This window comes from Cavia porcellus, unplaced genomic scaffold (assembly GCF_034190915.1).
Source record: "Cavia porcellus strain 051 isolate PalLab524CR breed Dunkin Hartley unplaced genomic scaffold, mCavPor4.1 scaffold_2, whole genome shotgun sequence".
NCBI lineage: Eukaryota > Metazoa > Chordata > Mammalia > Rodentia > Caviidae > Cavia > Cavia porcellus.
Genome location: NW_026947485.1, coordinates 17,082,797 through 17,154,885, shown reverse-complemented (window position 1 = coordinate 17,154,885; position 72,089 = coordinate 17,082,797). Strand labels below are relative to the sequence as shown.

Genomic DNA, 72,089 nt, shown 5'->3' with positions numbered 1-72,089 from the left:
TGGACTAAAATTCTGAAACTCAGAACAAAACTCAACCCTTCCTTCTTTTAAATTGTGTACATGTTTGATTTCAGCAAGGAAATCCTGACTAATACAGCCATTTTCCCATTAAATTTTGATAGAGAAAATATTATTGGCCTAAAATGTACTATTTATGCTAACATATAATAGGTTTATTTTTTTGTTATGATAAACTAAAAGAAATATTTGAGTGTTTGTCTCTGATTTATAATTTATTTGGTTGTCATGATACATCTCTGTAAACTTTAGAAACTGAAAAAGATTTCAAAGGTAGTTGTCAATCCTGTTTCCTTGGTACTTTTACCTAGAGTACCAGAGTGCAAGAGCTCAGTAAATACCTACTAATTGATCAATAAACAATGTTTCACTTGTTGAAGAAAGAGAAAAACAACATCGGCCTATGTGAGCTTGGCAATCATGGATACCTCCTTCGCTATCAATGTCATTACATCATATCAATTTCCCTCCCATCAGATATTTTCCTGTTAGTTTGGCAAACTATTTAGAAAAACGATACACTAAGCACTCCTGAAGATAATGATCTAAAAGTCATCATAGATAATATCTGGGTGTAAACTTGCATTTTTGTTTAATGAGTTTTCTCTGCTTTCTTCTAGGTTGTCACAGTGTAGTTAGTACAAACTTGCCTTGGCGATGGTAAATATCATTCCACCCAGTGTATTAAGATCAGCCTTGTTCCCACAAAAGAGGCCAGAAATCAGAACTGCTTTACAGCACTCCTACATACACCTGAGTCATTCTTCTCTTATACTGGATCTGACACATTCTCATTTGAATTAAACACATAAATTAAGATTTCTCGGTAGATCTAACATTTTCTTCAGCCAAACAGTGGATTTGTTCTCACAGCTTTCTTATGGATTTCTTCCTTTTTTGTAGTTACTAGTAGAAAGGTGATGAAATTTGACCATCAAGTTCCTCTGCAGCACAGACTTTGTCTCAAAAAATTAAATCGGATGAGGCATTCTGTCCTTGAATGCTGATTGGTAAGTAAAAGTAACAAAAAAATTTCCCATATTTGGACTGGTTAGTAATTACTCCATTCCATCTATTGTTTTTCTAAAAGGGAAAATTTTTACAGTTAGCTGAGTCTACAAAGTATGGCAAGTCAGAGTAGATGTTTTCGTGAGTTCATTCAATTCATCACAGCATGGGATGGCATTCACTCAGCTGAACCCAAAGCCAGCTGGAATACCCAAGCTGAGTTTTACCAAGTCCTGGGTGGTATGATAAATAGAAATAGCCTGAGCGTTAAGAAAGAAAAGTCTGTGTCTAATAATTGTCGATAAATGAGTTATTAGATGATATAATTTCAAATCCTATTGGGCACTGCAATAACACATGAAAATCTAATAAAAAGTAGACAAGTATTTTAACTAGTGCAGTGGTGCAACCCAATGATAACTTTAGTAATTTTAGATTAGGGCCAGTATTATCAAATCATTTTCCCTGGGCATAATGTGAGATGACTTTTTAAGAATACAGCAAAAAAAGAATCTGTCTGCCCAGTCAATGGAATTGTTAGCAGGAAGTGATGATAGACATTTGGCATAGCTTGCATTAAAAATATCTCCCAAAAGGATCATATGTTCAGATTTAGAACATTTAGAAGGTGATTAGATCATGGGAACACTAATCTCATCAATGGGTTAATCCATTAGTGAGTCCACAGTTTACTGTGCTGTTAGAACATGGGGGTGGCCTGAGGACACAGTCACGGGAGACGTAATTTGGAAGGGTATACTCCCGTCCTGAGATTCTTTCCTCCATCTTGAGCATTTTCATTTCTCTCTACTTCCTGGCTGCACGAGTTGAACAGTATTCTGCCATGTCCTTTTGCCATGATGTTTATGCCTTGGAGAAAAATAAACCTCTTTTTCTTAGAGTTATAGTTGACAGGCACTTTCTTCCAGCAGTGGAAAATTAATACACCACCAAAATTGTCAAAGCACTACTTAAGCTATTGTGATTCTTTGTGGTATTTATATGACCATTCAAATGAAAGTTACTAAGAGCATGGAAATTATTCTGCAATAATTATCTTTAATAATGTAATATTTATAAAGTCAAATCTCTTACATAGCATATTAAAATCGATTTATTAGCACTTCTAAACTACATCTAGATCTTTATCTATAGCTACCTCTAGAGATTAACTCTCAGTTCTAGAATTTATTCTTCCTCATACTAATGATCATTACTGTAAAATATTGGAACAGTTATCAGGACAGGCTACTGAATCAGAATGTTCAAGTAGTGTTAGCTCATTGTGTGAGCCCAGACTTTCTAGCACCTGCTGGAAGTATTTCCAAAGTATTGATTCCCCTGCACCCTAAGACAAGATGGTCCTCTTCATTGAGACTTGTATCCTAGCTACCCCAGCTAAAACCATCAAAGTTCACTTTTACATGTGTGGCATTGGACCTTGTCACCACATATTAAATGAGTAATGCAAGTCTTTTTCAGAGTAATCTATATATTATTGGCAAAGCTGCTTTTTATATATCCCTGTTCAGATTGTTTTAAAATTTGATTTTTATTGTAGGTCTAGAAGCAATGAATGATGGTTTTGATGGGTCTTGTAAATAGGAAATCATGTGAAGTATCTCTTTCAGAAAAGTACTATTGTGGAAAGCATCTGTTTCAGAAGGAATTGCAGAATCTACCTGCTGCTGTGGGGAAAGGATTTCTTTTGCGCACAACCTGGAAGGTTCTAAAAGAATGGTGAAGAATCTGAGATTTTCAAGCAAAATATCACTATCCATGACTCAGAATTTCCAGCCCTTCTCCATTAGGATTTTGTCTTTGACAGAATATATTTGAGAATGAGAATTTTATCTCCCTTAAGGATATATCTAAACTTTAAGCCTCATGCTCAGCAAGTCTGCTGTGTGGCCATATGAAATAAAAATTTCTTTTATAATGGCCATCTAGGGCCCTGGCCTCAGGACATAATTTGAAATTTGCACTTACCTGCTCCAAACATACTGCCTTCCTTTCAATAATGCCATTTTTAATGCCATTAAAAGCAATCAATCTACTTTATTCTTAAAATTGCCACTATCCTAGTTACTTTATTCCTACATGTTTTTTCCCTGGACTTTCATATCTTCCCAAATAACCATAGTAAAATTTTGAGGAAATTATGTCATTGTATGTCAGAAATCAAAATTGTACCACTATCACCAGGCTCCTTTTTTCTTTTAGATGAATAAGCAATCTATCTACAGATTTCTTACTAAGGACATACATTCCAGAATCATTCTATTTTTCTAAAATAGAATGCTTGAGGCAAGGTTCGAGAGCCAGTAACTTATGTGGAGGTGAAAGCCCATGAAAATAAAAAATAGGGACATGGGAAATCAAACAACGGGACATGTGTATGCCCCGGTTCCTGTTTTATGACACCTTGTCAGAGTCACCTGCTGAGTGACATGAACAATCTGTAGAAAGGAAGAGCAGTGGAATTATGCCATGGAAAGTTCCATCCATTGGAGAATGTGAAGGATACTTTATCTGCCAGTTTCCTCTCATCTCCTGTCTTTCACTAGTGAGCATTTTCCCAGCTGAATATTGCTCCATCACATATTTGAGTATCATTTGGCTTTTTTGGACCATCACCTAGAAGATAAATTCATGTCTGTCGCTGGGTGTATTACCCATGTCCAGAAGTGATGAGAACTACCACATACTCAACATTCCATTGGTCTCAGATGGCGACCTTTAGCCAGTAAGAAATTGGTGACCTCTAGTATGGTAACTGCAAAAGGGAAGACAGTATGTCACCGGAGGCTCCCAGAGACAGTTGAGCCAAGAAAAATTTAAAAGTAGATCATATGCACATATGCTTTTGAAATTTATAAGAGCAATGAGTTCAATACCAGAAAACTATAGCTCTGAGAGAAAGCTATGCTTGCTCCATATATGAGACCATTAATAAACCGAAGGTGAACCACGATTGATGACAATAATCAAATGCTCCATGAACCACCTGGAAAAGCTAAGCAGCAAAGGTCACGTTGTTTTACTTCCTGACCACTTTCATGGATTGTTGGAAAAGAGATATTTGCCCATCACTTGATGATAAAGACTGTATCATAAAGCAGTGAAGAAAGCACCGCATCAGGAAATACAGATAAAACCTCTTGGTTGGAATGAAGTTATTCAACATTTCTCCGTTTACCTCCAGATACCTTCCATATTTCAATCACTAAAGGGTAGATAGGAGAAAAAAGGTCTTCCTCAGGGACCACAAGAGTAGAAAACAGAGCTCAAAAATAATAAAAGCTGCTGGAAAATTTATGTTCAAAGATCATAGTAGTGTTTCTTACTGTTTATAAGTGTACAGAAAATCTAAAAATCTTAACAAAATATGGACTCTGGATTTGTGGTTGATGGTGTCTCATTGTAACAAGCCCTTGGGTGTTGTCAATAGAGCTGGTCTGCAGTTCATATGTTGTGATGTTACAAAATATCACATAGTGCTAATTACTAACAATGGTATCCTAAATTACAGGGGAAACCTGAAAGAGCTTTCATTACTTCCAGAACACAGAAGTGCTAATCGGTGGTGAGATAGCATCGCAAAATCTGATACTAGGATATGAATGAAGGTCAGAGGCAAATAGATTGTCAGAAGATGGAAAAACTGTCAGTGTTATTAAAAATAAAGTGAAAAAAGAATCAAGGTGAGGTTAAAAAAATAGTAAAAGCACTTGAGAAACAAGCCAAATCTTGGCACCAACATAATAAGCTTACCCCATAATAGGCCAACAAGTTCATAAAAAGTGCTCAGTATCATTAAATATCAGAAAAGTTCAGATAAAAGCCTCAGTGAGACACCATCTCATTAGGATATTAAGATGGCTATTGTTTTTAAAAGATAAGTGCTGTTGATGCTATGGAAGAATCAGCACCCTTGTACATTGTCGGGAGAAGTTAAAATTGTTTAGTCATTATGGAAAACTGTGTAATGGGTTCTCAAAATGTAAAAGCAGAAATACCGTAAGACTCTCCAGTGCTTTCTGTGTACATTTGTGTCTATTTCCAAAAGAATTCAGTCTCTCAAAGGGGCAGCTGCACACTCATGTTTATTGCATTAATTACAATAGCCAAACTAAATGTCAAATAATGCATGAATAGATTTCTTAATGTGGTAAATACATCCCTTGAGACATTACTTGGCCTTTAACAAGAGGGATCTGACAACACAGATTATCCTGAAGGACACCAGTCAGGCAAAGTATGCATGATTCCATTTATAGGAGACATTTAAAATAGTCACAGTCACAGAAATAGGGAGTAAAACAGTAGTTTTCAGGAACTAGAAGAGAGAAATACAGACTGGACTTTGACTTTTCAGCAGTGTTAGAGCCATTAAAACTTTGATAATTCTGACAGATAGACTAAGTACATTTTGTATGAGATAGACATGAGTTTTTGGGGGTTGAGGAATTGAAAGCTATTGTTTAGATGTAAAATACCCCTCAAACGTCTCACACATTTTGGGGTGCTACACACATCAGTGGATTTGCCCAGTCATCGAACGTGCTGTTTGGAAGGAGGGCCCTGGTTGGATGGGGTCACTGAGGGACTGACTTGTCCCTCCCCTCTCATTTTGTTTCCTGGATGCCAACAGATGAACACATCTTTCCCTGCCATGCCCCAAATGCCAACCTGTTTCTACCTTGGAGCCTGATGGCTCTGTAATGAACCTATGAGCCAAATTAAACCTTCTTTTGTTTAAGTTTTGAGCATCAGTGACAGAAAAGAGCCTAAGACAGCCACAAAATGCTATAACTTTCTCTAGTATCATTTTGTAGTCTCAGTTTATTACCATCTCTCTTACACGCGCGTGCACACACACACACACACACCAAGGTTTCTCTAGAAATGGGTTAATCTGCGTGACTTGTGATCTTCAGAGGACTCTCCGCAAAGAACATTCTCAGTGTGATCTATGGATGCATTGGAAATGTGGATTCTTGGAACACTAAACACAGTTGAACTAATGGGGTAAATGGGAGGTTTCTACTTACCATTCTCAAAATCCACCGTGTGTGCCCTTGTTAACTAAAGGCAACACAGTTCTTAAAATCAACTTAGAGATTTTTAAAAAACGAGCAATTTTGAGTCCTAACTATGGTTGCTTGTAGTATTTATATGGCAGAAGAGAGAAGAAGTGAAGATTAATAGTATAAAGGGGATGCAGTAGAGATGGAGTCATTCATTCCTTTGAAGTATGGACATGATTATACCTTTCTTTTTCAGAATTAAGAAACAGCTTGGTTTTAAGAAAGATTTCATTTCAGTCTCTTTTCTTCCAATCATTCTGAAAATAAAAATGAAAGAAGTATAGGCAATGTGCCCACAGAATTCCACACCTGTCACTCAGTCTCTAAAGAATGACAACATTTTTGCCAAATCAGTCTTCTTGATTTATAAAAGCAAGAAATCTAGTTCATATGAGCTTGTGCTTAAATTACCTTAGAATATTCAAGTTTTTACAGTTAAACATAAACTTTGATAGCAACACCCTCCCTCAGAGTAAAACTAATAGTTTCTGGTTTTGCTCAAATTACAAACAGTAAAACCCATCACATAGCAAAGAAATGAAAGAAGGGAGAATTAAAAACAAGAAAGTGTTGTTTAAATAAAGAGAACTAGCACTACTGTTGGCCCAGTAGTTAAAATCTGAGCCTAGTGGGTGGCATGACTTGGTCCATAGAATTGTAGCTCTCAGAATTTACTAGATTACACAGGTTTCAACAAGTACATTAGAGATTTGCAATATGGTGAGACACTTTTTGCTCACCATTTTCTAGAGTAAAATAGTGTAAGTGAGTGAACTACAGACCGAAATGAGGGATTTCCAAGTTTAATTCCACAACTTCCACAAGGTTGTTTTGTGATCTCAGCACACCTAACAAACACCTATAAAACTTCCTGGTTTCTGCCTCTTCACAGATGCAAGCACTGAGCTCACAAGCAAGGGGCATGCTAGTGGGCATTTCATAAACACTTGTCCAGATGACAATGGCTGTTATGAAAGACAGCTCATGGTTAAAAGGAAGGCAACTTATGAAGTGACTTGTAAGTTTTCAACACTATAGGAGGGTTACTTAGGAAAAGGAAGTAAATACCGCACTTTATAATAGGTCTTCAAGTATTCCATCATACTATATAGAATCACGTTATCTAGTATGTTACCAACCAAAAAAATGAACAAATTTTTCTGAATATCAGTTATATGACCTCCATTTATCCAGACCTTAACTTTTTAATTCACGTGATAATCAAGCAGATTTTATATTTAGAATGTTTTATAAATGTAATTACATTTTACATATCATCATAAATAATAGTAGTGGAAACAGTAATTACTGTTATGTATTGAATAAGCAGGGTACAGTTAAATGCAACTAAAGTTGGTCAGAAGACATCTTTACTTGAGTCTTTATATAATGAGCTGCAACCTAATTTTAATTGAAATTAACTGAAACCTGGCCTAGGAATTTGCTCTTTTAACAAACAGCAGAGTCTCAGTCCATTCCAACAGCTGAGTATCAGCCAGGTGCTAGTGGTCAACTGCTTCAAATCAGTCAAAAAAGTTATAAGCAATTATTTTGTCTCTGTCATTTACTTTCAGCTTCTGATCAAATGCCGCTTCACTATGATAAGAGCCAGAGCTCTAAGCATGCTCTCTGCCAAATTGAAGAATTGTTCCTGGCTCCATTAAACTGTGTTAGATTTAACTTGTCAGAGATTAGGCCTTTTAAGAGAAAAAAAAAAAAAAAAAAAAGACAAATGAACCAAACTAAGAAAATGGGAAAATAAAGTAAATTTTAAACAGATCTACACCATTGCCTTCATGAACCACTTTTTCTTTAAACAGCTTTATTAGGAAATGACTAATATACCATAGAATTTAATTTTTTTGGTTTTTTGTTGTCTGTTTGTTGGTACCAGGAATTGAACTCAGGACCTTGCACTTTCCACACAGGTACTCTGCCACTGAGCTATATCCCAGCCCAATTTACCCATTTAGAGTAGAGAAAAACAATACAGGCTCTGCAGAAAAGACATATAAGTAGTCCATGGCTCTCTAAGAGAGACACTTGATCTGCTACTAGTCTCCTTTCTCAGAACAAATTAAGTGCTCTACTAAGGGTAAGAATTAACTAGTGCTTATCTATTAGTATCTGTTCCTTTTCAGGAATTCTATTTCAAGGAAATAAATATGAAGTTTATTTTCACTCTCAATAGTAATGTTACCCAAATCGTTTTAACTTTTTGCTTTTAGAGGTTTTCATTTAGCCCCGTAATTAACAGCTGGAAGGCTGAGCATGTTTTAAGCCTTTAAGCAGTCGGGACATTAGAGAATCTCATGCGGAACTTTGGGGAAAGTAAAAATTCTGTTTCTGCTCCATTCTTTGTCTGGAAGAACAGTCAATACTAATGAAATTATTCTTTAGATTAACTTGATCACAGAAAGAGTTAAAAAGATTATCTTTTTTGTTGTTTTGATCAGAAACAGGTTAAATATCACTTGGTTTCTCTTATATGAGAAATGTAAAGTATAAATAATTTAAAGGGCAAATTAAAAGGTAATATGAAATGGCTTTGAGGAGATAGGAAGGGAATTTTGGGAGAAAGGGCAGACAAGAAGGGAAGAACAAAGGGGAAAGAGAAGCAAAAAAGATCAAGAGTATATAAATATGCATAAAACTCAGTCCCCCATTGTGAATGTATTCACTACATATCACAAACACATGCTAATAAAATTTTTGAAAAATATACCTCTTCTCTGGTGGAAACTCTTCCTGGAACTAGCATTACCTTTTTTTCCATAAGCAAAGACCAAACTAAAAAACAAAACGAATGGCCAGTGTCTAGAATGAACATAGATACAAAAGTCCTGAACAAATAGAATGCAACAAATCACTAAAAATATCATACACTCTTTTGCTGAAAAGCAGGTTTAGTGTTATTATTTGTTTCCTTTTTGATCTTATTAGTTTATGTTTTCTACTCTGAATAACTACTTTCAAGATAATGGTGCATAGTGTATTTACTATTTTCTATTCTCATTATTTTGATATGAGATCTTATTTTCTTTTATATTTTGAAGAGAATAAAACCAAAGGAAAGTAAATAAAATGAGGTCAGTCAAAACAAAAGGATGGACATAGTACATGACTTTAAATCAAAATACAAGGTGCTCAACAATAGTTACCATAATGTCTCTTGTTATCTTCAATAGAATTGCCCATATCATCAGGCATGATGAAACTAACATAAAAGTACAGAACAAAAGCCATGAAAATAAAACACTGGAGACATTATAGGCCTTAAAAGAAGATAAAAGTCAAACCACACTGTGTATCATAGTGAATTTATTGTCTTCAAAGTAGTTGCCTATGCCCTCAGACTTAATACTACCAAATAAAACAGATTCAGATAAAATCAGCCAAAACAAGACAGTGATCAAACAAAACAGATTAAAGTATAATCAGTTGAAATAAGACAGTGAAAGCAATAGAGGGCTTCAAATTAAGTTAATAGGAAATAAAAAATGGTTATAGTAGTATATCCTGCTATCTTTGGAATAGCTGTCCATGCCATCCAATCTAGTACAAATAGACAAACTGGAACAGAATATAACCAAACTAAACAGAACAATGAAAACCATGTGAGTTTCAAATCATGATACAAGATTAACAATGTTCACTGCCTTCCCTTTTTAGACAATTCTTCCCCTTTCACTTTCCCAGGGTGCATTGTATATTTTGTATCCCACTAAATCCTTTAGTTTTTAGATTAGGAAGGCAATCTGATATTTACCTAAGTGATTCTGAACCTTTTTACCCCTGAGAATGATCTCAAGTTGTATTCATTTACCTACAAAAGCCTCAAGATTTTCCTTCCTTATAGCTGAGTAGTCCTCCATTGCATAAAAATGTTATATCTTTCCAACCAATCTGCAGCTGAGGGGTGAGCTACCCCCACTTATTTCTGGTTTCCTGTCTCATAGAACATTATTTTCTCATCTTTGACTTTCAGTCTACAAATCCTTTTTCAGGTTAATAATATTTCTTATATAGAGCATCTTGATGGACTCTATCTCCTGATCCACTTTGGCTCTGTTTCTTTTAATTAGTGTATTGATACCATATATGTCATGGCCAATCTCTGTCTCATCTCTGTAATGCTATTTTTCTGCCATTGGTTGCCTACTTGCCCTTCATTCTACCATCTGCCCTATTCAATAAGCCCCCTCTGCCACTGTTCCTGAAACCATGATCTTTTTTCTCTGTGTCTCCAGAATGTCCTTCAATATTTTTTGTAGGGTTGGATTGGTGGTCATGAACTCCGCCTGTTCCTTTTTGTCACGGAAGCATCTTGTTTCTCCATTAATTTTGAGAGATAGTTTTATAGGGTACATCAATCTGGGTTGGAGGTTATTTTCTTTCAGGACTTGGAATACTTCACTCCAAGCTCTTCTTGATTTGTTGATTTGTGTCGAGAAGTCTGCCATGATTCTGATGGGTTTTCCTTTATAGGTGATCTGTTTCTTTTCTCTAATAGCTTTTAATATTCTGTTCTTGTGTTGAATTTCTGAGATATTGATTATTATATGTCTGAGTGTAGATCTGTTTGGTTTGTAGCTGGCTGGAGTTCTGTATGCCTTATCTATCTAAATATCATCTTCTTTTACTATGCTTGGGAAGTTTTCTTTAATTTTTTCTGTAAATAGCCTTTGTATTTCATTTGTGTTTACTCCTGCTTCTTCACTCACATTTTTATTCTAAGTTATTGATCCTCTTGTCATCTTCTAGCTTTTGTATTGTTACTTCCTCGTTCCTTGTTATTTTTTAAGAGATTTTTCTTTTCATGATCGCAAGTTGCAAACCCGCCGTCAAGGTTTGATAGTCTTATCTTTAGTTTCTTTCAAGCAGTTTTGCCAGCTTTCAATGGAGTTTTTAATTTCCTGATAATCTCTTTGAATCTGTTTCAGGTATTCTAAACTTTTTTATATTCTTTATCAAAGGTTTCCCTCCTTTTTCTATGCTCTTCTATTTTTCCATCTGTGTCTTCTTGAAAGGTGCTTAGCATTTCTTTTATTATTTTTCTTATATCTTCCTTTACTTGTATTAATATTTGTTTTAAGTCCTTTTATAGTTTCACGAAGTTGTTTCTTTATGTCAGCTCCTGTTGCTTCAAAAACTGCAGGTGTGCAACTCTCAATCTCTTTTGTGTTTACCTCTTCTGGGCAGTACTGCTTGGGTTGGAGGCCAGAAACTGCCTTTTGTTTCTTCCTCTTGTCCTGTTCCTGGTTTCTTCCAGACAAGTGGGTAGTGGGTTCCCAGCACTTCCTGTATTGGTTATAATTACTCTGAAGCATGCTGGCTAGGGCTTGCTGCCCTCCCCAGTCTGCTGGTAACTACTGGAGTACATGCAAGGGTGGGGCAGGTTGGCCCTCCCTGCTGAGCTGGTTAACCACTGGGAGTCTTCATCACATTAATGTGTGCCATGCAGGTGGGATTGGTTAGGGATAGCTTTAGGGAAACCTTGGCCTTGGTTATTGGATTGCGCGTGGGGGTGGGACTCAGTCCAAGCAATTTTCACCAATCTTCTCTGGTTTAGGAGTTGCTGAATGAAGCTGGCTGCAGTCCTTGTTCTGGGCTTATCCTGCCCAACTGCAAAATGGTGCCTGGCCAATGCCCACTCCCACAGGAGGATTGAGTCCCCCATACTCACCATGAGTCAATGCAGCTCTCCAGTCTGCTGCTTCCCTCTGCCATCACATCTTCCTGCTGAAGCCTGTGGGCTTCCCGACCCCCAGCTTCACTATGACACTGCATCTCCAATTCCAGTGGTGCCTCTCGCGTAGTGGGACCCACTCTGGTGAAAGTGCCTCTGGCTACCGCCTTCTGTTTTTTCCTTTTCTCTTTTCTTTTCTTTCTTTTTTTTTTCACTTTAGTTTCTTCCTGGGTTGAGGGGGTCTATTTCTTTCCTTCTGTTCTTCTATATTCCAGCATCTGGGCTATTTCTCTCAAAGAGGTTTTTTACTTTGTTGCTTACTGTTCTGCCATCTTCCCAGAATCAAGATTTTATTTTCTTTTTTCATAAAATAAAATATACATCAATATACATAATGACTGATTAATCATCATCCTAAGAATACAAGGATGGTTCACCATATGCAAATAAATAAATGCAATACATCACATAAACAAAAACTACAATCTCATAATCGTCTCAATAGGTACAGACAAATCCAACCCTATTTATGATATTTTAAAAAATCTTGAAGAGAATGGATATAATAGAAGGTCTTAACCTCACTTTCATAAAAAGCCATTTATTTACAAACCTACTGGTAACATCATATTATATGGAGAAAAGCCAAAAGCTTCCCCTATAGAATCAGGAATAAAACAAGGATTTCCATTATCAGTACTTCTGTTCATTGACATTAGCCAGAGCAGTCAGACAAGAGAAAGAAATAAAATAGAGGTATAAGATGTCATACTATCCTTATTCACAGATGACAAGATTCTTTACACAGAAGACACAAACATTCCACCAAATACTCTTAGAACTAATAATCAAATTCAAAATTGAAGAAGCATATAAATTCAACACAAAAAAATCAATAGCATTCCTGTACCCAATAATAAATGCACCAAGAAAGAAATTAAGAAAACAATACATTAACCTCAGGAAAATTAAATTCTTAGGAATTACCTAACAAAGGAAGCAAGAGATGTTCATAATGAAAAATACAGTACTCTTAAGAAGAGGTCAAAGAGACATTAGTAAATAAAAAGGTGTCTCCTGTTAAACAGAATAAATACTGTCCAAATGGTCATCCTATGAAAAATAATATATAAATTTAATGTAATTCCAATCATAATACCAACACCATTCTTCACAGAACTTTAAAAATCCTAAAGCTTATATGGAACCAGAAGAGACTTGAAACAGTCAAAGTAATCATGGGCAACAAGAGTAAAGCAGGAGACCCCACAATCCTAAGTTTCAAACACCATGGTTCTGGCACAATAAAAGATGCAGGAACAACCTAGGCAACCTTAGCCTTCTGATCTTTGAAAATGGCCCAAAATCATACACTGGAGGATACTCTTTAACAAATGGTGCTGAGAAAAGTGATTACACAGGTACAGAAGATTGACTCTAGACCCATACCTATCCCCACATGTACTAACACAAAATCACACCAAATCAAAGATGTAATTATTAAAACAGAATCATTTAACTTACCAAAAAGTAAAGTAAATAAAACTCTTGAAGTCATAAGCATAAGTAAAGACATTCTAAACAGAACCTAAATTGAACAAGAAATAACATCAAGGATCACCAACCAGATTATATAAAAATAAAAGGTTTTGCATAACAAAGGAAACAATCACAAGACAATTTATAGGATGGGAAATAATTTTTGTCAAGGATTGTTTCAAAAAAAGACTAATATCTAGAATACACATAAAGAGCTCAAAAATCATACTTTCAAAAATAAAAGAATCAATAAATGGACAACCAAAATGAACAGATACTTTTCTGAAGAAGTACAATAAGTACATGGAGCAAAATATTCTATAACTCTATCCTTTAGAGAAATACAAATTAAAACAACATTGAAATTCCATCTTACTCCAGCAAAAAATAGGTATCATCAAGAAATTAAATAATAACGAATGTTAGGGAATTTGGTGGGGAGAAGGATGACTTGCTGCAGTTTTGAGAAAGTAACCCTTATGGAAATCGGCAGGGAGATATCTCAAGACTAAAATTATAAATTTAATTCAACCCACTACTCCCCTTTTAGGTGTCTTCCTGAAAGCATTAAAAACATCATATTAGAGTGTTACATGCATGAGCATGTTTTAGCAGCACAGTTCATAATAACTAAATCTTGGAAGTGACCTGTATATCCATTAACAGATGAATGGACAAAGAAAATCTGATGTTTCCACATCAGAACCACTCTGCCACAATATGAAAGACGTTGAGTCATTTGGAAAAAAAAATGAGGATGTACCTTGAAACCCTAAATGCTAAATTAAATGCATAATATACTCAAGCTTAAACATTACATGGCTTTTCTTATATGAGAAACCCAAAGCACAAATAATTTAAAAGCAAAATAAGGATAACAACTAGGAAGAAGATCTAGAGCTACAGTAGGGGGGAAGAAATGGGCAGAAAAAAGCAAATGAAAAGAATTAAGATGCATTATATATAGCTGCCAACCCTCACAATGAATGTGATTATTATATTAAAGAAAAATATTAAAATAAACTATCATAATTAAAGATACATATGTAGGAAGTAGTTTTAGCAAGTTTTGAAGATTAGAGGTAAGGATTGAGAGAAAGGCTGTATTTTAGAATGACTCACTCAACTGACTGTTTTTATCTTCCACAACTGAGTGGCTGTACACATGCAAAAGATTTCATCTAGATCCACATTTATCATGTACCAAAATAAAATCACAATTAATTTCTTAGGAATTCACCTAGCCAAGAAAACAAAAGGTATCTTTAATGAAAAATACAAGGTCCTCAAGAACAAAGTTAAAGAGGACATCAGAAAATACAAATCCAGTGATACATAAATACGGGGTGTAGAGGAGAGTTGTAGAAGGAAATGAAAGACCAGCTAGCTGCAAACCTGAATTTGAATTGTTTATGGAACATTTAGGCAGAGACACATGGAACGGGTTGGCTGATCTCTCTCAGGAGAGATCTTGATGACAGCTGTAAGTTTGCAATCAAAGGCTGAGCTGCAGTAATGGAAACTATGGGTATGAATGACAGCACCCAGAGACAAAATAAGCACAAGGTTTTGTAGGAGCAAGTACAACATCACAAGACTGTGATAACATAGAAGATGAAATGTTTTACTACTGTGAACAGGTAACTATGGTTGAAATTGGAAGCTTTGGAACCTGAGCTTTAGGCTCCATAGCTAACTTCCACTTTGTGCACTTGAGCCAAAAAATTAATCATATTTTCTTTCAGTTTTTGTTCAGGTTTACTTACTCATTATTCCATGAATAAATAGAAGACGATAAAAATCAAAGTTAACATTAGAAGAAACAGCACTAAACAAGTAGAGAAGTAAAATTTCCATGATAGTTCTAGAAGAAGATGGTAAATGTACAGATAAATTTATCTGGAAGTTTCTACCTTCTCTGTGAAATAAGCACTAAAGTAAATTAAAATAAAGAACAGGCCCAAAGAATATTGAGCAAACAAATCCACTTTGGCTTCCTAAGTGGCCTAAACATGGGGGGATTTGCAAAGATAAGTGGAGTTTAACTGGAGCTTTTCTCCTAAATGCCCATATTATTTAAAAAAAAAAAAGACTATAAGCTCTACCAATCAAAAGCAGCCAAAACACTTATAATTATGTAACTAGACATCCCCCAGAACATACGAGGGAGAGGAACTGTGTGACTGTAATGAAGCAAGCATTCTTTGCGCTTTACTGGTGTGTTCCTTACATAATGCCTTTCTTTGCATTCCCACTTCTGGTTTGGGACTGCCCAGTGAATGAATCACTGTTTGCTCAAACAAACTCTTTAAAAATGTATTGTGCCTCCAATTTACCTTTTTAATAAAAGCATAATTGTGCGATTTGACAATAAAGGAAACAGGGGATAGAGTTTGAAGAAAGTAGAGTTTGATTAAGTTGCTTCAAACAACTGCAGAGCCAATCAACCAGGAAACACTGGACGTAATTTGAGAGCCCAGTTGAATTTGGAGAACACACCTTATCATTCATCTTCTCTGAAGAATAAGTGCTCACTCCACTTTGAAACAGGCAGTCAGTGTTAACTTGCAAGAGCGGTTGCAGGACAGTGTGGGGACTGGCAACTATGGTAGAAAGTGCGAGCTTCAGAACCTGAGCTTTGGGCTCCACAGCTAACTTTCAGTTGTGTGACATTCAGCATAAAATGTAACCATATTTTCTTTTGGTTTGTGTTCATGTGTATAATGGAGGCAACACAAAACCCACCTTACAGAGTTGTGAGGAATAAACTGAACACAACATGCAGAGTGACTTAGAACAGTATAGACACGTGTCAAGTGCTCTAACCTGTTAACTCTATTAGATAGAGCATTAGGCTTCATATTATTTTTAGTATGAAGTTATTAACACTATTTAGAAAGAAACAGCAAAAGAAAAAGGAGAGAGGGAGGGAGAGAGGGAGAGAGATTAAATTAAATGCAAATAATGCCTGAATCGCTAAGTTTGACAGAAAGATTGGAACTTATGGTCAGAACCTCAGATGATGAGATCGATTTTACCAAAAGTAAAGGCTTTCCAGATGTTGGTGAACTCCAAGGTGTGGCCATGGGAGAAGGTTGCTGAAAAGACAAATGGAAAGATCTATTGAAAACACAGTAATAAGTATTGTAATAAGTATTGGGTGACACACCTACCCAAGATTCTGCAGTGATTGAAGGAAGTATTTGCAGCTGTGCACACTTAGCTAAAGAGAACCACAAACATGCTGTTTAGAAAAAGGCAAATTGGGTGTTTTATTTAATACTTACAATATCAATGCTAAAATTTATTGTGATTTTAATAATTCATACAACCATACACTCGGGATAATGTGTTTTACCACAGAAGTACTTCATGTATATTGTAAACATTCTAAATTTTTAATTAATCTATTCTTCTATTTGGCCAATTAAGAATGCTTTTAAATCCTTGAGAGCTGCATCTCCAGTTTTGCCTAATAATTTATTTCCATGCTTTGCTTTTATGGTCAGGAATTTCTTCTGTATACTTTATTAGTCACACCAGTTTCCTGACTGTTCATTACAGGCCAGCATTATTCCACATGCCAGATACACAGTACAGAGCAGAACAAATCAGAGTGTTGTTCTTTAGAATTTGGGTTCTAGTAGGAGAAACAGACATAATCATGGTCACAAAAATGTATAGAACAGTTTAGAAGGTAATAAATGCTAGAAAAAAGGGAGTACGGAGTGGAGGAAGAACACAGGCAAAGGGGGGTAGATAAATATAGTTTTGTTTGGTTTTTTTATGTATTGAGGATCGAACTCACGATCTCGTGTTTGCCAGGTAGACACAGATGCCACTGAGCTAAATCCCCAGCCTGATAAATAGAGTTTTAAAGTGGCATGGTATTTAAGAAGGTGCCGTTTCACAGCTTGAGTCTTGTAATATTCTGATAAAGACTCTAATTTGATGTTCTTGCACGTCACTGGTAAAATTTTATTAGCATATCACATTATCAATTTCTGCTTGGGGAATGATATCTGCATTTATAAAAATCCTCATTTTTATTTTTGGCATATTTATTATTTCTTACATTCATTATTTTACTTTGGGTAGTCTTGTTATAGCAAGTACATGGAAATAAAGAATGCTGATTCAATTACCTTGATCAGCTAGGAGTACCTTATACACACCCCTTTATATGTGGGATAACTCAAACTTCGTTTTTTTTCATTTGCTAATTTATTGAAATCCCTTAAAAAATGATCCTTAAATTTTCAAGATAAATAGTATCCTGAATCACTTGACGTAAACTTCAACTAAAACCGCATTATTTAAAAGATACAGACTCTCAACTTTGCTGATGGTAGAACTGATAATTTTATGCAATTTCCAGTAACTGTCGACATATATATGAAATATTCAGTACAAATCAAACATCATCTTGCTTAATTTTGCTTGTTTTTCTGCTTTCATTTTGTTTTCTCAATCACAAGTTAACCAGACTTTTTTAGAAATTGAAAGTTATTATGTTGTACAGTAAAAAAAGTTATAGAATTTTTAACCAAAAGAAAATAATGTGGTTTTAACAATTCAAATGTTGACACAAAACATATGTATATGTTTATTAGTTTAAATAATTGTCATAAAATGTTAACTGCATACTTCCCAGATATAAATCTAATTTTTAGCTAATTTAGAAAATCATCAGAAATAAATAGTCTTCCTAATATCATTATTTTATTCTGCTTTTCTTTTTAATCATAGTTCTTTTGTTTTGGTCCCTGTGAGTTCAAATATGCAAGAATTCTTTTTTCTTTAAAAAAAGAAAAGACCACGGCACCCACAATGCTCTGCTGCATGTTCTCTTCACTTCCATTTCAAACATCCTACGTTTACTTGTGTAATAAATACCTTAACACAGAATATGTATACTGTAAAAAATCACACTGGGCAATTTAATGCACAATAAACTGGTAACTGTTCCACTTCACAAACCCAAATTCTATCCAAAGCAAAAGCACACTTAAAAATTTCATTAACATATCAAGTTGAAATTGAATACTTCAGAAGATAGACGTGACTTTTATTTTCTAAAGTTGAAAGTGCATCATACTCTTTTGCATTTTAGCTTCCTACATACATCCCTTACTCAGTTGTAAAAAGAAATGCATTTTAACATCCCTTGAAATATAGAAATAACAATGATTACCCACAAAATGCTATTTAAATTGTGATACAGCTATAAATGAAAAAAATACAGTTTTTGAAGTAGAGAAGATATTTTTGTGCATTTTAAAGTTTTCTGTGACATAATCAAAATCTCTTCAGCAACATTTGATGTCACTTATTTTTACTATGGTTTTGTTTTTGAATTCAAAAACTTAGAAAGAATACGACCTTTATTCTCCCAAAAAACTAGGATTTGTCCCTGTAGGTGTTACCCTGAATATTTGAAGTCAAGTTTAATTTAAGATGAAATTGGATCTCTTGTCTACTATTATACTTTGTTCCACTTTTCTGACTGTTCCTGAAAAACATGGATAATTATATTGAGCACTTAAACTTTTCCAAATGCACTTGTAAATAATTAAGCAAATTCCTATTAAAATGCTAGCTTTTTTAATTTAGTTTTTAATTTAATTTTTTAATTTAATTTATGAATTAATTTGGAGGGATTTGACATGCACTATTTCAGTGAATGTACAATATCCTTCCTAAAATGTGCCTGTCAATATTGTGTATCAGGTCTTACAATATCCTTCCTAAAATGTGCTAGTATATGATATTAGGTAAGACAAATTCAAATTTTCATGAGCATATTATTATTAAACAAGAACTAATATTTAACATGCTTATTTTAGAACACAAATGAACAGAGAGGCTCAAAATAAATAAATAGCAAAAGCAGATATTTTTTATTAACGATGATTAGCACATTTAAATTTTTTATTAGATTTTTTTCTTCTACATCTTTGGATCATGACAAGCTTACAGGTGATTAAAAATTTGAGGATATTTTTGCATATGAACTTTTACCAGCTTGGATTTCCCTTTCTTGACATGTATGATTGACTTTGACTGTTGAAATACAGGCTTCTATAATTACTCATGCTAAGTTACACATTATTGTGTGTATAAGGTTTTCTTTCTTGCCAAGATATAGTCAATCATCCAACAATTATGTTGTCAGTCGGAATCCTACCTTTGTCCTTTTTGAAATTATGTGCTGGATGTTAAGAATATACACATCTGGAAATATTTGGAACCCACATCTCAGCAGAGATGAGAACAGCGCATGAAATGTATGGCCTTTTCTTTTGATTATTATAGTACATGGCTCATTTGCATTTTATGAAATAGCTACCTAGTTAAGAAGGACAAACAAATGAATTGCCAGACAATTATTTAAGAAAAACACAGGAAAGAACAATGGAGTTAACCATGATTCTGAAATGACAGACTTTATAACAGTCTTCAGGATCTAAGAGCCATAACTTCTAAGAATAAAAGGGATCAAGATGTAATAGGTATGTCCAATTCCCTGGGATAAATATATTCATTGTGTATTACAAACCTATACTAATGTACTTTGAGAGAGAGAGAGAGAGACAGACAGACAGACAGACAGACAGTTGCAATTTAAATGCCCACTTTGTGGGGGCAAAGACAGCACTGTTCTCCACCAGCCACTGTGACATGTTACAAACTGACACTTAGTAAGGCTGAGCTGCAGTTGTGGTCTCCCAGGTAAACAGCAGAACCTTAGGGAGGTCAGAGGCGATCAGTTGTTTCAATCCAAGCCTGACTGTGACCACAAATTGCTCTTCTTGAAGCAAGCACTTTGCTCTTGGCCATCACACGATGGAAATTAGATAATTAAAGATGCAGGTTGCTCAAATAATAAAAATAGCATTCTAAATCAGATTTATATTCAGCTCAATTAAATAAAAAGCAGGCATTTATGTCACCCAAAGCTTCGTCCTAGAAATACTGCTGCAATTTTCCATGTTGCAGGTCTAACACGAGCATTCCAACATCTTAATAAACTTATAACTAGACACTCTCATGGTCTCTCCTATAAATGTGATTTAAAATGTTTATAAAAGAATTTTAAAGAAGACTCATACTGGCTATTGCTGCTTAGCATAAGCACTAATGAACAACAATGGCAATTCAAGCCAAAAGATCAAAAACTAATTGCATGGCACTGTCATGCTGCAGGAAGATGCTAAAGATGCTACAAAATATGACTATCGAAGCCAGCAGCAATTGTTTGGGTGGATTTTAAGCTAATAAGCCAAACCATTACTCAGCTTCATTAATTCCAGTCATTAATTTAAATTTGCTATTCTTTTGTGTCTTGCTTAGATTTTTTACAGAACTTCTCTTTGAAAATAGATTAGACCCAGCCTAATAAATTGTGAAAGAGAAAAGAATCCATAACCCACAGCATAAGCACTATCTATAAAATTAACTCAGTTTTTAGGAATGAGATAAATATCAAGAGATTAATCAGCTTAAAGTTAATATAAAACTAATTAAAAAGAAGTTTCATAAAACTTACTTTGATTGACAGAAACCAAAATATATATCATTCTTTATAAGTTTTCACTAAGGAATGCTTCACAAGATAAAAATGTAGTAAATTTTCATTAATTCTTCTTAAATAGCACTTCCTAAAATAGTACCTAGGAAAGTTTTCAAAATATTCTATGAATATTTTATCACTTTTATGGTACCATTTTCCAATGTCAAATGTGAATTTCAGAAATAATGATTATTAAATTTGATTTTTATATACAATACAAAACTAGCAAACAAAAAATGCCTCAATTTGATTTTATCATGCAGCAATTAAACACAATGATTCAGAGTTCATACTTCTAAACTGTACATCTTTTTTATCATTTTCAAAAGAATTGCACATGTATTTAATTTTTTTTTAAATGCCCAATGCACATTAAGCCACTTGGGGTTATAATTTCCAAAATTTTGACTCTCAAGCATGTTCAACCAATGACCTGCAGCCCTACATAGCCAGCAATATGGCTCCACAAGATGGTAAATTTTTGACATTTTTTTGTGATTTGTAGCCATATTTACACAACTTCACTGCACAGTGCTCCAACCTGGACTGCTTGGCGACAATGGACTGCAGTATGGGGAGGTTGTGATGCAGTACTAAGTCCAACTCCTATGCCTGCCACACACAAGGTAGCCAAGTAGAACCCTCCCTCCTCCATGTATTACACTTTACATGTGCATTAGTCAGCTTTCCTGTGGCTGAGGCACACTACATGACACTCACAGCTTAAAGAAGAAGAGGCTTAATTTGGCTCACAGTTTTAGGAGAGTCAGTCCAATGTTGGCTGATTGGCTCCTATAGAAGAAGTATCATGGTGGAAGGGCATGGCGAAGCAAAGATGTACAGTTCATGATGGCCAAGAAGCAGAGCAGGGGAGCAGTGTAAGACAAGAAACGACCAAGGACCATACATAGTATACAACATTACACCTTCTACTACCCGGACACCCTCAGGAGTGCCCTTCACGAATCCCTACGTGGCTTACAAACCAGCTAAACTGGCAATTAATCTTAGTTGTCACGTGCTTTGTGCTACTTGGCAAGTAACATGAAGCAATTATGGAAATAGTATCTCAAACTAAGCACACATGAGTAGGTATATTTTCAAATCAATTTCCAGTTGACATAAATATATTCCCTAAAATTTTTCAAATAAAATATATACAGTTGCAATCAGACATTCATACTTAAAGAAAATGTGGATCATGTCTCTCTGCTACACTTTTGTAAGACCTATTGCCCCCCAAAATTTTAAGAAAACAGATGCATCTTGAGGCCATAATATTAAATGAAATAAATCAGGTACACACCTTAAATACCACATGGTTTCTCTTATATGGTAAGCCCAAATTATAAATAAGTTATAGAGCAAAATAAAAGATAGATAACAGGAAATATAGAGATAGATCTTTTGCAAAAGGAAAGAAGAACAAGGGATGAAAGGAGGTAGGGAGAGGGGAGGGGATGAAAAAATAATCCAAACTCCCCGGCAATAGAGGTAATCATTACATAGTGAAAACGTATAGTAATAAAAAAATTTAAATGAAAAAATTCCTAACTTCACAATCATGCATTATTCATGGCATCACATTTCAGGAGTGTATGCATTTGTGACAACTATTTTCAAGGATAAAGCGCATGAAGAGTAAAACTCAATGAAAAATTCTTGATAAACACCACAAGAACTAAGAATGGCAACTACTTCTCTGAAACCAGACATTGATGCATAGTTTTACAAAAACAAAGTCAATATCTAGTATTTATGTTCCCTCTTTTTCAAATGTTACAATGAGATTATTAAAAACAAAGGAAGCTTTGTTATTTTCATATATTAACTATTGTATTTGCTACTTTTCTCTCATTGCTGGAACAAAATACCCAATCCCCCAAATTAAGGAAGGAAAGATTTATTTAGCTCACAGTTTGTGGAGGTTTCAGTCCATAATCAACTGAATCCAAGGCAGGGTGGCATGACAAAAAGACCACAGCTCATGGCAGCAGAATACAGCAAAAACAACAAGAGCAAAAAAGGAGGAGCTGTAGAGAAGACTTTTTTTTTAATCAATAAGCAATTTTTAATTGAAAGCCTGTAAGAATTAAACAAAAGGCATGATAGTAAAATTTTTCAGAGCACAGTAAGCTTTGTAAATGTATAGAACCCAGACTTCGTTTTTGTTGTGAAACATGTCTGCCAAACAAATAGAAAATCTTTACTTTTCATCTTCTGTTTGATCTTTCTGTATACCATCTCCCAAAACTGGCCAGAATCTTGTTCTCTATCCTTTGTCTCTCTTCTTGGTTAAAGAATGCAATCACCCTCTTCCCACCTGCACTACAGATCTGGTTCTCTTTTCTCAGCAGCACAGCCTGCTACCACTCATTATGTGACCGAAATACTCAAATGCTGAAATTTCTTCTTTAAAATCCTAACTTGTCAGCCAAGTTCCACCTCTTTGTGGGATACATTTTCCAGCTTTTAGTTATTCAGCTCTAGCTGTACCTTCACCAGGTCTTGTGTATGGCTATAGTTTAAAGGTTTATCATCTTGAGAGGCAAGTGTTTCTGGAGCCTCTGGGCCAATGAATTCTGAGGGTTCTTCAGGCTTTTATGAATCCTTCCTGAGAGCCTCCACAAATTCTTGGGAATCTTTAGAACTTGAGTCACCGGACTCTTTTCTGCTCTTCTTAGATTTCTTTTTCTTACATTTCTTCAATCTGTGATTCTTTTCCTTTTTTTAGCTTTCTTTGCTCTCCTTTTTTATCTTCATCACTGGAATCTGTTTCAGAATCAGAGTCACTGTCACTATCTTCATTATATTTCTTGGTCTTTTCTTTTAGATGATTTCTTCTTTCTCCTTTTCTTGAACCTTTCTTTTGAATGAGAAGACCTTTTCATTTTTTTCATTTGCTGAGGTAGTGCTTTTCTTTGGCTCTTCATCCTCTTCTGCTGTATGCTCCTCAGTCTGGTTCAGGATTCTTTGCGGAAAGTCCCCATACTTCAGGAGCACCCAATTCACCAATCCTTCTCTCTCACTTAATCTCTTCTGCCTCAGGCTCTCCTTCCTTTCCTTGTCCAGGAGGTTAGGGCCAAGTAGGTGCCATAATAGGTGGAGAAAGAGGCTGAAGCAAAGAGGGAGCAGAGGGTCACTCTTGATAGTGTGACTTAAACAACTGGTTCCAAAGCTTTGGCTAAGGCCACCCAGCTAATGGCTGAGGCTATTACAGTCACCAGAATGAGAACAGGAACAAGGATTTTCTAGGCTTGAGACTCTTGGACAAATTGCTAAGGTTTTCCCCTTCAGCTGGAGACCTCATCCTCAGAGCTGCGAGACCACCTGAACCATCACTACAGCAGAGGTCTCTAACCACCCTAGGAAAAAAAGACTTTTTCTGTTCAATATGTTGTAGATAGGCCACACCTACTTGAATGTAGCCCTCACACCCATAATCCCAGCATTGGACCATGGATCAATCACAAATTCTAGAAGCCTGCTCCCAGGATTACATGAGGCTTTGAGGGGACATCTTAAACACAAACCATAACAACTATAGTACATAGTTTTTGTGTGTGTCCTGAAACAGTTCCTCGTTACTCAGTCTGACCTAGTTACTCAAGACAGTAAGAGATGACAAAATGTAATAAACCTAATTTCCTTAGCAATAACAATTGAAATTGCAAAGGAGAATGAGAACCAGACAGACAGACAGAAGTTTCCACTGGGGGGGGGGGGGGAAACCTGTATCTTCAGTTTGCTTTTGCTATAGGAAAAAGTGTGACAAGATTTGCCAAGAAAGGTACCCAATTACTGAAGGCTCAACAATTAGAAACCATGAAATGACAGAGAGATCTTAGGAGATGCTAATAGGAGGTATAATAAGGCAAGGAGGTATAATAAGAGGTATAATAAGACAATCAATAGTGGAAGTTGTTTTGATTGATGGACTCTGTATACAAAGGTTGTCTGACAGTCGAGTCGATGAAATTTACTTTTACATTGATGTAAACATAAAACTACAATTACAGCAATGAAAATTTCTGTCTATGTATGAAATGTTTTCTGAATTATTATATAATTTCATCAACCAAACCTGCAAAGTTTCTAAAAGTTTGAATAGTTAACCTTTAACTCTAAAGATTCTGCTTTAATGGTCTGGTTTAAGGTCCATCGATTTATATTTATAGGTTGCTTAGATACTATGAATGTCTAATTATACTTTAGAATTGACAACTTGCTCAGCAAAACACTTATCAACTAGAAGTTAGTCACAGAAAGCTTCAGACTATATGTTTGTAATCTGCATGTTTCATCCTGATAACACAACTCATTAGATTATAAACACCAGTAGATCAGGGGTGATATCCAATCTGACTCATTGACTTTCCTTGAAGACCTAGCATTAGTACATCCTAGGTAACAAGTATTTGATGAATAAATGAATTATTGAATTAGGAAAAAATAATTCTAAATAGCCTTACTATGCTGCAAAAAGCTAAGTCAAAAAAATGCTTTTTTAAAAATTCATTCTTCCATCAGTCTCTCCCAAAATTAATATGAATTGACAGCTGATCAGATGGTAGACATGTGCTTCAATAACAATACATTGTATACCCTACTGTTTAACCTAAACAGGGCTTATATCTAATAAAAACAGAAAGCCTTTAAATTTTCAAATGAGAGGCATTCTTCTAGCACCTGAAGGCCTCTGACTTCTGCAAAAGTGATTGTTAGGCAGATGTGAGTCACAACAATAAATCCCAAACAATATTTCATGTTCTCTTTGACTGTTATAGCTGAGGTTTGGAGTCTGGTTCATTTTCTCAATGATCTATGCGAGGTTAAACGCCCATTTTCTTAGAAAAGTAAAAACATTTCAGTGAAACTTCCCTGAAATCAAATTTTTCACAATCATGACCTCTCTACCAAAAAACAACTCTATTAGCTTTTTGATTTGTTTAACAAAGGATTTTTAAAAGCACCACACAACACAGTATACTCACGCACAAATATTTTCCTGAACCTTCGTGTGGAATCTATCACATCAAGACTCAAAAAGATACCCAGAGACAGCTGACAGGTAAACAGAGTAACTATGGAATTATAAATGACAGAAGTAGTCAGGTCAGATCAGAAAAAAAAGCTTCAGTCTAGTTCCTGTCTCTGCAATATTATCATGGAGAGTGTCAGAAATAGACCCGGTATCTTATTCCTTAGGAGGAAGATGAACCATTTCTCTCACTGTTCTCATAGAAAATCCCATTTAAAACAGCTGCATAAAATTTCAGCGTTTTCTCCACAACTCTAAGCCATTTTTATACCAAGCCATGTTCTTCAAGACTGTTCCATTTAGCATTGTGGGAAAGTGAATTGTATGCTCTTGCTCAGAGAAGCGAGATCTTAAATGTATCTGAATTTTTAAATATTCAAAGGATAAGCATAGGAAACAATGGTGATGGCCATAGGGAATAATGATGTGGAAAAGCAAAACCAAGCTATTTGCTTTTGATATTAATATTCTTATAAATATAAAAAGAATTTTTTATATTAAGCTGAACATTTTCACTTTCCTTTAATTATAGCAAAAGCAGAAAATATATTGCACTTATTTCACAGCCTATGGAATCATAGTCTGTTTTAGTTTATTGAGGAGGTGGATCCCTGTTGGGGTCTGTTCCGAAATCCTCCAACTCCCAAACGGGTGCACAGTGAAGGCTCAAAGGAATGAGACACACAGCCTGGTTTTAGGGCTGCAGGAGAATAAGATCCTTGGCAGAGCTTGTAACTCTGCTAGCCGGCCAGCCCACTGACACTAGGCAGCCCGTACTTACTCAGAACAAGCAAGGAGTTGAGTGGACAATGCAGGAAACCTGAACAGGATCCTGGGAGGGGTTCAAGGACCCCTCAGAGCAACAAACGATGCTAATTAAGGAAAGCTATCCAGAAAGTCTCCAGGTGGCCTCACATGTGATTTATCTTGCCCCGTAAGGTGTCTTTTCCTTCTCAGTTCAATCATGCCCGAGCCACACCACAGCCCTGCAATGTATTCAGCTTCAGAGCTCTCCAACAGAACCCAGAAAAGTGCATGATAATAAAATTTCTTTTGACTATTTTTTAGAAAAAAAGGAATTTTTGCACCAAATCAAATCCCTAATAAGTCATTAAAATAGGAAACATAGGAGACATTAAAATAGGAAATTATTCCTGAATTTATCCCTGAATTACTTAAATTAAATCTTTAATTTTCTTTAGGGTTTTCAGAACTCAGTTAACAAACATTTCCCATAATTTAAAAAAAATATACTGAGTGGATACCAATTTAATTTGATTGATTATCTTAAGCAATTGTGCATTATGTGATAATTTGATGTAATTTGACCCAAGGAACTGACAAAACAAATCACAATTCCTCCCTCTGTCTCTGATTTTACTTACTTAACTTTTGTATTAAAGTATTAGAATTAAATTTTTTTTTAAATTTCAAAATTCTTAAACAAAAATTTCTGGAAGATCAAAGGAAATTGTGACTCATTACCAGGTGTGCTGGACTCATTGTTTTATGAGTGGAGTATTGTGCAAGTTTTTAACAAAGATATGAGAACAGTGAACCAGTATGCAGCCTCTCCTGAATGGCATAACAACATACTCTGAAAACTACTAACCTTATTAAAAAGTGATGAACAGATGCACCATTTTATAAATGTCATACTCATTTTAATTCCCCATGCCCAGAATATTTTAAGCAGGGAAACCCACAATCTGGATTCTAAAGTAATGATCACTTCATAAATTACTTGCAAAATCTGAGCTAAATTTAGACAGACTTCTAAACAATTTATGAGAGTAACATAAAAGGAAGGATGTCTCATAATTTTTGAAACCACCAGGATAAAATAAAGCCCTGCCTTAGATTTTCTAGAATGTATTATTTTAATGCACAGTAGTAAAATATGATTTGGACTAATATATGGCATGTATTTTTTTATACAATGAGTGTTAGATCTAAAACAATCTTTAAGTCTATGAGTGGATCCAAAGAAAAATAAGAAATCTATGAAAGAGTTCTCTTCTTCTATATTCTACCTTCACCTTATTAGGAAAAACAAATAGAGTCAGAATCCAATTAAACAGGGCCTGCATTTGGGAGCACAGCATCCATGACAGAGATGACTCCTTGGCTGCTTCACTGCACTCTAATCCAGGAAGCTCCCCCAAAGTAAAGCTCTCTCCCAGGGCACAATGAGAAGAAAGAATCTCAGAGACCTTCGCAGATATCCTTGAGTGGAAATAAGCATTATTCCATTGAAATCTGAAAAGCCTCTTTTGGAGAATTCAAAGAGAATGTTTAAAAAGCTATTTTGTCTAACTAAAAATGTTTTTAATGAAAGGCAATAAGCCCATCCCTACTCCAGATGACTTGAGGCTCTGCAGTCAGCAGAGAAATGACAAGGGTCCACTTAACATCTAAGTCATGTCATACAACCTCTCTGCTCCAAATTATCCACCAGCTTCTCTTCTTACTCAGTAGTCACAAGATTTTCCTGAAGGTCCACTCGTGCTACCAGACCTTCCGCTCATCCCAGCATCACTGAGCTCACTGCCTCCTCTGCTCCAACTTCCTGCCTCCTCCCAGGCCAGCCTGCTGGCTCATTCTTGACAATGGGGAGCAAGATCAAGACCTTTGGTTTCCCACCACCTCTGCTCTGCCTCCAGATTTCAGCGTGGCTCGCATCCATCCTTCTCAAGCTCTCTGCACCTACTCCACTGGAAAAGGCAACCCCCACGGGCCTCTGCACTTCGAATTCATACTTTCTTGTCTGCCTGTACTTTCTCTCCAGCTTTTCTCTTCCTTCAACATGATTTGGCATTTATTTTACTTTCATCAGCTAGAATGTCAAGGGTTTATTCTGATGGGTCAGTGCCAAATCTTCAGTACATAGAATTCCTGGCATACTATAAATGCTTCACTTATGTTGGGGGTCAATACATTAACAGGAGCCACAAATCCCAAATATTCTGAGAATATTAGCACATCAACTATGTTTTGGCAGTTCCCAAATATCTACTTTTTTATAAGCATTTGCACTTACCACTGTATCCTAACACCACATAACAGGAAATCTGGTGTGTATCTCTACATTTTATCTTAATTCAGGTTAGTGCCTTCTCCTCCAACTCCATTTATCTAAATCCTTACTTTCTTCTCTGCTAAAGATACACCTCCTCTTGGAAATACAACATCCATATTAAAAACATATATCAACTATATACATACATATATATTAGATGTTCTTCCAGGTAAAACACTGGATGCAGATATTTAAGAGACCATATTTTTTAGGGGGGCAATTTAAAAACTATAAATATCAAGCATAGGTGCACACCCAAGCACTTCTAATGAACTTATGTAGTGATTATTACCCATATTAACAATTTACCTCTTGTGTACATATAAATATATATAAATAATTCTTTTTATTCATTTCCTATATATTTATAGAGTCCCTGCTATATGCCTGGCTCTGTTTTGTCTGCTGAGGAGATAGCCAGGAACAAAATAGTCAAGGTTCTTTCCTCAAAAAACAGAGGGTGAGGCATAGATAAATACATCACATGTGTACAATGTATAAGTTGGAGTTAAGTGCTCTGGGTAAAATAAAGTGAAAGCAGCAAGGTGTTCAGGGATATTTTCTAGTAGGGAGTTAAAATTGCCCCTGGTACTTTTCTAACACTTGGTCAAATCTCTGAGAGAAGGGAGGGATGAGCAATGGTGAGGAATTTAGAGACGTGACGTTGGCAATAAAAACACAAATGCCACATGGAGATAAACAAATAAATGGCCCAAGGTACATGTGCTTGCTAACTGCAAGGTACTAGTGTTGGGGAGGATGAAGGAGATGAAGAGGGCATTGAATAGTGGGAGGCACATTTGTGAAAGGTCTTAAGAATGTTACCAAGGCTTTCCTCCTGCCTTCCCTACATGCAAATAAAGCTCTTTGAGTAGAGAGGTGACTTACACATATTTTAAGTCTTGTATGGATTGTGCTAGGAGCCCTGCAGAGTTCACCTGCAATGACATTCTAGCTGTAACTAGAAACTGCCATTCTATGTGGCTAAATTAGCTGAACTACCTTGATATTCCTCAGATGAGCACAATTTATCCATAGAAACATGAAATTTCAAACTTACTGTATTACTGTGTTGCAAATTAATAACTTCATGTGAAAATAAAGACTATACTAAAATTTATGGACTTTTTCTCTTCTTCTGTTACATTTCCCAAGAAATACTTGTGTTGTAGTCAGGAGTTACAAGGTGAACAATTACATACAGGACACGAATTTATAATATTATTTTATGATGGTCACTCAGAGTTGAATACAAGAAAGTGCAAGAAATCTATCCACGACACTAAAGACCTAAAAATCCAGCCAAGGGCCTCTATCCCACAGCAATTTCCTTTATGAGCCCAGCTGAAAAGCTAGAGCCCATGACAATGACTCATGCAAGTCTGTTTTACAGGTCTGCCCTGGGAAGGCCCACAGGTGGAAGCTAGAAACTCTGTATCAGCAGCGTGAAGGGTCTGTGCTGGAAAAGCCTAGTGCCTTAGGTTGAGGATTCTACCCTAGAGCAAGAAGTCACACCCAAAATAAGGACTCCTGAGCTACCCTGAAAAGTACAACCATCCTCAGCAACAATGAAGTCCCAAGCTCCTCCAATGATGAGAACAGTCAAGTATATGCCAGAAATCCAGCATGACAAGCTTTTCCTAGAGATTAAACAGCACACATCTTCCCCTCTGGAGTCAGGAAGCAATACACAATGTAAAGACCAGAGCTCCCCCAAAGTGAACCACATACCAATACCAACCTCACCCACGAGGTCCCGAGCTCCTCTGATGATAATGGCTAAATTCATATGAGGGAAGCCAGCATGACAAGCTCCTCCAGGAGAACCAATGGCTCCAAACAACACTTAGGAGAACCCACAATGCCCCACTCTTCCTCCACGTCTCCTTTTATGCTGGCAACTTTTCTAGGTGGGCCATCTATACTCAACACCATGCTGATTTAATTTAGCTAGTGTTAAATTGACTACCAGTTTTTAATCCATAATAGCCTGTTTCATTTTAAATTGTTTCTCTTTTATAATTAAACCTATATTTCTAAAATTTCTCACATCATCCTTACGATTTCAGGAATTTTTATCAATAAAAATATTATACCTGGTGGCTTCCAACATTTTTCCTTTCTCAGCCACAGGATTTGTATCCTGTTGTAAAAATATGAATGCACAGTCATCAACTAAAAGACCTGGATGTTGATGCAAAGACAAGATTGTAGCAATCAAGATTCAAAGAAATGAATATCAGAGATCCAGCCTGATCTGGGGTCCCTTTACTAGCTGGGAGGCCACATTTATAAAAGAATGATGAGAATAATAATAAACTCATAGAACATTTGCAAAGATTGAGAGAATTCCTGTAAAATGCTTATCAGAGGCTTGTCAGTAGCAAAAGCTCAGTAAATGTTAAACATATATTATGTAATATATATTAAATATTATTCATATAAGTATAAATATGACATGCAACTGAACACATTTTACCTTCTTTCTATTCCTACTCGCTGTTGAGTTTTGCTTCCATAAAATCAGTAACTCCAGAACAGGGTGCCACTGTGATACTGTGTCTGTCTGATATCCCCCATTATTTCTACCATTATCCTAGTATCTGTAAATCCCCACATGGCTCAGAACTAGCTTTCTAAATGAGGTATTTGCCTCAAACTTTCTCCCTTGCATTATGTACACTATATCACTTACCATTAACATTAGTAGCTGTTATTATTATCTGCTGCGTGAATGAATTAATGAATAAAGGAAACAAGGCAATGTGATATACTGGAAATTCAGTCTGGCATGTGAGTTGAGTTCTTGATTATTAAACAGTGTGCTTTTCTTAACCTGGTTTATCTGAGAGGAAATTATTGGAACAAACTGCTCTTAGACCCACCCACCACCAGCTGACCTGGAGCAAAAGGGATTAGCTGTCTCAGGCAGATCATACAACCAAAGCTATCCCTGAGGTCAATCTGAACCTATCTTTCCTTGGATTATTATGGGAAGGTTTTCTCTATTCTCTCCTGTAAGCACTTTTGCTATCCTTTATTGCTTGTATCTGAAACCAGCACTGAACATTTATTTAGGAATTTTATAAACATTAGACTTTATCAGACTATGATTTGTAAAGCTAAAATGTCCTTGTTTCTTATTTAGACAGTTCTTTTAGAATTCTCAAATAACAAGTATAATGCTATAGGATTTTAAAATTTTTGAAGTCACAACTTCCTGAAGTACTGATATATAACTCTCAAATTTAAACACTGTCCTTATTAGGTCAAATATTCTGGTCTTTCTTACCTATTAGTGAATGAAAATAAAACCTCCGGGACCTATGACATCTCTGCATTACAATAATACAAATTAATTTATTTAAAATCTTTATTTGTTTTTGTTTTCAGTTTACTTACAATAGCAGCTAATATGAAAACAACTGAAAAGACTTTTGAAAACTACACAGTCTCAAAATAATTTTTTAGCCATTTAAACAATTGACATCAATTTAATAAAGTTGCTAAGTCAACGGATTGTCCAGTTGTGCTTCTGTGGGTTTGAAAATCGTGAACAATGTGGATATGGCCTTATCGCCATAGTTTCTTCACAAGCATATATGTGATGAAATCTAGTTTTCCTTTTAGGAATGAATGACTAAAACTGCCTACTTCCACAAACCTTTATTTTAGCTGGTAAATGACAGGATACCATGTGTCAAAGCTGTATTAATAGGCTCCTGATGCTTACTCCAAGAACTGCTCCTCCTCTACTGTCCCTTAGCCATGACTCTTTGTATGATTTCTCCTTACAGTGTCTGTCTGATTCTCTGTTACACTTCAGGGAGTATGAAACTTGAAATCCGGCAGCTTTTTTTTTTATTAGGAAACAATTATCTTCTATAAGTAGCTTAAAAGGAAGATGTTGGTCCTAAGGAAATTCTCTAGAATGAGAGATAATAATCATTTTCCAATCTTTCTTATAATTCAAAATATTTCTTGCCAATTCTATGAGTACTAAAAATTTCTTCTCTTGGAAAAGCACTTGATTTTCACCATTAGCAAAGCAGCAAAGATTTTTGAGATTAAATATTTCTTCACAGATTTTTTTTCTATTAAATATGTTCTTAGGTTTTAATTTGATGCTATTCTCAAAACATAAGGCGGGATCCCCTCTTGGTGCCTTTCGCCCCCCGTAATTTCCTCCCTTCTCCAGCCACAGGAAATGTCCAGAAATGCAGAACAAATGTTACAAGCAGAGGTACGATTTTCTCTAAGCTCACAGAAACAAGAAATGGGCTACATCAATTCTTTTCCAAATGTTCTGCCACAGCAGAGAGTTTTAAAGTTATGTGAAGATTAAATGCATCAGAGGGCATTCACCTGTGCATCTGGAAGTAAACTGAAATAGAACATAATTTTTTTTTATTTTGTGGATTTCAAGTATATGTGGATTTTACATTCTACATTCTGCACCAAAGTTTGTATAAATGTAGGCATATGACCTGGCTCACATAACTGTTTGGTTTTCAACTTTTCTTTACAATGGCCTTTGGAAAGCTATACTATGTTTCATATGATGATTTGACTTCTTTTTCCCTTATATATTGACTTTTCACTAAAACCCAGTAAACACACAGTAAAAGTGCTACATTTACAACCTTGCTTCGGGCATGCATACTCAGTTTACTTGTCACTATAGATTCTAGCCAGAGGCTATCATAAGAAAGAAATATGAAATATTCTTCATTTTTGAGCGATCCAAAATTACTTATCTATGAGCAAATACACACAAACAAAACTTCAGAATTTGAGCTTATGTCCACAGGTTTTGTTTGTTTGGGGATAGTCATCATTTTAGCCTTTGTTTTGGTCAACAGGTTTTTTTTTTTTTCTGTTAAGTTGCTATAGGGGAATGAAACTCCCAACCTACTATGTCCACAAGTTGGTGTTCTCTAAAACTAAAGAATGAATTTTAGGAACAGTAGAGGGGAAGAGTGGGATATATTTATTGAGAGAAAGAAAGCTTCTGTCTGAAGAGAGACAGAAGTGGGTCCCCAACAGAGTGTGTTGCCACAAGACTCTGTCTTTTCCAAGGACTTTTATAGAGTAAAACCATGGGTTCAAGGTAGGGGAAAGACTGGGAACTCACAAAGCAGATGGGCATAAGGTGGGACATAGCTATAGTTAGCCAATAAGATCAATAGTTTAGGTAAAATTGATTACATTAGGGACAAATGGGAAAGCAAGTCACATAGGACGTGGACATTCTTGGAGCTGTGACCTTTCCCCTAGGGGGATGGGATACTGATTCCAGGGTGATAGGGAACTAATTAGAATATCAGTCTTTAGGATATAGATACATTTGTTTGATCCTTTGTCTTGAGGCCTGGCCCACAGCAAGAGATGTCTGTTTCTCCCACAGCTGCCAGGTATCTGCACTGGCTCCTTTGAGGACCTTACCCTGTCTCACTTCCTATAATATTTTTAACTAACTCAGCTGCCTGCAACAAAATGACTTCATTTTAAATAGTTTATCTGTGAAATAACCTTGCACTTCAATAAGTTCAAAATTTATTTAGATTTGTGGAGTTGAAAAAATGTACCTTCCAAAGGGTGAGTGTTAACCACTACTGCCAATTTTATTAGGCAAAAAAGTGCTATTTACTTACAAAAATCTATTTATTTTAAAAATGCTACTTATAACTAATATAAACTTTCTCAATAGTATCCTCTAGCTGTGAAAACTATTGGGTATTCATACTAGGATGTACCATAATTTTCCCCATAAAATTAATGCATTTTTTGGTCCTTTAATGGCATGATGCTTCATAGCATGATTTTCAGAAATAAATTAAAGTTGCAAAGCAGAGTAATAATATGTATGTGTAATTGTTGACATCTTAAATTACTTGCAATCAAGTAAAGTTGACCTGTCAAAAGGACACCTTTCTTTGGCAACTCAACCACTTCTAGCAGACCTGTAAGTGTGTTAATTGGATAAGAATAAGGTTAGACCTATAGAATAGACTATCAGTTTTATCAGTCTAGAATTTCTCTCTCCTTTTACCTGATGTACACATAGAAAAAGTTCAATATGGATATGAATCAATTATTCTACCTTCTTTTGTGGGGAACTTATAGAAGATGCTCTTTGAAATTATGGAGGAACCTCTCTAACAGCTTCATCTACATGCAATATCTGGGGCTACCACAATCCAAGAAAAAACATGAATTTAAGTGGAAATAACTGAAAATTGTGTGATTGAATGTTAAAATTTAATTTTACCCCCAATTGATCATCTTTGCAAATGTTTCTTACTGGGGTATAGGAAACTCCTACATGAAACACAGTCTAAGGAATTAGAGCATCTCTATTTTAGCTAAGCTCAATTTGATCAAAACACTGTTCAAGAAAAAAAAATGTGTTTGGCTCTGCTTTCACAAGGATCCTTGTGTAGAGGCAGAATGATTGTCATTCTTCTCTATGCTTTTGTTACGTCAGTGAAACCTGCTGTGATAGTATCCATCAGGCACCCCACCTGGTCACAGAATCAGTGCTCTACCCGCCTGGGTCCTCCTCCAGACAGCTGGGCTGCTTAAGGTTTGGTAGATTGTGTCTGTTTTCTACTTTATTCCCATCTCTCATATCTTTGTAAAGGATATAAACCTTTTCTTACGCTATTTATGATTCTTATTTTTATTGCATACTTCTTGCAAATTGGGAGAGATGATCTTTAAAAAAATGTTGAAAAAATATATCACTTTATTTTTCTAAAATACTTAAATTTAGAGGAATCCTATGTTTTCTCTCTTTATTCTTGACTTCTCACTTTTCAGTATCATTTGATCGTTTAGAAGAATTTTTCACTTCTCATTTCACTCACAATATCTAAGAATATCTTTCATAGAGACTATTCACTGGGCCATGAATAAATAAATACATTCATAATGCAACCACTGTTCTTGTTCTCTTATTATTTCACTGTGTTGATCATACCAGCTATTTATTTTCAACTCTCCACCTTTGGATTCAACCTTGATGATGCCCTCAAATGTCTCATTTGATGCCTGTTGCTTACTAATCTTTTTTCATGAGATTCTTTTCATTGGAGTTAGGGTTGTACACTAACAAACAAAAAGAGCTTCATTATATTTGTATTATACCAAAATACCTGTAATGCGGCCTACTGTTCTATATGCATGTTTCTTTTCCTCTGGGTGACCTAACTGACATGTTAATCAATGCTCTCCTCTGTAAAGAATTGTAAAACCTAACCTAATTGATATGTTAACCATTGTTGCCCTCTACAAATAACAGATGTGGTGCTAAAATAAGCTAACAGGGGTTGTTAATTACTGCTAGACTGCTCTGTCCTCTCCTAAGGAAAACAAAGGTCTTCCTCACTAACAGATTTCCTGATCCATGCCCATGACCCCCTTACTTTGTAAATTGTGATATGTACTTAAAGGTGACAAGTATAGAGGACACATGCATAGCCTTTGCAATCTCCAACTACACTGTGTCACTGGGCCCAGGATAAAATAAATCACTGCTGCTTTTTAAAATATGTTTTTGCCTCATTTTTTGAACTCGAGTTTGGGGGCTCATTTGTGGATTACAAGATTTGGAGGCTCGTCCGGGATTAATGGGGGGATCCCCCAAAATTATTTTTTCACTGATCGTTTGGCTAAACATCTGTAAGTATTTGGGATTTTTTGCCTGTTTTTAATCTGAGTGCACACATTTGTAACTGAAGATAAAATGAGACAACTTCAGGGGGCCTTTTCCCCTCTTTTGTATTTTAGGACTTTTGGGGCCCATTTGTAACTTTGTTTGGGCTTCGGCCCATGTGTGTGGCTTTGGTCTGTTTGACGCTTTGGCCCATGTGTGTAGTTTTGGCCCATTTGGGGCTTCAGCCTGTCCATAACTTTGGGGCCTTTTGCCCGTGTGTATTTATGTTCAGTGTTTTTGTACTTTGGAATTGTCTGCCTGTTTGAATTTGTTACTAACTTAGGGGCTGTTTGCCCATTTCTGTTGCAGGATCCATGTGGCTCGTTGGACTCAAGGTTCATAATGAAAATTATTTCCTTTAGCTCACCAAACTGTGTACAAAACAACCTTTGTTTGTGTCTTTAATGTTTGTCTTGTCTTTTGTGGCACCTTGTTTAATGTTTCAGTCCTCAATTGATTACTTGCAACCTCGGCATGCCTTTTAAAAGTATTTTTTTCTTTCTGGTTAAAATATAAATATATGTACACATATATATGTATATTTATGGTTTTTAAAAATCATATCAGCTTTACCAAGTAAAAACCAGGTCATACTGTAATTGAGCCAGTTAAAAAAAGTTACAGTCTTTTAAAATGTAGCATTTTAATGTGAAAAAGACATAATGTGTAAAAAGACATAAAATGATTAAATATGTTTTAGACTACTAAAAAGGTCACTTTCAAAGATTTTATTAAAGGTTTTAATGTTTTCTAAAAAGCAAGAAAAAAACGTAATTGACTGGTAATAAATAAAAAAGGTGGTTTTGTCTTAAAGTAAAAATGTAAAAGAGAAAATGCTTTCTTTCTGTGGCATGGCTATCAAGAGCAAAGAGTCAACAGGATAATTTACAATACTGTGAGTTTGGGGGAGGGGAATTTCCAGGAATGCTATAGATTGTAAAGACACAGTTGAGATTTTGATTGCTGGAAAAAAAAAAAAAAAAAAAAAAACAGAGAAAAAGGAACAATTCATCTTGTACTGTAAAAAGCTGATCTAAATTAAAAAAAAATAACTATTATACCTAATGTGATTGGTGATTATAGAGATAAAATACAAGTTCTTACATGTGCTGTGGACATCTAGGAGATTATGCGGCACAATTAATTTTGTTACCTATGAAAAAGCCCTTTTTTGCTAAGTATATAATTCCAGTAAAACAATGGCCTGCTACATGGCACCCTGGGACCCAAAAAAAAGTGGCGTGTCATCCAGATGAAGCCTGACCTCTGATCCGGAATGCCAGAACTATGTTTTCCTTTTTTCACCCCATTGGACAACCAGAGATAAGGAGGTTCCCGATCAGTATCACCAGTTGTTCTCAGTAGCCATTAGGGCACCCCAGAAAACCCACCAATTTGCCCAAGATAGCAGAGATGAGACAATTGGCTAATAAGTCTCCCTTGGCCTCTCACATTTATACACCGGTAGCACCTAAAAATGCAAGGGCTATTAATATTGCCTTTGTAACTCAGTCAGCCCCAGACGTTAGACAAAAATTACAAAAGTTTGAGAGACTGGAAAAAAATACCCTTCAGTCAGTTATTAGAGGTTGCTTAAAAGAGATTTGACAACTGAGAGGACCCTAAAGACCAGGTTTAACAGATTCCTGCTGGGCAAAAAAAATACATTGGTTGTTGGACTCTCCATAAAGAAAAATAAGACCATTTCCTTCCAGCAGACACAAGCCACCCAACAGATTCCAGTCCCTGTGACTAAAAAGCAAATGCAAAACTTTCTAGGAGCTATAGGACTGACCCAGAGTTTGGGACCCTGGCAGAGGCCTGTTGCCTATCTTTCCAAGCGACTTGATTATGTGGCAGCCAGATGGCCACCTTGTCTGCGGGTGATTTCCTTGGTGGCCTTCCTGGTAAAAGAGGCTTTAAAAATTGACTTAATTGTCCCCTCCTATTTGCTGGAGACTCTCATCAAGGCTCCGCCAGACCAATGGCTGCCCAACTCCCAAGTCATGCATTATCAGGCATTACTTCTAGATCTGACCACCATCAGTTTCAAGAGAACAGCAGCTTCAAACTCTGTTACTCTGCTGCCTGATGATGCCCCTCTTTGCCCCTCCATGACTGTATTGGGGACCAGACTTTACAGATGAGCCACTATTCAGAGTTCCTTTGTATTTCTCTAATGGGAGCAGTTACCTCTATCAAGGTAAGCGGGTCTTGGGAGCTGCCGTTATCACAGACTCTCAGATTCTATGGGAACCAACACTGGAGCCAGAAACATTGGCCCAACAGGCTGAACTCATTGCCCTCACTGAGGCCTCAAGTTGTCAAAGTAAGCATTGTTACTGCCCATGTTCATGGGTGCTTATTGACTTCTGGGGTCAAAAAATTAAAAATGCTCCCCAAATTTTAAACTTGTTGGCTGCCATCTGGATGCCAAAGAAAGTGGCTATTATCAGCTGAAGAGCCCATTGGGCAGGAGATGGCCTTGTTATACAAAAAATAATTTGGCAGACACCACTGTCCAAAAGGCAGCCACAAAATCAATGGGGATTGAGATAGCCCTGACATTACTGCTGATCCCACCTACTTTGTCAGAGCCTATTTGCACTTGAAAAGACTTGCATCTGGCAGCTCAACTTCAGAGCAATTCCTGGGGGCTAATTTCAAAGCTAGCCCAGTCTGTGAGCTTCAGATGCCCTCAGTGCCAATTGGTGAACCCAAAACAACTGCAACAAATAGAAACCGCCCGCTACATGGGAATATGCCTAAAAAAGCAAAAAAAAACAAAACAAACAAAAAAAAAAAAAACACTAAAAATATAGACTACAAAAATGGGAAAGCCTGGACTTCAAAAAAAAAATAAGTACTTATTAAAAATGATGGATGGGTTAAAGCGTTGCCTACTAAGTCTGAGTCAGCCCTGATAGCAGTTTCCCTGATCCCCCCCCTTATCCATGGGGTCCGACAATGGCCCAGCTTTTATAGCCTAGATAACTCAAAAATTAACCTAAGCTTTATAGATCAATTGGAAACTCTATTGTGCTTACCAGCCTCAAGGTTCAGGACAAAAAAAAAAAAAAAAAAAAAAGTCAGATTTTAAAGACAATAATTACTAATAGCCTTAAAAAAATGGCAAAAACTGGGTGAGTCTCCTTCATTTTGCCCTTTTGCGTGTGTGATGTACCCCCTATGTTGCAGGTGTTTCCCCTTTCGAGGCTTCATATGGGAGACCTCCTCCTCTTATCCCTAAGATTTCTGAAGAAAAATAGCTGATTTAGCTAATCAAGATCTTATTAAGCCCCCCCCCCCCAGGCTTTTCAGCCAGTTCTGACTTCCATCCACTGGTTATTTTGACGAGGACAAATGCCCTACTGTAGAGCCTGAGACACCACTGGTCCTTATCAAGCAACATCACCGTGAATTTCTCAAGCCACTATGGTAGCCAGAAAGCCTGCCTGTATTCATCATTCCCACAATCCCCAGATTCCAAAGGCAATAAACCTATGGATAAGTGGACTGTCATTCCCTCCAAGGACTCTTTAAAGCTTAAGATTGCCAAATCTAACTGATAATTTTGTATTCTGCCTTATAGAGACCCCAAGAGGCCTCTGTCTATCAGAATAAATTTAAATGTTGGTTTTCTTTCTCCTTTTGGTTAACAGCTTTAATAATGACAGCTGCAAGATGTTTGTTAATCCTCCTATTGGGCCTTGTATTATAAACAAGTTGATAAACTAAAAGATATTAAAGCTTATGATTTTAAAGACACAAGGTTATAAACAGAAACCTCACAAGCCAATGATTTAGCTTACAGACCAAAATCAGTGGGGAATGCTGCACACTAGCAAAAAGAGCTTTGTTATATTTGTATTATACCAAAATACCTGTAATGTGGCCTACTGTTCTATATGCATGTTTCTTTTCCTCTGGGTGACCTAACTGACATGTTAATCAATGCTCTCCTCTGTAAAGAATTGTAAAACCTAACCTAATTGATATGTTAACCATTGTTCCCCCCAAAAATAATAGATGTGGTGCTAAAATAAGCTAACAAGGGGTTGTTAATTACTGCCAGAGTGCTCTGTCCTCTCCTAAGGAAAACAAAGGTCTTCCTCATTAACAGGTTTCCTGATCCATGCCCATGACCCCCTTACTTTGTAAATTGTGATATGTACTTAAAGGTGACACACACACATAGCCTTTGCAATCTCCAACTACACTGTGTCACTGGCCCCAGAACAAAATAAATCAGTGCTGCTTTTTAAAATACGGTTTTGCCTTCTTTGAACTCAAGTTTGGGGGCTTGTTTGTGGATTACAAGAGATAGTAATGGTGCATGTTAGAAAAACTGTTAAAGCAACACAGACTATTTATACATCATTTTATACTCTACATAATGTCTTCAGTTTGGTAACTACTCTTGAAAACTATCAGCTTCTCAACATTTCCTGATTCAGGTTATACTTGACATCTGTCATAGTTTATGTCAATGGCCCCCAAGCCTCATGCATTTATGGATGCAACTAAATCTAGTGTTTGTGATTGGTTCATTGTCTAGCACTTGGATTGATGGTGTGACTGTTTCACCTGCCCAGGGGTGAAGCCAGGATACGATGTATCCATGGGTAGAAGGTGTGTGTGTGTGTGTGTGTGTGTGTGTGTGTGTGTGTGTGTCTTGCAGTTAGTGCTTTTGCTGTTTTGCAGTGGCCATGGATGGCTGCCCATCATGCCATGCTGCCATGCAGTCAGCTGAGTATGGACTGAAACCTCCAATACGTAAGAAATAAATCCTCTCCTTCCTTCATTTTGGGTGTCAGGTATTTTGTCCCAGCAAGAGTAAAAAGTAACTAAGACAACGTCATACAGATGCACACATGTGAGGCTCCTCCACCTATCGTTTTCAAAGTTTTTTTCCTAAAATAAAGTGACACTCATCCCTGCCATCACTCTTTATCTTTTTTACAACCCGGTGACAATTTTATGCCCTACAAAATGTGTATTACGCTGTTTGAAGAGAAATCTTATTGATCTGAGGTCATGTGAGTAATATTTAATAATAGTAAACATTATGTGCTGATTTACATAAACCACAGAATAATCCTCCAAGGTAAGCACCACCACAAATATCATTTCCCAGATCAGGAAAGAGTTAACAGAAGTTAAGAGCATGCCTTAAGTGACTAAGATGCTGGTCTACTGCATTTGTAAGTCTGTATTCTTAAGAATTACACTATCAGACTCTTCGATAGTTACAAAAAAAGCCTATGGTAGATCCCTTTCTGTCATTGGCTTAGAACATGAAGTGAATTACAAAGTAGCTTAAGGACTGTGGATGAAACTGGGCATAGTCACCCAGTGTTCAGGGCACCCTGGGCTAAATCTCCAGCACCACAAAAGAAACACAATTATTCTCTAATTTCTATGCCAGAGTTTATCCTATTTCACTGGGCTATTTCCAATTCAGCAAACAGACAGGCTAGCCAGTGACATAAAGGATAGATGGTCAACAAGTTAAAAAAAAACATATAAATTAAAGCAAGTCTAATACATCAAACCAAAATAAATAAATTTAGAAAGTCCAGGTCTCTGCAAACATGTAGAAACAACCCTAGCATAGCTCAGCAGGAACTCCATCCTCCCGAGATTCTCATGCCATCTGAGATGCGGGTGAGCAAAAGACACATTTAGAGACCTAAAATGAACTGACCATGTTGTGTACAGAGCGTAGCTTGCGAAAAATGAATTAAAGTGTTGGGTGAAATGGTGACAAGTGCATTCCTCCAAGGAAGCCTCCCGTGAATCATTTTTCGGGGATGCCTCTGTCCCTTCACAGGAGCCTAGAGCATATTTTCCCCATGGACTTTATGGCATTTGGTATAATGAATGAATGTGCCTCACCCAGTTATGCCTAAAACATTCCCACTCCCAGAGAGCACTCCATATATTGAGGGATCTATAGAAGATTCCCTGCTGCTTATGGTCATCCCAAATGGGCTGCTGACATCTGAGATTAGAAATAAACAATCTGGAGCACTTCAAAGGAACTAGATTCCACTGATATTCTTATTTCCCCACAGAAAAAGAAATAGTATTTCAGTAAGTCAGCTGCTCCGGATTCCAAAGTGGCCCACATGTCTTGTGACAGCTGCTGACATGGGCAATTCCCTAGATTAAATCTCCTTAGGATATTTCACATAGGACAGCAGCCTTTGTCTGTAGATTGAATTTTGACTTAAAGTACGGTCCCAGTCTGTTCTCTCAGTGTATGTATGAAACAATGAAATATAAACGACAACAACAAATCCCACTCACATTGTTGTGCTAGTTAGAAAATATGAGTAAAGTACTCAAGAAAAAGAAGTATTGACAAAAATTTTAATGATTTTGTTGTTGTTGTCAGCATGGAATAATTTGTATCCTTAATAGCTACATAAAATTCTACTTCTGTGAATCTCAGCTTGACATGTACGGCAGTGCAAGACATATAAATCCCCTCCTCTCATCCAGCCCTCTCTGTGCATAAGTCATTTGGCCAAGCACAAAACTAGACAAAATGTGGAATTTCTGAAAGAGGATTAAACTTTTTTTAAAGGCACTGACTAGTCCTTTATTTCATGTAAATATGAGATATGATTTTAGGAGACTCCTTCTGTTATAGCAGATTAAAACACAAGCAGAAAAAATACACAAACATACAATCAAACAACTAATGGGATAAAATAACACCATCCACAGAAGAAAAAGACACATGCTCAGAGGGAATGGAGGCATGTTTGCCAAAACTGTGAGGCTCTTCCTGGAAGACAACAGAAGCTCTCTGTGAGAAAAGCGTCCTTCCCTCCCAACAAAGCCAGGTGACTCCCTCTGTAGGAGTTGGTCCATCCCTCTGCAATGCCCGGGGTGGTCACAGCTCCCCGTGGGAGGCAGGAGACCAAGATGGCATCACTGTCTTCCTTGGTCCTTTCAGAAACTAGTCCACTTTGGTTAGTGACACCACAGAGACGTGATTTCAGTCAGTGCTAAACCTGTCTTAATGCCCATTTTTGTATTATTGAGTAGGCTTCCCAGATGCATCCAAACTGCCCATGTTTTACAACAAGTTCAGTGTGAACACTATTCCGAGGTGCTTGAATTACAATAAACTTCAACCTCCACTTTTATTCCAGAGAGAAAAATATTCCCACTTGGCAGAGTTATTGAATACTTACTGAAACCAAAAATGAAGTACCTTTTCTTCTTTAATACATAAAAAGGAGCAATATATAAAAAAAAAAAAACCTGGCTTTAACCCATGTTACTAAATTTTATGTAGATTTCCGTCAAGTCTTGCTCTTGTGTTTCACATACTTACTTGTTACAAATAATTGTGCTCATAACTGTCTCCTAATTAGCATTAGTCAATTTTGGATAAAGGAGAACAATAAAATGAAATCATTTCATAATAATCAAACTAAGATGAGAATTCTGTAGTGCCAAAGTCTGTTTGCTAAAATATCTATTGTTCATACCCTATAGATGGTTTAATAGAATCTGGTTCATATTTTTAAATTCAGTGGGAAATATCAAGATACAGAAACCCAGATTCATGTCATGTGAAAATTATAGGGCTGAGAGAATTTTTTTGAAGACCATTGATTCTACTATAAGTCTATGAAGTGAACATATTAAATATTTCTCCCCTAGTGTTTCCTAGTATATACCTGAATATACCTATAACAGTACTTTTTAGTTGCAAGTAATACAAATCTAATTTCAACTAACTTAATTCATAAAGGTAGTTCATTGGTTCACATAACTAAAGTTCAGGTGTAGGTTAGATTTCAAGGAAGTCTTAATTCAAGGGCAAAATAATAAACCATGGTGGTACTTTCTATCCAGGTCTCCCCTTGGCCTGTGGCTGTGTAAAATTCTCCTGAAGTAGCCTGCATCATGGCTCCTAGAGAGCCCAGCCCCCAGCTGCACCTTCCTCACCTGCAGGAAGAGCTCTCCTGACAACTCAAGCAAAGCCTTGGGCTTGCTAGGAAATGTGCTACAAGTCACACTCGGGGGCCAATTTCTGGGGCCAAGCACATCCTGCTTGGCTTACTCTTGATCACGTGTTCTACTCTCAGAGCCAAGACTGAAGTCAGCTTTTCCAGAACTCTGTGGATCTTCAGTGATAAACCAAGACAAAAAAAAAAATGGGTCCAGGGCATTCAGTGTGTCCTGTGATAGTGATCTTATTTTTATCTGATTTTTTTCTTTCCACATGAGAATATATTTGGTAGCCTTAAAACACAGCTATTCTGTGCTGTGTATTTTATACAATTATGATTAACTCTATTATTCACCTGTGAAGTTTATATGCAAAGTTTTATATAATACATAAAAGTCTATCTAATAATTTTGTCTACCTTTGATCATGTGCAAAGTATTAAAATAATTACAACTATTTTAAATTTTTAATACCCTCTCCCTCCCCCAAAAATAATTAAGGGAAAATGTGGTTATGTTATCTGCAATTACTGCTCTGTGTTTATCAAAAGACAACACTCAAAACACAAGGAATCTGATGGGTAAGTGTGGATACATGGGACACAAGAGATACATCTCCTGTGACTCATCTCTGAGCTATTAGCGAAGCTGTAGCTGACAACTGTAATTTGCAAGCTAACAGACAGGTCTTCAAAACAGGACACGCTCTGCTAACATACAGAGAATGCCACATGTGCGTGTATGTGTAATGTTATTCCCACATGCCAAATGTGAGTCATCATTTACAAATTCTTCTTTTACTTATTATTGTATTGTTACCAAAAATGCTGCCTCGACAGTCATGGATTTCTCTTCTTTTCTAGGCTATCTCACACATAGTCTGCAGGGGAAAAAACCAGGATGACTATTCTCTTGCTTCTCTGTCTCCCTTGGCCTTTAGATGTTTCAGACAAAATTTTCTGCTGGATTTACTCATCCGTGACTTTGAACTGAAGCTTAACTTTTTCCTGCTACACTTTCTTGTTTAATCATCTTTCACAGACATATTGTCTAAGTGCCAGGCAAAATGTCATTGATGGGGAGGAAAACAAGAAAAGCTAAAATATTATCCTTCAAACTACTCACTAAATTTTTTAGAGACATGCCTTAATATACAATTGTATTTGAAAACATCAAAATAGCTTGTCAATATCTGAAGACAGAGAACATTTCTTATTTTTATTATATCCAAGGTCTTCCCTCAGTGTTGGTTTAAAGTAGAACTTAATGTATGTTGGATTCAAAAACATTGACAATCATTTGTTATATTTGAACTTCATTGAAGTTTCAAGATGAAAATAATAATAAAGCAATGTTGGGAGCCGCGGCTGAGCCCGGTCGCCTTACTTGGCAGACGTGAGGCCTGTAGGAAGGAGCAAAGCCTGAGCTAGATTACCCCTCCCATCGAGTGTGCTAAGATGGCGCTTGTCTCCTGCTTCCTGCTTGGTAAACAACCCGCTCTGTAAGATAGTCTGCCTAGCAACAACTGATGTTAGCCAATCAGCCTGCATCGCGCGCTGTGAACTGATTGGCCACTGTAACCTTATAAAAGTGAGTGCCTCTCCCGCCAGAGGGAGAAGCACGGAAGGAGCCGCGGAGAGCGGACCGGTAGAGGCTTCGGGGCAGACTGTATAAGGAGAGAATAAAGAAAAGCCTGACCACCGCCAGATATTGTTGCGTGTTCTTCCTGCCGGCCGGGAGCGACACCGACAACTGGTGGCCCGTACGGGGATTGATCAACCCCGAGACGCGGCGGTGGACTGCATTCTCCAATACAGTGCTGCAGGACAGGTGAGTAGAGGATAAGCCTGGGCCCTGGGTGGCGTGCACCTACGGGGTTTTTAGACTCCTCTCAACCTCACGCGTAAGTGGCGGGTTTCTTGGGCCTCACGCGGTGAGTATGAAACATAACACCAGAACTTAAGGTAATAAAAGAGTGTAAAACATAAACATAGAAGTAAAAATAACAGAAGATATATTAAAAATGGGAAACATGCCAAGTAAAGATACCACAAAATAATAGTTATGACGTCAACGTCGGGGTACTGACAGCCGACTGTGACCCCTTACATAATATAAGTGAAGCCTCATTGCCGCTATGTGCGCCCACTGACAGAGTATTCGTTTGTGGTAATGGTCTTGCTTATACCAGCCTGCCCAGTAATTGGACTGGCCAGTGCGGCCTGGCTTATTTGTTACCAGACATAGGTGTTATCTCTGGGGACCAGCCTATGCCCATCCCGGCTGTGGACATCTTTATAAAAAGACATAAAAGAGATGCAGTGATTATGCCTCTCTTGGTTGGCCTGGGGGTCTCGGGAGCCCTAGCGGCTGGGACTGCAGGTGTGGGAGTTTCACTAACTAAATATACCCAATTATCTCAGCAATTGGTGAAAGACATGTCTCTTGTCGGGGCCACCCTTCAAGAGATACAAGATCAAATTGATTCCCTTGCAGAGGTTGTTCTGCAGAATAGAAGGGGCCTAGACCTACTCACCATAGAGAAGGGGGGTATCTGTGTCGCTTTGCAGGAGAGATGCTGCTTTTAATTACAAGAAGACCTAGAAAAGAGAAGAAAAGAACTACAAGATAACCCCTTTTGGGGGGCCTGGAATGGCTTGCTCCCTTATCTGCTTCCATTATTGGGCCCCCTGTGCTCCCTGCTTCTGCTTTTACTTATAGGACCATTCTTGCTCCGATGGGTCACATCGTTCATTAGTGGACGCCTTGCGGCGGCACGTCATCAGATCCGCATGGTTGCCCATGCTGCTCTGGCAGCGGTCCAGAACGGGCAAAACGACCCCCAGGCATACGCATGGCTCGCTCGCATGGCCTACGACCGCGTTTAAAAGTGACAGGCTTCCCACATTCTCCTCCCTAGACAACAACATGTAGCAGGGTGGGTGAGTCAATGACGGGTAAGAGCGTGCCTCCCCAGCACGACTCAACCTAAGCCAGGCCCTACCCCATGGCGCACAAAAGCCGCTGGATCGCTAGATTCCGCCCCGAATCTAGATGCCTCTCCAAAGGGGATCATAAGGAGAGACGTGAGCGTATGCCTATGTGCACCCAGGTTCCGTCTGACCTATCCCTGGCCCTGGAAAAAAGGACGAGGGCCTCAAGGCCTTGGTGGACCCTGGGACGGCCGCCCGGGTTCCAACCCAAAGGCCTGCGGTGGGCCTCAGATACAGGGCGTAGGCCGCTACGCTCGATCCAGGACAGGCTGCGATGCGCTCGTTCTTGTAAAATAAAATAGGGGGAGGTGTTGGGAGCCACGGCCGAGCCCGGTCGCCTTACTTGGCAGACATGAGGCCTGTAGGAAGGAGCAAAGCCTGAACTAGATTACCCCTCCCATCGAGTGTGCTAAGATGGCGCTTGTCTCCTGCTTCCTGCTTGGTAAACAACCCGCTCTGTAAGATAGTCTGCCTAGCAACAACTGATGTTAGCCAATCAGCCCGCATCGCGCGCTGTGAACTGATTGGCCACTGTAACCTTATAAAAGTGAGTGCCTCTCCCGCCAGAGGGAGAAGCACGGAAGGAGCCGCGGAGAGCGGACCGGTAGAGGCTTCGGGGCAGACTGTATAAGGAGAGAATAAAGAAAAGCCTGACCACCACCAGATATTGTTGCGTGTTCTTCCTGCCGGCCGGGAGCGACACCGACAAAGCAATTTAAAGTTACTTTTGCTTTCTTAGTTCAAATGCCTACTGAATGAAACTTCTGCCCTAGTCAATTATTTTGTGCTATTGTAAATATCTTAGTTAAGGACTGGTCAGTGGAGCTTGAGGAATGACAATTCAGCTGCTCTTTGGGGGAAATTAAATAGAATTAAATGGTCTCTTTAGCAATATAAGCTCTGGCTTTCCCAGGCTTTGCCCATACATACGCCATGATGGTGCCTTTGCATAGCAGCATCTGACAATTTTTATCATCTACTTCAGATTCTCTATATTCTACAACATGTGAAAGAAATAAGACTTTATTTGGAACAGGAAAGATAGTCAAAGATAAATTAGATTATACAAGTGTTTTCCTCTGTATCTTACATTAGGCAATTAATCATTTTGTGTGTTTTATCTACCGTGCTAACAACTACTGATTGAGTACAATGGTAAACAGGGTTTTTAAGTGAAATAAAAATCAACCTTTGCTGCCCATATTTACCTCTAGATTAAATACATGAATGTCAACATACTCACTTGCTAATATGTTGGATCTGTGTTACCGTAAAAGCTAGTGCTTTTGTACCAGCCCACCTCCAACGGAACCTTATGGAATTGTACAATGATTGTAGAATGTGTCATTATTGAAGATTGCCAACTAAAAATTCATCCAGTACTTAAAATTCACAACAATGACATTTTATTTTATTTTATTTTTGATGGAGGAAAGATAGAAGAGTCTAAATTAGATGAACTAAGCAAATTCATACAAATTTAGAAAAAAAGTTTCTCACAGGTAACCTTTGCTAGGTGGCCTTATCTTCTGTAGGAGTTCTGAAGTTTGAAGATCCTAATCTAATCCTATCAGTTAATATTGCCAGCGAGCTCATTCTCATGCCTTTACACATTTGAAAATTCGTAACTTGTTTAGGCTAATAAATTTAGTTGGTACTTGAAGTCCTACCATTAATCCTATTACATAAAAACAAGTTTGTCTAGCTGCTAAACAGTGTAAGCGTGAGACAAAATCTCTGTAGTTGGTGCACAACTGTGAAGCTGTATTGCTCAGAAAGTACACTTAACAGAGATATTTCTTGTTTAAGTACAGTTTTTCACAGAGGACTTTATATTTAGTCAACTTGACACTGCCACATGCGTGAAACATGTAGATGAATACATACAGAAGGTGATGGGATAGCTGTGAGACGAGATAAGCTGAATTAATGTGGACTGAATCAGGCCCTCTGGAAATACTCACGTGATACTCCAAAATGTAATACAAATTCACAGGAGGTAATTTCAGGTTCTGAGCTGTTTTTTTCTTAGATGCAAAGAATGTTTTGTAGTCTGTCCCCTTGTAAATCACTACCAATGCATAATGGCTTACTGACAGCCACTATGACTACAGGAGACTAGGTTCCCTTCTAGTTCATTAACATTTTCACATACACACACACACACACATACACACACACTCACACACACAACTTATCTGATTTTTTTCACTTCTACAGAAAACATTTTGATGTGTTAACATCAACTTCTAAATCAGCATTGTTAACGGTTGCAAAGTACCTTATTAAGTGGCTCAAGTTACTTCTGGAGCTTTTCTACAGGAAAAAGAGTTCACATGCACTTTTTTCTAATTTTAAGTTACTCCTCTTAACATAAGTGTTTAAAAGTGCTGTTTTAGGAGAAAGACTACTTAGCAATTGTGTGTACCCTGAAAGTTAAAACCATGATTTTTCTGAAAGGGCTGAATCAATTTTCAGTCTTGTAATATGGGATGGTTCATTCTCACAATACTTCACCAGGGGAATGACATTTTCCCTAGATATGTTCTTAATTACACTTAAGTACATATTTAGTACTGTACTTATAATATCAGGCATTTCAACAAGAATTAGATGGAAAATCTAATTTAATCCTAGAACAGCTATATAAAGACATGCAATTGCTTCACGTTTTCCATTAAACATTTCATGAAGTATTTTTGTTTAATTACATAGTTTGTTTTCTCTCAGTGAATATTTTAAATCCAGATATACTGCTTTTTATTCTAGCATTTTAGATAAAATTTTACATAGTGATCATATAATCTGTAATAACTTATAAGCTATTCTAATTATTTTCAAAATGCCTCTTGCATATTTTTTGCAATATGAGTACAACAATAAAAATAGAGACATCTGGACAAATTTTAAACCAATAAAGGTATGAATTTGTCTAAAATTTTTACAAGAATGAAAATACTCATGGGACCATTATAAGAAAGCAAAAATTCTGACAACAAAGCACGTGTCCATGGACAAGGAAAATTAATAATCACATTTTAATTACAGCTTTTAATATCACAGAAAAAAATCTTATAAAATATTTTAAAAGCAAATAGCAGTATAACCCATCTTACCATGTTATATGTTATAAAAATTATAGAACTGGAAAAACATTGACAAAATTATTAAGAAAAATAAATTGCACTAAGAAATAATTAATGAATTAAAATAGTTCTAAATTTTAAACATCTGTGTATGTATTAAAAAGACAAAAAGACTAAAATTATTTCAACTGGTGAAAGGTTATTACGAGTTCTTAAATTTGAAATAATTCCTAAAAATTATAGTTGGTAAATGAATAGAGACATTTATAGAAATTTATGAAATTATTTGAGGGAAAGTTTCACAGATGCTTTTTTTAGAATTTACCACTTTTGGATTTTAACTTTCCCAATGCTATTTGTTACCTCAGTAGAATTTAAAAGCCAAACTAAAAAGAACCACATTGGGAATGAATACTTATAATTTTTACATTATCTTACTTATGTGGTTTCAGATTTTATCCACCCATTAAGAAGAAAAGTCTGCAAATACTAGCTTACTTTTGCCACTAATCCAGAGGGTAGACAGACCTATCATTTTGCAAAATACTATGTTTACTTTTGCTCCATTCCTCTTGGGAAGGGAAAATATTCTTGTGAGAGAGAATGACCACTGGAAGCACATGATACATAAGAGAAACTCTTTCCATAGTTAGATCTTTAAATTGGATTATCAAAAAAACCCTCAGGATGGTGTTCTTCTTCACCAACTCACAGATTATTCTAAGAGAAAATCATTGCCCTGCACTTGGAAGGGGAAATTAAATTATGATAATTGTGAAGAATGAACCTCCAATTTTTATGTCAGAATACTAAACTCCCCAGAAAACACTTTAGCCATAATTAAAAAGAAAAAAGCAATTATGGAATGCTCAATGAATTAAATAAGTTCTTAAAATAGAAGCAAAAAGTAAAGTTAACCACAATTAAGCACATTTGATTTCTCTAAAGTCACTGCATGTTTTGTAAGTGGATGCACCATTGTATAAAACTACATTATGGTTAGGGGTGAAAGACGGGCCCAGAGGAAGTAGACCAAGTTCACCAGCACCAAGTCTGGGTGGATTAATTAAGTTCACAAGGATGAAAGGTATAATCAAAAGCCAGTAGATGAATCCCGGAAACATTTCTGGGAAGAAGAAGCATGAATTTTGTTTTAAATATCAGTGTAACTATTTTCTTTCACTGATATGATTCAGGTGAGAAAATAGCACTTGGAATAAAATAGAAAAGATTCTGGAAATTTAGTGCTATGAGTAAGCAAACCTATCAGAATAGACAAGCAAAAGCTGGAATCAGAGAATCCATCATAGATTAGATTTTAAAACACCTAAAGGAAAGGAAGCAATCATTATTAGAGAAATCCTTCCTTAAGAAGCAGAGATTATGAGCACTAGGCTTGATAAGCAAGAAATCATTTTTCCTCATTATCATATTGAAGAAAATTTATAACACTGAAAAGAAATTTATCAGAAAGCATATAGTGAAAGACAATTGGAACACTAGAATCCAGATTTTGGCACTCACATCCATAATCCCAGCACTGTGCCATGAATCATTCACAAACTCTAGAAGCCTGCCTCCAAGACTATATGAGGCTTTGAGGGGACATCCAGACCAATCCATAATAATAATGTTGCTTCATACCTAGATACATACAACTCTAGATCTATATAATTCTAAAACAAAATACTTAAGCATGCCTACAATTCTATGTCTCACAAAAATGATAAGTGAATGAAATCTAAGGGAACTCATTTCTGGGAATATCCAAGAGGGGAAACAAAGATCTTGGAACTACCCAGAGAGCAGCCATTTCTGACTTCTATGTGTGCTGTACTTATATACTTAATTGTCTTTATTCCAAGTCTAACTCTCAATTCAAGGTCCAAATTAATTGTTACTTGAGCCAGATCAACATGGAAAAGCAAAAAAAGTCCAGATGAGATAATCAAAATAAGTTACTATTAAAACAGAATCATGTCTGTTTGGAATTTATATAGATGTTAGCTACTTGCCAACAACTGTCATCTCCTAATTCATTTATCTTTTGTCTATTCTTTAAAGTAGGGAAGACAGGTATCATTATTTCCATTTTAAAGGTAAATACAACAGAATCTTCATTAAGTGACTTGCCCAAGGAAAAGATGTGGACCAGAACATGACTATTTTTTCTAAAACCTCAGTAGATTTTTGACATGATACTGGCAGAGAAGCATACAAGTGGATCAGTGGAACACAACAAATATATGGAAACATCTCCAGACCCATTTGGCTATTCAATCTTTAACAAAGGGATAAAAAACATATATTAGAGGAAAGACAGCCTACTCAACAGATGGCACTGAGAAAATTTGACATCTATTAGCAGAATAATGAAACTGGACCCATATCTGTCACCATGTCCTAAACTAAAATCAAAATGAATCAAAGATCTACACAAAACAGGAACATTTAACCTATTGGAAGATAAATAAAACTCTTTAAGTCATAGATATACGTTATGACTGTCTGAACAGAAAATAACAGCACAAGAAATAACAGCAAGAATCAACAAATGGGATTACATGGAGTGAAAATGCTTCTATACAGCAAAAGAATCAATTAGTAGATTAAAAAGACAACCTGCAGAATGAGAAAATACTTTGCCAGATGTGCCTCAGAGGACTAACACCTAGAATGTTTGCAGAACTCAGAAAAAGTAGACCACCTAACTAGATCCAATTAAGAAACAGGCAAGTGAAATGAATATTCTTCTACTTCTCAGAAAAAAAACCCAACCTCATTGAGAAATATAAATTAAAACCACTAAGATTTCATCTTATACCAGAAGCAATGGCAATAATCAAGAAGTCAAAGAACAAAAAGTACCAGCATGGCTGTGGTGACCTACACTGTTGTCAGAATGTAAATTCATACGACGACTATGGAAATTAGTGTGGCAATTTCTCAAAAATCCAAAATTAGAAATTTCATATGACTCATCTATTCCCCTCGCAGGTATCTTCTCAAAACAGCTACAGGATCATATTACTGTGATATACATATACCAATGTTTATATCAGTACAGTTCATGATAGCCAAATTTTGAAAGCAGCCTGTATGTCAATGAATAGACAAATAGAAAAAGAAAGTACAATATCTATACATCGTGTAATACTGGTCAGCTACAAAGAAAGATAAATTTGAGACATTTATAGGAAAGTGGATGCACCTGGAAAATATAACGTTGCATAAAATAAGACACCACATTTAAATACCGTATGGTGTCTCCAATTTGAATAAGGCAAAGAACCAAAAAAAAGCTTAATAAAAAATGGATAGAAGGAGGCAAGGGGATAAACCTCTTGCAAATGGGGAGCATTCCAGGAGACCGAGGGCAAGAATTAAAATATGCCATGAATAGGTACCAAATACACACAGTGGATGTAAACATTATGTTACAAGCAGGAGCAAAGAATAACAATAACAAGGGGAATGAACCGGGAAAGGAGATTTAGAGACAGAGGGAGGCAGGTGGGAAACGGGGGGAATGAAAAAATGAAACAGGCTACAGCCAATGTATTGTGTACTTGTACCTACTCCTTAAGCTGAACGTAAACATCACGTACTATAAACACGTACAAATAAAATTCATAAAAGGAAAAAATTCAGTGGGATTTTTTTTAAAACTAAGTGTTTTTTATATGATGACTAAAAATCTATTTAAGGCTTCCCTAAAGCATGAAGTAAGAAATTACCCACTTAAAAGCCACATTCCTTTCTAAATTCACTAAAAATTCTACATTGTTTTATTTAAGAAGTAATTAACTTCAAAGTATTTAAAATCACTAAGAATAACAGTGTGGGTTAAAAAAAACTGTGTTTGTAAACAAATGTTCATTACTGGGTATCACTCTGAATGTTTTAAAAGGAAAGAATATTTTGTGTTTTCTTTGTGCTTAATGAAATTCAATCTAGTACATTATATGGGGCAGAGAAATAGAAAGACTTGAAACCTGACCAATAATTGTCATTGTATTATAAAAACCCAAGAGAACAAGAGACTAAAACTTGCATTAAATCTGTATCTTGCATCAGAGCAGATAAGAAGTCAGATCTTGATTGTGATATTTATAGTCATATTTTCTACAATCATAAAGTAGCCTGGGAAGCAAGCACACTATAATAACAACCAGGAAAACGGTGATCTAGGTCTTTCTATCTCGATGTTATCAGTTTCCAGAATACCTCTATCTTTGTAAAAGAGGATAGAGATACCAAAACTTTGGGGGATTGTACATGAGCAGGTGACTCTTATTTTCTGAGTGCTGTTATACGAGCCCATAAGTATAAAAGAAAACCTCTTGGAGTCATCCACGGATATTTTAAGTCAGATTCACACAGGAAGAGCTGTACAGGCTTGTCAAGCTCCTGGCTGGGTTTCCATGTGTCCTTCATTAAGTACACGGCTCAGCCTGAAGGGAAGGCAGCACTGCTTGTGCAATTCACTCTGTTTATGGGCTTTCTGTCTGACAAAGGGGTTGTTTGTTGTCGAACTCTACCTGTTCCCACAAGTAAAGGGCAAAATGAGTCCAGGACAAATTGAGCCCTTTCAAATTCATGCACTTAGCAGAAAATGAACCGGGAATGTTCCAATGTAGAATCAGGCTTCCTATCTTGCCGCTTGCTCTCAGATAACTCCAGGATATTTTTTAATTTAAAAAGAATCATAAAGATGATTATAAAGATGCACTTTCATAAAATTATCAAAGTCTTGGAACAATATTGGTAATTTATCAGTCATATTTATGTTATGCTGCAAAACTTGCAAAATATTTAAAATATTACATTAGTACTCTCTGCCCAAGAAACTGTAGAAAAGCTAAACATACACGACCATACTGACATTTTAGCACTTCTTCCTTTCTGATTCTTTTTCTGGATCTTTCATCATTTTCCTCATATTGTGACATCTTTTTCAGTATTTTTATCTTACAGACCTTTGCTCCTCTTTCAATACGTATTAATTTGTTTCCTCTTATTGTAATCAAAAACATATGCTGGGAACAGAACACAGCGTAGCTACTGACGCTCTAACAAGGGAAGATACACTTCCCATGCACTTAGAGAACACACCGGCGGAAGGCAGAGACTTGTGAACTAGAAAGTGCTTTGGCATTTGATAAAGACTAGAACGGGAAATTATATTATAGGAACACATCGACAAAGCTCAAGCTTCCTACAGAGGAAAATACATGTGAAGGGCCAGAAAGAAGAGAGGAGATGACATTAGGAAACTGAAAATAAATTCAGGGAGAGTACACCATAGAGTTGCTGGGGAAACACAGGCAGCAGAAATGTCTAGAAAAGTAAGTTCATTGCTATACTCATGCAGCAAATAGTACTGAGAATCTACTTTGGCACCTTTAAACTAATGAGCACAGTTCCTGCCCTCATCAGTCCAAGGCACTCAGAAAGTAATGGGAAAGAAAATAGTGTTATCCAAGTATTCACAATGAGCTGGATCTAGTTTAAGAGGTGAGCAGATATCTCTCAGAAACACAGGCATGTGCTTTAGAGCTTCAACAGTGAACCAGACTTCTCCAGATAATCGAAGAGTAAGAAATGAAAAATTAGAAAGAGAAAGAAATGTTGACAGCCTCTGAAGCCATATTAGAGTTTCATTTTTATCATAAGATTTCAAGGAATGTAAATAAAGGAGTCACATCTCTGAATTTTCATTTGGAAAAGGACCATAATGAAGAGACTGAATCAGAGGAGCAAGACCATGGGCAGGGAAATAAGAGGTGAAATGATATTAGTACTTATTTTATTAAATACACTGGCTTGGGCCAATGCTGGGCCTTTCCAGAAGAAAAAAACAAAGTGACGAACTGATTTGGAGGAGAAGAAGGTGAGATCAGCAGGAAACATGTTTGTGGAGTGAATTTTGAAACACTCAGATGAAGCTTCTCAGTGCATTGCTATAATTTGGAAGGTTTCATTTTAGCTTTTTAATTGCTTGTTTGTTTTTATTTGTTTTGCTTTTTGAATCAGGGAATCACTAGGTAGGCCAAGCTATTAAACTCATTATGTACACCAGGCTGGTAGGCTGGTCTAGAATTTGCAATCCTTCTGTCCTAGGCCCTCAGACGCTAGGATTACAGGCTTCTGTTATGACACCCAGTGAACTGATTTAAAATAGCTATGATATAGGAAACCTTAATACTTAGTTCTATTGCATTTCTATGCAGGAAAATAAAGAGCTGTGCTTCTTTTCCTTTAACCTGGGGAAGATTTTGGCCAAGCAAGGTTATACCCTTTGCATACTATTCTTGGATTTTCCTAAAGAGCTAGGACCCCCAAGATCATTGGAAAAAGGCATATTTAACTCCCTAAGTGGGGCCAAAATGGGCTTGAGACAAACTCTTTAGCTCACACAAAGGGAAAGATGCTTCTCTCCAGTCTGCACCTAGATTGTAGAGCAATCAAGTATGGTTTGGACACAGTCTCCTTTACCCAGCTTCCCTACTTCACACTAAGGCCTCTGGGAAGGAAGGAGCTGTGGATTAGTCTTTCCTGGCTCTGGTGGGGTCTATAAATGTGTGTGTAATCCAAGAACCTCAATGTATTGCATTGACCTTTCAGGGTTAATTTCATTACTACACATTAAACTGCAGTGAATGGTATACGTGCATGTGCAGGTTAGAAGCTCAGGAGTGAGGGATTCTATACTACAGCATCCATTTTACTCAAATATAAATGTGATTCGTGTATTTCATTTTAAAAATGTGAACCGCAAGATCATTCCATATCTTATCCTTTTGCCTATTGTAAAATACCCATTGAGTACACAACATGATTATCTGAAAATTTAATTTATAGTTTTTAAATGCTCTTTTTGACTATTGAATTCTTCAGGTAAAAGGTGGCTGATGATAAAACGATTAGTAAATCACCTAATATTTTGCCATAAAAAATGATACACATTACACTTGCTTATACTTATATTATCTGTAGAGGAGAATATACAGTTCAAAATTAAGTATCCCAAACCAATGTGGAGATGTCGACAATCTTCTTATTCTCTAATGCAACATAGCAGTAATTTGAAAATCAAATCTAAATATTCAGAGATAAAAGAAATATTTCCTTTAAGATTAAGATAACTCAAAGATTAGGTGTTCTCCATAATGTAGTGAAAGCTTAATAAAAATTAATGTGCTATTTAAAAATGCCTTATTCATCATATCAAAGTACAAAGCTTTTAATTTAAAATACAGAATGTATGTATATATATATATAAAATGCATCTTCTTTTAAAACAATCCTTTGTATATTTTTTTCTATCTGATATGTCTGAGAAAAGCAAATATATGTTCATGTTTGCTTGCTGTCAGCTTACAAGGAATTGACATAAATTACTAGGTGACTATTGTGGGGATTTTGTTTCCTGGTGCTGAGAGTTGAACCCAGCGCCCTGCACTCTACCACTGGGCTATGACCCTGGCCATGATGGTTGTCTGGTAAGCAGAATTTGTTCTCTTTTTTCTAAACAATGGCTAAATTGATCATGATTAATGCTATCAATTTTTTAAAAACTACATGAGAAGAGACTAAGTGTTTGAAAGTCTAGAAACAACTTACGGAAGATGGGAACAAGATATTCAGTACCAATACAAACAACTAAAAAGCGAAGGGTGGGGGCAAAAAACAACATTTCTAGAATAAACGTACTAAATTTCCTTCCAGGTCCCTTGCGCTACAAGAACTTCACTTTTTGCTTTTTACAAAGCATTTTTGCACATACTGTCACATAAAACATTTGCATGTATAAAATATAAGTTACATGAATATGTGCAACATAATCATTTAAACAAACACACTCCAGACAAACTAGGAGAGATATCAGAAAGACAAACGGAAACCTAAGACAGGCTGAGAGCAGACAGTCGTTCAGCAAGGGCAGGTTCCCCTTCCTAGTTTCTATCCCAGGCAGAAATGGTGGTGATGACCTTGGTGATGTTCTCCCCAGGGCACAGAGCTGCGTTCAGTTGGACAGCCTCATAGGGAGCACCTCTCCGGCTTGCTGTTGTGAAGAACTGAACCACAGCCTGAGAAAGCCTGCCAGCATACGATGGTCTTTTCTTGTACTGATGGGACAATTCCTTTCTCAATCAAACCTTGCAGATAAAATTTATCAGCCCAGCAACATCTGAACATCCTGTCCCACTCCACTTGGTTTATACCGTGCTGACATGAAACCATGCAGTTATGAAAGAAACACTAGGTCACACATTCAAGCCCAATTTTCATGGAACCCTTTTATCTAGACAGAAAGACTTATTACGGGTTGAACATCCTTAATCTGAACAGTCTCTAAATCTGAAATTTTTTGAGTGCTAACATGATGTTCAAAAAATTCTGGAGCATTTCAGATTTCCAAGTAAATGAAACTTCAGATTTTTTAAATTAGGCACGCGCAGCTGGTAAAGTCTATGTAAATGTTATAAAATGCAGAAATTCCACAATCTAAAACAATTCTGGTCTCAAGTGCAAAAACATTAAATATTTTGTTACTTTATATAATACGTAAATCTATTATAAAAGAATCACAAAAGTCTAACAAAATAGGAAAATCACTTTTACTACTTGTAAAATCTGTATCTCTCTTTAGTTTGTCCTATCTTATATGATCTCTGAGGCTCTGCCATTTTATAAATTTGAACTACAATTAGGATTTATTTAATATAATAAGCTAGCTTCCAGTGAACAATGTTAACATGAACCATATTTAATTATGCTCCTACAAAGTACTTCTAATTTTAAAAGCAATTAATCAATGCTTGCAATATACCAAAATGTGTATTTTAAAAGTGCGAGGCCCCCCTCCACTATGTATTCATTCATTTGCTAAAACAATGAAATGCTACCAAGTATTTGAAAGTGTATGGTCATACTGTACACACATTCTTTGAATTTAAGCTTTGTAAATGAAGATCTCTGTCCCCACCAACCTATGTATGCAACTTAAGAAAATCATCCTCCACATTGGACCACTTTACAAGGGAGACTATTTTATAGTAAAAATCCTGGCCAGAATTTGTTTTCAGTGAAAGCATATAAGTTCATACTGTCAACAAAGTAAAATATTTTTAAAACTCTAATTCATCACATATCTTGAAAAATGTATTGCTGAGGATCAGCATATCATGAAAATTTCATAAACTTCTATGTTTTATGTTCTAGTTTTTCAGAACCTGAAAGTATTTTTTAACCAAAGAAAAGTCAAAACAACAACCAAAACACCTTGACTTGAGAGCTAATAGTATTTGGTTCACCTGGATACTTACTGTGCTGTTTCACACAATCTCTCTCTCTCTCTCTCTCTCTCTCTCTCTCTCTCTCTCTCTCTCTTTCTCTCTCTCTCTCCCTCTCTTTCTCTCTCTCTCTCTTTCTCTCTCTCTCTCTTTCTCTCTCTCTTTCTCTCTCTCTCTCTTTCTCTCTCTCTCTCTTTCTCTCTCTCTCAAATACTAATAATTATATACCTTTATATAGTTTTATACATAAGTTTTCACTTTCCTATAACAAGTTTTAAACTTTCTTCATCATAGTAGGTGCTTGTCATTTCTTAGTGATAAAAATAATCTTGAATAAAGAAACTGTTGGAATTAGTGCAATGCAGACTTAAAAATATCTATTTTCAATTTGCTCTCCTGTAGAGATCTAATGTGGCATTTAATACACTAGGTTTTCATCAAAATAACCTTAAACATAATCTCTCACGATCTTTTCCTATACATTTTTGTGCTTCAATTGTGCTCACCTTCCTTTTAATTCTGACCATGTTTGTTGACCACTGAAGATTTTCCCTCGAGTCAGTAGCAGCAGGATAAATGAGACATAAGGAAACTTAGAGTAGTCTTATTTTACAGACAAGAAAAGTAACATTTAGAGTATTTTAATTACTTCCTCTAGGAAACCCAACCAAAACGCTCTTCTTATCTCTCTGCATCCAATCCCTGTTCTGTTACACTATGCTCTTTATTTTTAAATGTGGCATGTTTTACCAACATCACTTTATTCTTAAGAATATATAAAGCTCAACAGCCAGTTCCCAAAAATCTTTGTTCTTTGTTTTTCTTCTTCTTAAAGTCACATGCAATCATAAACAAGTCATTACCAATTTTTCATTCAACAAAATTGGTTCATTGATCCTGTTCCATTTCCTTATTGTTTCCTCATGATCAAGTTACCTACAGAAGTCATCACCAGAATCATGACTCTATTTTTTAAAGTATAAGAAAAAAATCGAAACCATATGTTAAGTTTTATGCCCTTCTATCTAAACTGTATAAATTCAAGGATTATGAGGTTGTCTTAAAGCACACAAACTAGAATATATTATGCATAAACATATTTCTATTCAAGAAATTTTGCACATGGGCAATAAACATACTTTGCTGAAGATTTCTTGAAAGACACTGAAAACTGTATTCATCACATTGACCTCTAATATATTCTTTTTATAACCACAAAGCAGCTGAGTCACAGCATCATTTTCTTGATGTGAGTTATTAAAGTCTTTGATGCTAGACTAAAGCTGAGTCTGGTGAAGTAAATCCACTCTCCCTCACGTTTGGGAGAAATTCTGTTAAAAAAACAACAAAGCATTTTTATATTACTCCATCTGTGTGCTACTTTTTCCGTCTCCTTTCCTAATGAAGAAAGAAAAAGGCTTAGGACATCAAATAGGAATGGTGATTAAATAAAAATATATATGAAGAAGGATTTAAAATTGAATTTTTACGAAAATATCAAAGGTAGTAAATCTAGTGATCATCACTATACAGAAGAAAAACGAAGGTGTCTGTGCTCCTCAGTATTCAGTCTTCTTCTCGTGTCTATCACCACAAGAATCACAAATGATTAACTTTTCTCCAAAAGATAAATGAATGTTATCTCCTGACATAGTGAATATTTCAAGGCTGCATTCTTTAGTGAGCATCAGGTAGCATGTGCACAGGCAGAGCTGGAAATTAACACAAATCAAAGAAAACAACGAGGACACATTTAAAAATAAGAAAGAAAGAGAGGAGAGGATGACTGCAACCAGCTTGGTAACAAAAACATCAAAGACATCAGGTATGACAAATTCATGGAAACAAAGCTTGGCAAATTTTGTTCTCAAGTCCTCAAACTGATGCTTATAAAAGCTGATTCTTTCTAGATCAGACAGTTTTTATTTCATTTTAAGAAAGCACTTTCAAAGGTCCTCATTGGGCCAAAGACAATTATCTGACTAATCTTTTTGCCTGTTTTATTTCTAACCCAAACCCCTAATAGAAGCCAGTGGGTTAGAAGTTTTTCAAAAATCAAATCTTCAATTCAAAATAATAGGTATTTGAAATAACTTTGAAGCTACTGGCAGATTTTGTTTAACAGATATATTTATAGTGTTATCAGAAGCCTGTAAGAGAGTACATTATGAGATAATGTGTTTGAATGAGTCTCTCACTTTAGCTAATCTCGCTAGATTTTTATAGCTGTCTCTTAGCTGGGAATCAACAACTAAGCTCATGGAAATTTAGTAGAGTATTAGTCAGCACAAAGAAACTTCAAAAAGCAGACATGCAGAAAAATCATTTAGACTAAGAAATGCATTCTACAGTAAGTTTGAGAGGCAAGAATTCCAGCTGAGAAATACTTGAGACCACACTCTTAAGTAAAATGAATCGGAACAGGTGTTTAAATATAACGTTGTTTCTTTTGTGTGAGAAACTCAAAGTGTACATAAGGACCAAAATGGACGACAATTATTGGAAAGTAGGAAGAAAATGTTCAAAGGAAAAGGGGAACAATGGATGGAGCCAGGGAGCAGAGAATAGGAGTAAAAAATTAAAATAATGAAAGAAAGAAAAGCAACAGACATGAAGTTTTGTAGAGAGAGGAAGAAGGATTGAAGGAAGGGAAGAAAGGTGAAAAAGAATTTAGATAGAATACATACAAGTACAAGTTCTCTAACGTATACAATTATGGTTTCCTATAATGAACGAATGTGTTTATTATGTATGTCAAAAGCGTACCAACAAAGTAAAAAAAAAATTTTTAAAGGGTAGAAATTGAATGTTCATAGTTGGATACAAAAGAATCAAGACACAAAAAAGAGCAGCGAGGCTGTCTTATATTTCTGTTGCCTGCCACAAAAATTCCTAATTTTTTTCACTGGCTCAAACTGACAAACCATACTTCTTTTTTTTTTTTTTTTAATTCAAAGAGAAAAAAAAAAACAGAAAAAAAGGGTAGAAATAATACAGAATTACAGAAAAATAAACAGTAAGAAATAACTAGTTGATAAGTTATATATTGTCATCTTAGAAATAGTTTTTCAAGTTACAAAATTAAAGCATACAAAGTGACATTCAAATAGTGACACTGTCAACAGTTCTGCTCAATGACCCAACAAAAACTTAGTAATATGGTTATCAGTCCTACACACTTGTTTTTATCTTAAAGAGGGTAAGATTAAACATACCAAAATAGAACAAAACAGTTCATAAAGAAACAATTTAAAGAGATGCAGATTTCAAAGCAAGTCCACTGCAGATCTTCACTGTCTATATTATTGTCTCTAGTTTTCTTCCAAATAGTTGTCCCCATCTTCACACACATTGAGTACGTATTGCATATTATAGAACTAATCAAATCATTACAAGATGATGAAGGCTTTTTAGGTCTTCAAGACCTGACATTGGGGAAGTCAATAATGACTACCATAATGTCTCTCATTCTCTTTGCATAGCTGTCCTTATCTTTACATATGCTGAAATTGAACTTAAGAGACTAGACTAATATCACTCTGAACAGTGAATAATAGCATTGCTAGATTTTATATCATAATGTTACAGAATTAGCTTTGGGTTTCTTAGTGTCTCTTCTTCATTACATCTTGCATTATATAATCTGTTCCCATAAATAGTCTAAAAAATTCTTCCCATGTGTGAATTTCTACATGTATATCTATCCTCTCTATTTATAGGGAAAAACAGATTATAACAAGACAACAAAACAAATTCCTAGAAAAACATGCAATGAAAAAGACATATAAGACCACAATGTTAGGAGATCTACCATAGTTACTGTGCTTTCTCTTGTTATTTTCAATAGACTTGTCCATATCATCAGGCTTAATATAGTTAAGCATAGTATTGCATAGCTATTTTTATAAAAACACAACTTTGAAGACGTGTAGGACTTTAAAGTGGTTAATAATCAAAACCAGTATGGATATCTTTTACATCTTGTCATCTTCAGAGTAGTTGCCTCTACTCTTAGACTTGATACTGTCAAGCATACCAAATTCGAATAAAATTAGCCAAGGCAAAACTGCGGTCTAACAAACCAGCTTCAAATAAGATCAGTCATAGTAAGGCAATGTAAGTAATACAGGGTTTCAGTTTAAGTTAATAGGAAATTAAGGATAGTACCACGGTACAACCTGCTATTTTTGGGTTAGATGTCTGGGCCCTCAAATCTGATATGAGTAGACAGACTGGAACAAAATAAAATCAAACTAAACAGAGTGATAAGACTACTGTGACTTTTAAACCCAGATACACTATTAACAATGACCTCTGCCTTCCTTTTTTGGGCTATTTTTCACCTTTCTCCTTATCAGGATGCTTTGTATGTTTTGGGTCCCACTAGCTCCTTTAGTTTTTACATTAGGGGGTCATCCTGTTATGTGAGTGTTGCTGAACCTTTTTACCCCTGAGCTTGATCTTGAGCTGTACTCCTTTACTTACTAAAGTCATAGGGTTTTCCTTCCTTCCAGCTGTGTAGTTCTATACTTCCCAAAAGTATCATAGCTTTCCAATCTATCTGCAGCTGCTGGATGAGTTGTCTATATTTCTCTCTGATTTCCTGTCACATATAGTATTGCTTTCTCATCTTTGACTTTCAGTTTATTAACCCTCTTTTGGGTTGAGTGTATTTCCTATTCAGAGCATCTAGATGGAACCTGCCCTCTAATATTCTCTGCCTGTCTCTTTTCTTTTTTTTTTATTTCAGTGTATCAAGCCATCTATATTAAAGATTATAGCTTACCGTCTCTGCCTCATGTCTGCTATTCTATTTTTCTGCTATAATTTGTCCACTTTACTCCTTCATTCCACTGTCTGCCCCATTCATTGAGGCCTCTCTGGCACTGTTGCTGGAATCCTGGTATTTTTTCCTCTCTCTCTCTGGAATGTCCTTCAGTATTTTTTGTAGGGTTGGGTTGGTGGCCATGAACTTCCACAGTTCCTCCTTGCTTAGAAACATCTTATTTCTACATTAATTTTGAGAGAGAGTTTTTCTGCATACATCAGTCTTTGTTGCAAATTATTTTCTTTCAGGGCTTGGACTATTTCCCCCCAGGCTCTTCTCGATTTGAGAGTTTGTGTTGATAAGTCTGTTGTTATTTTGATAATTTTTCCATTGTAGATAATCTGCTTCTTTTCCCTGCTTCTTTTAATATTCTGTTCTTTTGGTGGATTTCTGGAATCTTGGTTATTATATGTCTGGGTGTAGATCAGTTTTGGTTGCAGTTGGCTGGAGTTCTGTATGCCTCATTTATCTGGATATCATTTCTTTTTCCTATGCTTGGGAAGTTTTCCTTAACTATATCTGTGAATATTCTTTGTAGTTCATTTTTGGTTACTCCTGCTTCTTTGCTCACATGCTTTATTCTTAAGTTATATATCCTTTTGTTGTCTTCTAGCCTTTAAATTGCTTCTTTCTGGTTCCTCGTTATTTTTAAGAGATCTTTTCTTTTGCGATCATATATCATAAATCTCTTCAAGTTTCAAAAGGCTAACCTAGCTTCTGCCAAGGCATTTGCCAGTTTTCAATGGAGTTTTTAGTTTCCTGGTAATCTCTTTGGATCTGTTTCATGTATTCTAGATTATGTTTAAATTCTTCATCAAAGGTTTCTGTTTTTTTCTGATTTCCTCCATTTTTCTGTGTTCTCTTGGGAGGGGCTTATCATTTCTTTAATTAATCTTTTTATATCTTGCCTCACTTGGATCAGAAGTACAGTTTTAAATTCATCTATGAGGTCATGAAAATATTTCTTTATTTGCACTGATGCTGCGTCTAGTATTGGTTGTTTACTGTACTGGTGCTCTTCTGTATTTACTTCTCCTGGGCTTATTTTCCCAGGTTCAGCAGCTGGAGGTTTTTTTGTTTGTTTGTTTTTGGTTTTTTTTTTTTTTTTTTTTAATTTCTATCTCTTGTCATGTTTCTGGTTTCTTTCAGACCGGTGTGTCCTCGTGGTCTCTGGCCATCTCTGTATTGCTTAGGGTCTTTCTGAAGCATGCTGACTGGGGTTTTGCTGCCCTCCCTAATTTGCTGTTATCTAAGGTACATGCAGGGATGCAGGAACAGTACAGGCTAGCCTCGAGCCTCTGAGCCAATTAATTCGCAAGTTAGGCTGTACTTTGTGGATGTCACAGAGTGGCGACAATTTTGTACCTGCTTATTGGGTCCCAACCAGAGGTTTAGCTCAGTCCCAGAAGATCCTGCCAGTTCTCTCTGCACCAGGGGCAGCTGACTGACTTCACTGTGGCTCCAGGCTCTGCCCAACTCCAAGATGTCCTCCACCAGTCCTCTCTGTGTCAGGAGTGGCCAACTGACGCCACCTTAGTGCCAGGCTCTGCCCAACTCCAAGATGTCCTCCAGACAGCGACAGCAGCTGCAGGACCCAATCCCTAGCACTCACCGGGAATCACTGCAGTTCTTCCTCTTGGGTCCACTCTACACTGCACCGTGTGTCTTCATTGTGCTCCCAGCACAGTGGGGATTGGTCAGAAAACTGCGTGGTGCCCAGCTGTGGCACCTAGGTGTATAGTCCTCTCATGGTCTCCTCCGGTGCAGCCAGGTGGTTCTGGCTGCTTCACAGGGCCCGGGACCTAATTTCCAGCACTCACTGAGAGCCAATAAAGCTCTTCCCCTTGGATCCACTGGTCACTGTGTCACACCCTCCCGTTAAGGACCCAGGATTCGCCGACTCCTGTTATTGGCAGCTGCGGTCTCAGCGTGACTTTGGATCGTCTGGGTGCACCTAGTACAGCGTGGAATGGGTCTCAGTGAGCCTGTTGGGTTTCAGTTCTCCACCTATGCTTTTCCTTCCTCTTCCTAGTTTTATTTTTCCCTTCAGTTACTGCCTTGGTTAACAAGAATCATTATCCAATCATCTGGCCCTCTCCATGTTGTCAAATTCTAACATCTGATCTGATTTCTCTGCAGAAGCTCTCTATCCAGCTTCCTAGAGAGCAATGATTTTTTCTCCATTCTCCCCAAACCATACTTCTTAAAGACTTCCTTGGCTACATTCTCCTCTCTCCTCCCAAATTCATTTCTTTCCCTTTGAAAAACAAGAGAAATTTTCTCTAGCTTCATTATGCATTTTGAAGTATTTGTCTCCCTCCAAAAGTTATCGTCTCCTGGATGACCTATTCCATAACTGTGAAATATTTTAACTCCTGATGTAAAACAAAACATTGTCTGTACAGAGTATGTACCTAAACTCATCCCCATTATCACCCCCTACAAAGGCAGTCAACAGACTCAATATGCATTGTTCATTTCTTTATCTTCCAAATGTCTTCACAACACTCCTGAAAGAAGTATTCTTGTTGCATCAGTGTGTTTAACTTTCAGAAAATTACTTGCTCGTTTGCTGATCATGTAAAGGCACAGAATGAGACCTGGGGGAATGGAGAGGAAAATGTGGGGTGAGGAATCAGTAGTGTTGTGAGAAGGAGGCGGGGACCTGCTCCCTGTGGGCAAAAGACCATGCCTGTCACTGAACTTGACAAGTCACACACAGAACCTCTGCTCAAGACAAATTAAGATTTAAAAATTTCTCTTTTGAGCAGCAAATGCTCTTTCGTTTATCAGTCACCACAGCTGAAGTCATTTTGGACCTGAATTCGAGCAGGAAGACCAGCTCGAATAAGACATCCTGGCAGACAGAGAGCCAAGAGAAATTCAAGAGAACTGGCTTCACCCACTTGGCAGTTATACTTGCTGCTGGAATTCACCAGTCCTTATGTCATCATAAGTGGTCATAACACAAAGGACACTGGACACCTCTCAGAGAAGATACAGAAGGCAATGTTACTAATGATAACGGTAGCCAACCAACAAAATTAGCCCGCATGCATGGAATGTTTCTCCCAGCCCAGGCACTAGCTCTGTGCTTACTGAGTGGTTGTAGTTACTTAACTTCTGTACAGCTTTAAAACCATGCCACCCATCCTTCTTTCTGAGAAATGCTTCTCCAACTGTGTGATTTGGGAAGGACACTGCAGAAACACTTGATCATGGAACCACTTGTTGGATCAAGCTTGGTAATCCATGCTCCATACACACACAAACACATGTGTGCGCAATTCAGAAGCTGGCAACAACAACAACAACAACAACAACAACAACAACAACAAAAAAGACAGAGAAACAGAGAAAGAAAGACAGAGAAAAAAAGAAAAGAAAAGAAAGTGGTGGCACATGTCAGTAGTCTCACTTCTCTGGGAGGCTGAGACAAGAATATCACAAGTCAGACCTCAACCTAGGCAACTTGAGCAACCAAGCATGACCCTATTTCAAAGAAAATAAAAAGTGTTGGACTTATAGTTCACTGTAAAAGCCTGGGATTCAACCCCCAATGGCCAAAAAAATTTTTAAAAATGGCCAAGAACCCAGGCAATTGGAATGCTTTGTAGTATTTTTTTCAGTCTGGAGAGGAAAGGAGATATTTCTCTAATATTAAATCTATAGAACTATTAGCCTAGGGACACAAACAGCTAGAACCTTCATCTCATGAGCATATGCACAAAGACAGAACTGGGGAGGAGAGACGGACAGAGAGTCTGGCAGGTTAGGCATGTCTGAGCAGCTCTTTATGTTAGTGCTCCCTAAGCCAGCTCAACACTGTCCTCCACACGGCTGGTTATGCACCATTAACCCCATTTTTCTCCCCTTGAGTGCAGCAAGTATTTTCTTCATTTACAAATATACATAGATCTTCTCATACACTCTTCATAGCCTTACGCTTCAGTTCATCAGAAGAGAAAAAAGCAATTTTAAAAGATGAAAGAGTTCAGGGCTTTCCTCGAGGTCATGAAGCTATGAAGTTGCAGCCCGGGTCCAACCTGCTGGCCCTACAATCTTAACTTGGAATGTGTCCGCTAGGATTCTGACCCAGCTTACTCTTGCTCTCCAAAATCTCTTTCATTGTTCTTTATTTGTAACCTTGGAAGAGTTCAATGAGTTAATGTAAGGAAAATCGCCTTGGCTACTGCCATAGCAAACTCATTTTTCCACTGGTCCCAGGGTCCAGTGCCTGTCGAGGCATGTGACAGGCCTATGCTTGTCAGATGGTTTTTTAAAATGGCCATTTTACCTCATCTGTCTTTCTTGTCTAGTCTGAGTCTTATTTTCTTTTTGCCTTACAATAAAAAACTTAAAGATGACAAATGATTGCAACAGAAATTTCAACTTTGAAACAGAAAGGGTGCAGCTGTAAGTCAGGTCATGCACCATTTAAACCTTTGTATTCAACAGGAAAAGATGTGAACAGCAGGGAGGGCTTTAGAATTAATACCCAAAATAATAAGTGACAGCCCCATAATTCTCAGAGAATAAAGAATGCAGCATCACTGCAAGAAGATCTTTTAAATGTCTTACATACTACTGTGATAGAGACTTATAAAAATAAAGATGACACATCTGAATAAATGTTGAAACCATGAAACAAAAATACTATCTCATTTATTAAACCCAATACTACTTGTCAAAAGCATTAATTGTTCACTGGAGACACAGTGATTATTTTAGACCACTAATTATCTTTTTGTTACATCTGGCTAAATACAGTGTAGTTATCTTAGGTGCAAGTCACAAATTACATACAAATTGCCTGAATCCTGTGTTAATTGAAGTCATGCTATGTGACCATTTAATTATATTCACTTGCAAATAAAGAGAAATATTCAAAAGCAGTAGTCAGACAAAATCACAGCTAAATTTTGTGAGAGATTTTAGGATATTTTAATCCAAATGATACATAGTGATAGTGAGCAAAATCTTGGCACGCTAGACATCAAGCTGAGTCCAAGTGGCAATGATATTACCCCCCAAATATAACAGAAAATGTAAATCTCTAGGCTTCTAGTTGTTTCTTGCCTACATAATCCAGGAGGGTGCAATGCAATCTTCTTGTTCTCTCTCAGCAAGGAACATGTTAAAGTCAACCTCAGCCAGAACATGGCTTCCAGAGCGGAGAAATTCAACACCCTTGACTCTTCCAACGCCCTGATAACTTTGCAATGCAGACAGCAGGGAACCTGGCCCAGCTGCTTTCTCTTTGGGTTTCATACAGTGATGCTGCCAGGTTGGCTGGGAAAGTAGGGCAGTACTCTCTACTATGAGTTTGCTAACAGAGGAAAACATCACTGTATGCAAATTCCACAAAAATGTATCAGTAGGAAAAGAACTGAACAAATAATCAGTAATGCAAAGGCAAATGTGAGGTTGCCCATGTTATCAATGGCTACGATTAGTCTTAAAAAAAATAAATGTTCCAGATGTAAAAGCTTCTTTTCCTCTTTCAAATAATTTAGGTGTTCTTTCTTCTTCATTTTGGTATCTCACCTGCTCATTGATTTTAATAAAAGTTGAAAGTAAGACAAATGTCTTTATTTCCATGGCATCCCCAGCTGAGAAGAGTGGCGTGCTACTCAGCTCACAGTAGGAAACCCCAGAGGCCACAGTGACTTGTGGAAAGATGCTCTCCACCAGGCAAGCATACAGAGCAGGCTGTCCAGTACACAGAGCCAGCTTTCCCACCTGTTCACCTGACAGCCATGGCACATAGATCACCTCTTTGTCAACAGCGAACACCTGAGCTTCATAAATTGTTTCCTTTTGACAGATCCATCGACTCTCAGCTGCTCTGAAGGTCTCAATTAAGAAAAAATACTCAAGAAAGATTAAGGCATAAGATATTCAAATACTTCTCAACACCAGGAGTCTTACATTTTAGTGAGCAAAATGCACACACACACACAAGTTAAATTACTAGGGGTCCCATTAAAATATGCAAATATTTGTTTGTGAGATCACTGTTCCATTTGCCCCCATCAAATTCTAGGGGAGAGCACAGACATTTCTTAGGACCGCTCATGTGAAGTCTGTGGGTTTAGCGCTGATAAGAATCACCTTTTGAGAAGCCTCTCTAATACCTTACTTAAACTTTATTCTTTTCAAACCATGTCACCAGAGAATTTACATATAAGCTTAATACTACAATGTCTCACAGAAGTAATTTGTGATTTGTGTTAAAGGTTATTACATGAAGTGACAGTGTGAGGATCTTCTTGATTTCTGTAATATTTGCATTAATATTGTCCCTTTTTTAATATCTTTGTGTTAATGGGCAACATATAGCACTCAGTGTGAGAAAAAAATGTTTTCTAAATAAATTTTATAATTTCACGTATTAATATTTGTCTAACTACCTGAAAACACAGAAAGAAATCTTGTTCTGAATCAAAGTAACTTTAATTGACCTTTCGCTCTGACTTTAATGTTTTTGTCTTTAATCACAAACATACCAAATTAATTTGGAGACAATTAGATTAGTGATAACAAGTAAAATGGTGCAGGCGGATGTCATTTTACAATGGGTGTCTGTGCTCTAGGGCTAGGAGAGATGGTTCCAAGAAAATTTGATGACACATTTTATGTATAAGTATTCAATAGTTATGCAAGCACAGTCATAACAGCTCACTGATTTTATTACTGTTATTTAGTGTATTCACCCTTCTAGTAGGATTTACTCTGATAATAGTCAAAGTACAGTCCCATTCAAACGTAGGAATGATATATTACTCATTTTGCTAAAAGATACCATTCAGATCTCTCCATGTAATTTGTATTTAAGCCCTATTTTTACCTTCTTCTATTTCAACCAAGAGGAGTAAGTAAGTCGGTCATTTTACCTTGACTGTGTCAGCCTTGAGACACATCTTTTCGTGCCAAAATCTTTAACACACCACTGACAGATTCATTCACATTAGTCTGGAGACTAATTCCAAAAAAATTCAATTTTTTTAACCGAGGCCCTCTATGATCTTGATGCAGCTCATCCTACAAAGTCAATTTTCTACTATGTCTCCCGTAAGCATTCTACCCCAGCCAAACTCATTTTTTACTGTGTTCCCTTTTGCTTCCTTGCTTCCACTTACTTGGTCTTTAAGA

At 36.7% G+C, this 72,089-nt stretch overlaps 1 pseudogene; it reads right to left on the bottom strand.

Annotated features, from left to right (window-relative positions):
- Nucleotides 1-16,359: 16,359 nt before the first annotated feature.
- On the bottom strand, nt 16,360-71,857 carry LOC100716165 (NF-kappa-B-activating protein-like; annotated as a pseudogene).
- Between the last annotated feature and the right edge of the window lie 232 nt (nt 71,858-72,089).